The sequence below is a fragment of the Poecilia reticulata genome, chromosome 11 (genome assembly GCF_904066995.2).
Source record: "Poecilia reticulata chromosome 11, P_reticulata-male-v2, whole genome shotgun sequence".
NCBI lineage: Eukaryota > Metazoa > Chordata > Actinopteri > Cyprinodontiformes > Poeciliidae > Poecilia > Poecilia reticulata.
The window spans coordinates 12,902,631-12,963,578 of record NC_088840.1 but is presented as its reverse complement, the minus strand read 5'-3'; the positions used below and the strand labels follow the sequence as shown (position 1 = coordinate 12,963,578).

At 42.1% G+C, this 60,948-nt stretch overlaps 2 protein-coding genes across 3 annotated transcripts in view; both read left to right on the top strand.

Annotated features, from left to right (window-relative positions):
- Positions 1–1,040: 1,040 nt before the first annotated feature.
- Positions 1,041–50,551, top strand: sdc3 (syndecan 3). The gene is made up of 5 exons (XM_008421842.2): positions 1,041–1,750; positions 36,182–36,275; positions 40,569–41,347; positions 44,118–44,292; positions 47,326–50,551. The coding sequence occupies exons 1-5, from the start codon at positions 1,697–1,699 to the stop codon at positions 47,490–47,492; spliced, it is 1,269 nt and encodes a 422-aa protein (XP_008420064.1). The 5' UTR covers positions 1,041–1,696; the 3' UTR covers positions 47,493–50,551.
- A 6,535-nt stretch (positions 50,552–57,086) lies between these two features.
- Positions 57,087–60,948, top strand: part of nobox (NOBOX oogenesis homeobox) — a 13,451-nt gene continuing 9,589 nt past the window's right edge. Inside the window, exons 1-2 of one of the 2 annotated variants that reach the window (XM_008421841.3) lie at positions 57,087–57,309; positions 58,875–59,635. In XM_008421841.3, the coding sequence (XP_008420063.1) occupies positions 57,249–57,309; positions 58,875–59,635 (822 nt within the window). In that variant the 5' untranslated portion in view covers positions 57,087–57,248. Of the gene's footprint in view, positions 57,310–57,595; positions 57,754–58,874; positions 59,636–60,948 lie in introns of those variants that run through there. The other variant, XM_081612740.1, reaches the window with a different exon arrangement.

Genomic DNA, 60,948 nt, shown 5'->3' with positions numbered 1-60,948 from the left:
ACAACAGGTTAAGATTAGTTATATGTCATATTTGCTGCGTTTAGAGAATGTTCTACCAATTGTTCACTGTATGTATTCAATGTAAACATCGCAAGGATTTCCCAGGTTTTCCGTATGGTAGATGCAAAACGTTGCAACAGATTTTTAGGAAACTTTTAAAGAAAATTTCTTAAGGTTTCATGCCTGTTAGATGGTGAAAGCTGCCACAAGATGTCAAGGAGCGACTGGTCAACATTTAGCAAAGTTGCATGCAAGGGAAATGTTGAAGGTTGCTATGGTTTCTCCAGGTACCTTCATGGAACATTTCTCAGAGTTTTTCTTGGCACAGCTGGGAACATTTCAGTTCTCTTCATGTCATATTGTGAAGGTTGTTCAAGATTTTCAGGAACAGTCACCAAAATTCTACCGTTAGTCAATGCTTCTCAAGATCCCAAAGTGAAGGTTTGCAACAAACCTTCAGGAAGATTTTCTAATCGCTACCTCGTAAAAGATGCTCCACACTTTGTGGTCCTACAAAGAAAATACAAGTTACAACTCAGACCTTTAGGAGGCATTCCTTTAATCTTTTCTGAGGATGACGTTGTAAAAGCTGCAACCTTTTGCACAGCAGCTTTTAGGGGGTACTTCTAAAGAAGCTATCCTCCAAAGAGGGAAAAAAAAAAATCTCCTGAAGGGTTCCCAGAAGGTCAAAACGTAAAAGAAGCAAACAATCTCCCCCTGCCTCAGGAAACTACAATGGCGTCTCGCGGAAACTTGCAACACACAGCTGAGGAGATCAATTAAGAACTTTAAAAATGTGATTGCAGTGATTATGGTGAAGTGAAACTAAAAACGGGTGTGTGTAGCAGGTGAACTAAGGAGTGGTTTATCGTGCAGGTTGATAAGGCGCAGCAGCGGAGCCACAAGCTGGCGATAGAAAACGTTATCTCGGATCAGGTGGCTATTGTTACACAGGTGTGACATCACTGCGACTCGACCAATCACGGCAGCTGACCGTTAAAGGTGTGGAAAAGCAACACAAAAGACACGGCGCAGTCTGGGCCGCTGTATGAACCAGTCATCTTCTCCCATGCGTGGTGTTGAGTTTCTATATTTAAAGGCTGCTTGTGTTTTAAACCAGCTGCAGGGGGCATCATTGGCTTTGCCCGCGGAGGTTCCCTAATCTCTTCTTGAGCACACAAACGCACACACACAGGCTGTACAACCCCCAACCCCCCCCCACCCACCCCCTCCTCCTGCCAAACTCCAAGGCCGGGCAGCGTCGCCATACGGAACATCCTGCACTCAGCGGAGAGGGGGAGGAGAGAGGGCGCCTGAGCTGAGAGAGAAACGCACACTCTCAGAGTGAGAGAGACGGGTCTGGCTTCTCCCCTGGCTCTTAAATTATCAGCTCCGTGCACCAGAAATTTGGACCAACTCGCCCCGCGGAGACGAGCAGAGAGGAGGCCGTCTGTTGCCTCGCCGGAGACCGGGACCAGCGGGATTAAAGAGCCGGACCAGGAGGACTGATGGTCGCGCAGACGCTCTGAAGTTGGACAGACTACGTCGAGGTTCCCAGGAGCAAAAACAGCAGGAGCAGCAGCAGCAGCCTTCGCGCTCTCTCTTTCCTCTCCCCCCACCCCTTCTCCACCTCCCCGAACCCTCCCCTGGAAGGCAGCGGCGGCACCGGGAAGCTGTGCCCGCAGAAACACCGACCATGAAGCTGCCTTGGCTGCTTGCGCTCGCCGCGCTGCTCGCTCACGCCGCCACGGTAAGCCGGAGCCTCGGCTCCTTTGTTAACCTCATTCGCGTGTGTTCGCGTATATGTGTGTGTGTGTGTGTGTGTGTGTGTGTGTGTGTGCTATCAGTAACGAGACAGCGGTGATCGGTAGGAAATCCTGCACTCGACCTACATATTGGCAGCGCGCGGCTCCACCGTACCCCACCCCCCGCTTTTACGCACTCACCCACACCAGCCTTTGTGTCTCAGTGTCGGGGTTTATTGCGGCTTGTGTTCCCTTTGGCTCCGGAGGGGTGTGCGTACGTGTGTGTGTGTGTCGGTAATTAGCGGGTTATCTCTAATTGGGGCTGATTACTGGTGTGGTGTGCTGTCTGGGTCTCCAGCTCGCATCCTGCTGTTAATTTAGGGGGGCTCCAGTCATACTGCGGCTCTGACCACTTTATTCCCGTGAAGTCGCGCCGTGGGACGGGGAGTGTGTGAGGAGGTGGGGGGTGGGTGGGAGGGTGAGTGCACATCCGGAAGCCAGAACCCGGAGAGGGGGCCACCCTCCCGTTGTGACCGTGTACTTGTGGAGCATAGAGTGGGAGGGTGGGGTAACGGGGTAAGAACTTATCTGCGATGCGGCGCGCGAACCGGAGCTTGGATGGAATGATGTCATCGGGAACCGCGAGGACGGCAGCTGATTGGGGATGCGCGAGCCTCGCCGCCACCTCCTCCTCCTCCTCCTCTTTTTCCTTCTTCTTCTTCTCTCCGGAGCTATCCTCGCCGAGCTTCACGCGCACCCCCTCACACACCTTTCGTCACCGATTAATCCAGATATATCCCACGAGCAGAAGGAGGTGGTGGGGGCAGAGGAGCGAGCTGAATCATTGAGAGAAAAGGAAACGAGGACTAAAAATAATCGAAGCGCAGAGATATTTTGGAACGTGAAAAGCCTAGGAATACTTTTCATAGACTATAACTGTGCGTTTCCTGGCTCACCAGTTATTCTGGATGTTTGTCTTCTGTATTTATAACTTCATTCATGCCTGCAGCAGCTCTGAGGGGCCCCTCCTCATGCACCCCTAAACAGTGGTGGTTCATTAATTAAGGCCCCCTCCCCCCCCGTGTGTGGTCCCCCCTTTTTCCCAAGGGTAAAAATGGCCACATCTATAGCAGTGTGTGTGTGTGTGTGTGTATATATATATATATATATATATATATATATATATATATATATATATATAAACAACATATTTCCGCTCTTCTCATTGGCTAAAATGAAAAGAAACAGACGTTGAAACAGACTAAACTTTTTTCTGCGTTTATATTCGCCAGGTAAAAATAACGGGATAAATATTTCTCTATAAATGTTAAAATTTATAAATGCATCAGTTTTTCTCTCTCTCTTTTTTTTTCCGAGGCTATTTTTGAGCATTCAGGTTATTTAGCTTATTTGGTGCCGGTGGTAATGCAGGTTGGCTGCAGACCTTGAAGTTCCTGCCTGGCTCAAACCCGCTTTCTCCCCCACAATCAGGGACGTTGCATCTGAGAGCAACTCGGCTGCCAAGTCCGTGCGCACGCAGCTATTGAGCTGCGTGCGCACGCTTCCTACCACGAGGTTGCCTACCACGGCAACCTTGTGGTAGGAAGCGCCAAAAGGTAACCACAAAGTATTCCTTGCTTGTTTATTGATGAATTTCTTGAGTTCGAAAAGGAGCCTTCTTCCATGTAACCTTCAGTACCAACCATACATCAATTCATTAATTTTTTTTCTACTTTGAGAACACTTAATTTAAAGTATTCCTCTGCGTTCAATTTAAAATGTACAGTAAGGAAATATGGTTTGGACTCCAGCAGATAATGTCCGTCCATAGTTGGTCTGATCAGAGGTGCCGTTGTGTCGTGTTTCATGAGATTCAGCTTCCCCACTATGAAAGGAAATGGGCTACAATGTGAAGTCGTTTTGCATTGTGATGAGTATTCATTGACAAGTTGTGACAAATGCCATAAACATTCACCGTAGCACAGGTGAACACATGTTCACCTGTGCTACGGTTTCCTATAACAGAGTTCAAACGTAAAGTCTTTAGTTAGCTGCTAAATGTAACATTTGCCAACATAAACTCAGGATTTTACAATTTCACGTGGAAAATGTGAGTTTTTCAAAGTTACTATGTTTTCAAAGAACTTGACCAATTGCTACCAAAATAGCAGCCAAATCGATCACCTGACTGATCAATCTATCTGGTTTATCCCTTCCTCCAGTCCTCATCCATTACTTTATTAGAAGCAATGACAATGCTGAAGCTTTATTTATCAGTTTCTGCTCTAACTGTTCAACACTACAAACATGGATAACTTCTAGGTCAGTCGGCTGTAATCTTTGCCAGAGGTCCTTGGCGTCCTGCCGACTTAATCTGCCTTTAAGTGAGCAGATGGAGGCAGGTGTGACACACATCCGCACTCCGACTGACACACACTCTGCGTTAGGAGTGTGCAGATAGGTGCAGGTGCTGCTCTAATAGGTGACTCGCACATGTCAACGGTCTGATATTTACAGGGCTCACCCGGAGTAACCCTGGCCTTCAACGCAGACCCACACACACACACACACACACACACTGGCTTTTATCACGTGCGTTCGCTGACAGGATCGTTCTTCCAGGGCCTCCTGGCTCTGAACCAGCTGACTCTGTGTGTGGATGTCTCCTGAGTAATGTCTCTGTGGGTATTTCCTGTTATCCAACTATTTACATCACATCCGGGATACTGTGATTTACATGGGAGGCCGATTATTATTTTTTTTCCCACAGACATCTGTGTCCCACGGATGGCCATTATATTTATGTGTGCGCGAATCCGTTTGCCGTCATGAGAGCCGCGAATGTCCATCTGTCCGTTTGTGCATGTGTTTGTGTTTGTGTGTGTGTGGGCTCAGAAGTAGTGAATATCCACTGCCAAAAACTTGTTCTCGCCAGCCCTCTCCCTCCTCGACAAGTGCGCGTTATGGTGTGTTGCTGAGGATCATGTTTAACTCGCCGAATGAATCAGTGGTTTGTGCCTCCGATAGCCAGACAAAGCCCCCCATAGAGAGATGAAGAAACAGAGAAGGATGAAGAAAGGAGGGGAAAAAATAGCCAGAGCGAGGCGGACTGAGGGAGTGTGTGGAATGTGAGAGGCAATTTGACGCAGGAAGTGGGTCCTTCTCGCTTTCCTGAAGCACAAAGTTCCCTCACACACACGTACACACACACATGTAAACATAGTTGGAGGTAAAAATGCAGCTTGGGTGAAGGCGGTGTCTCAGGTGCTTGTGTGTGAAAGGGGCTTGATTTTCAGTGGGTACAGGAAATGAAAAGGATCATGGTTCATATCCGGAGCCGGATTTGGAGTGGGCCGTCGTTTGCAGGTTTCGCATGGACCCAGCGGTGTAAATAACTCTCCACTCTCCGCCTGTTTTCCTCCCTTTGGCTGTTTACATCTAGGGATGGGCACAGAGACGAGACGGCAGTCCTTCATCAGGCGGGACGGAGCGGCATTTGATTAAAATTAGTTTTTCTCGCCTCTCGGACAGGGTTTGGTGGTAGATTGGCTGGAGGATTTAAAAATATTAAAGCCCCGACAACTACAGGCTTCAATATACTTTATTAGAATTTTATGTGGGATACCAACACAAAGTAGCTTGTAATTGTAAAGTGACTGAAAAATACTATTCTCTTTTTTTTTGTGTGTGTTGTTTTTCAAATTGGAGTCAGAAAAGTGTGACCATGTATCTTAAGGGAGTCTGGAGTGTGGAATCACCATTCTCTTACAGCTGCACATTGGTTTTTGCAAAATAAAACGGGTTCAATCAGACTGAATTGAGTCCAAAGCCTAGACTTTGACTGGGACATTATAAAACATGCATATGTTGTCCAGTGTTTCCCCCAGAAAACTTGCTAAGCCTGGTGCTCAGGGAGCCAAGTCAGTTATCCAGCCGCCCGCCGAGTTTTTGAGTTAAAAAATGTTTAAAGTCAACAGAAAATTTGAAAATATAATTTAATAGTTGTGGATTTTTGGAAGACTTGAAGAGTAATACTTAAATGTCAACTGTAAAGTCTTAAAAAAAGGCAATCATAAAAAAAACAACCCCTAATAAATTAACAATACTAAGCCCGGTCTGGGCACAAGTAAAGCCTGGTGACCCGTCAGGCTTATAATACACAGAGGGAAACCCTGTTGTCCTACTGTAAGGTAAACTTTAACCCCAGGTTTCAAGTCTGACTCTGTCCATTCAGTCAGAGTTGAACAAAAGGGAAAGTGTGTTTTTTTTTATTAAAAACACACACACACTGCTTCCCTTAAGCTTCACAGCTATACACAACTTTGTGCAGGTCTATCAAATAAGATCCTGATGGAATAATCAAGGTTTGTGAATACTTGGCAATGTACGTTAGAGCTGTCTGTAACGTAGCTGTTATTTGCTGAGAGAGCAATGTGTCTGCCGCACAGCAGGTGTTTCCACATGCAACAGCAGAAAAACGCACAGGTTGAGTAATGATGGCTGCAGCTCACATGGGAGAGGTCCCACCGCTGTTGGACTCGCTGCTTTACAGGGGAAGCTGAAGGAAAGCGACTCGCTGGGTTGTGAAGTTTGCCTGGATTGTTGTCGTTGCTGCTGCTACGACAAGTCGAAATGTCTGCAGTGAAAAACTGTAGCTGCAAATCTGCTGCCAAGTCTGGAGTTTTACTTTTTAATGAAAATTGTTGTATACAAGACTCGAGAGAGAGCCTAAAAGAGCCTGCAGTAATCCCAGAGCCGTGCCTACCCTCCTACTGTATGTCTGTGTGACTGCACACCCAGTAATTTAGATCCCACATCTGACCAGTTCTCATTTCACCACATCGTTTCTCTTCCCGACTGTAAACGGTTTATGTTTTTAGCTAAGGGAGTAAAAATCACTTTCTTCCTCTCTTTTATGTAAATTTAGACTGTTGCCCTTTAGCAAACACAGGAGCATATTGTTAACTGATTGGATTGAGTTCCGAGAGCTTCCACAAAGTCCAGGTGAAAGTCATAAATTTATCAATAATTAATGCTGAGACGCAAAGTATAATTGAATCTTTTATGTCTGAAACCACTGGCGAGTTTTCATATGGGTGACGTGGCTGTCTGCCACGTCAAGGAAAAAAGATATAAACCCAGAAAATTCTCCAGTTACATCTATTCAAAAATCATTTTTTTGGGAGGGCTGGGGGTTTACCTACAATTGTGTCATTTTATGAGAAATGTTTCTTTTACATACTGATCAAATGAACTTAAAGTGAAGTATGAATTAATGCTGAGCATTATGAATTAATGCTGAGACGCAAAGTATAATTGAATCTTTTATGTCTGAAACCACTAGCGAGTTTTCATATGGGTGACGTGGCTGTCTGCCCAGGGCGGCACAGCCATCGGGACAGAACCAAATCAGAGCTGAGAAGCTGTTTTGCTATTTTTAAGGACTTCAAACTGCAGTTTGACTTAATCTTACCTGTAAAATTGTACCCTGTAGAAATATTTATAAATCTTAAGAGTTTGAGATGTGACATGAGAATGAGACCTTCGCTCTACTTTTTAAAATCACAGAAGAAAAGAAAAGTCAGGATTGTTGGAAAGTCCTACCATTTTACAATTGATGGGAGTCCAATTTGTTTTCCAACTGTGCGCTCAGAAATGTTGACATTTTCAAAGGGAACATCTCATACCTCATCGGAGTTGACGGGTTTGAGGTTTTCCTTTGGGGATAAGAGAAGATCATTTAGAGTCACTAGAAAGTCTGACCATAATCCTTTTCTACTTTTGCACCTATAAAGAAACAATTGAATCATTTTAACAAAGGAGCCCAAAGTGGTTAAGCGGTCCTTAAAACCTTTCAAAAGTTCACTGTGCAAATAACGCAGCCTGTTTATGACGGTAGCATCTAATGCAGACTGAGTGACACTCTGTGCAGGACTTTCCTTACTGTATACTTAGATTTTTTTAACCTTCCTTGTAATCCTGCTCACTATGCATAGCGGCAAGATAAATATGGGTCCTTCTCCGTCCCTGTGGGCAGTAGCTAAAAGAAATGGCCCTCTGTCATATTTATACCCCAAGGAAACAGAAAGTCATGGATAATGGCTTTATAAAGGAAAAAAGATATAAACCCAGAAAATTGTCCAGTTACATCTATTCAAAAATCATTTTTTTGGGAGGGCTGGGGGTTTACCTACAATTGTGTCATTTTATGAGAAATGTTTCTTTTACATACTGATGAAATGAACATAAAGTGAAGTATGAATATCTCTAAAATTGTATCTGAGGTTATGATACTACACTGACTTTATTTTAAGTTTCTCTTCACCTCTATCATTACTAGTGTAATATCAGTTTGGCAAGTGAGTGGGACAAAAACCATACAAAAAGGTCAAATATTTGTCCAATCAGATGGCTGTAGATTATTTACCAGTGTCATATGACGATGGCCTTGATGGTTATTGGAGATTTGCTCCTCCTGTTGTTCAGCCTGAACATGCAGCGTCTTGCAACATCTGTCGTCTTTTTACACTAGTCTGGTTGTTTTTAGAGTGATTCAGCATGTTTACATTAGGAATTATCCATAGATGCTCTGATCAATGTTTTGTGGCTGAGGTCCAACTTCCGATTTTTCAGATGCTTCCACTTGTCCGTAAGGATTATCAGCCGGTTCCAGTTTCTCTTTAAGAGCTCTAATATAAAGTAAAATATAAGTACGGCAGTAATGTTTCCTTTTTCTTGCTGAAGGTTAGCTGTATTAGAAGTTGAGGTAACATTGAACCCACAGGAGTCGGTAGACGTTTTGGATTATAATGGGCATTTCCTGGAATACAGATCCTTACATTAAATCTGAGACTTCTTATAGGTTGTCAACAATTTGCTCTGACGGCTCATGAAAATATTTTGCCTTCTTGTTATCTGCTGAAAGTCTCTCTCTCTCTCTCTCTCTCGATGGCATGGACATACTCCATATGTCACAGGAAATAAATGTGTTTCCTCTGTCTTTATATTTTCAGAATCTGGCTTACTTTAAATTTCCACTCAGTAACAGCATCCACACCAATAAGCGCGTTCACTGATTGGAAAAAGAGGAGTGGTGCAACATAAAATTTCCCTTGTGAGACATATCTTGGTCATCCTGCATATTAAAATGAAGATCCACCCTAAAGTTGTCCAGTTGGGGACGTCTCTCCTCGCCACCTGAAATCACATCAACACTGAGGCACTGATTATCTTGCACACATTTAGAACGGGGTTTAACAGCGGTGGCAGCGAGCAGGAGTTTTGTTGATTCAGTGAGTCTGAGGGAGACGGAGAATGCTGGGAGGCGTTTTAGGTAGGTCAAAAAAGGCTAGAAACACAGTTGGTGTAGATATTAAACGCACACACAAGCAGAGACTCCCTCACAGTAATTGGGCAGACATACTCACACATATTCTCAGGAGTAGGGGGTTTAGATGAATATAGAGACAAGAGGAGGAAGAGAGGGGGTCGGGGGAGAGAATGGAAAAATGAGAGTCTGCACAGACCACAAGATAATGAGGAAGGGTGGAGGAATGGGGGAGGTAAGAAAATGAAAATAGAGAGGAGAGTTAAGGAGGCTACTAATGGTGGAAGAAAAGGATGGAAAAACAGAGCAAAAATGAAGCCAGGAATCGCCTAAAGAGCAGGGAAAGGAGCAGGAATGTGTGAAACTGAGGGAAGTGCAGGGATCTGTAGTGGGACGGGGGAAGTGGGAGGCAGGCAGGCGAGCGAGTGAGTAATGGAGGAAGAAAGACAGAAGATGGGGCGATGCTGGGACGCGGCGAGGGGCAGTGTGAGGGCTGGATGATGGTGGATGACATGCGACGGGATGGAGATGGAGGGGCTGTGGGGGAGGGAGGCGTGCGCCGCTCGCTCCCGGGGGACCGTGCTCTACCTGCTCTCTGCGGCCGTCGTCATGACAACCACCGTGGCTGCCGCTGTCACAGCTTTATTGCCCTTCGCTTCCTCTCCATCCCCTCCCATTGCTCTTTTTTCCCCTCCCTCCTCTCCATCTTTCACTCGCTCTTGTTCCCCCCCCCACACCCCCTCTCACTCTCAGCTTTTTGTATCCGGTTCTCTTCTTCTTTTGACTTTTATTTCCTTGCTGTTGTCTTCTTCTTCTTCTGCTCCGCCTCCTCCGCGCTATCCCATCCACTCGCTTGCAATGAATTTAGAAAAAGACAAACCCAAGACGCAGTAGTAGTTTCACCATTTTTTCTTTCTTTTTTTGTTGCAGCATGATGTTGGAGCAGCACATTCTTGTATGCCTTTAGCACTGTTACTGGGACTCCAAATTAGAGAGCACAAACGCGGTGCCGTCTACCCCCCAAAACCACAAAGCATTCTGGGATCTCTGAGCGGTACAGCTTTCGCTATAAATAAAACCCCCAGAAAGAGGACGCTTTCTTCCCACTAACAAACCAGTGAAAGGGAGAGAGGGTCAGAGAATATCAGTTTTTACTTGAATATTTCGTGGCAGGATTTCCATCTGTAGGAACACACACATGCACACACCCCACACTCGCCCTCCTCTTGGGTTTCCATAGCAGTGGGGCAATTATATCAAAGCTGGGTGGGGTTATGCAGAGCTGTCCAGCAGAGCTGCTGGGGTGGATCTTTACTGGCAGGCCGCTGATAAGAGCATCCTGAGGCCACGATAAGGTCGGCCTTCACACCAGCAACGAGAATCCCGGTAATATCCCCAAGAGGACAGCCGGAGTCTCACCTCCTTTAACCAGACACGGCATTCGTCTTCTCTTGGCAGTGTGTTTCTCAGCTTTGTTGGAGATTTGTGTCAGAAGCAAATTTGTGCCGGGATGAATTATCTTTGCAGGAAATGCATCCCGGTTCATTCTCGATGCTGGAATGAACGGTTTGGTAAAACTCCAGCTGGTGGCTTGTTCGTAGTACCTCACTTTCATGTTGGTCTTGAAGTGAATCCCGATTTCTTCTGTTGTACCTCTCCTCTATTTATTGATCCAAATGTCTCACCGGCTCTTAATTGGGAGTGACGTGTAAAAAGTGGTGAAAATATTCCCTGCAGGACAGTGGAGCTCGAGCTTTTTATCACAAAATCCTCAAGCTCTCCAAACGCCACCAATCACAGCTGCTGAAATACAGTAGTATGAGCTTTTCAGCCTGTATTCATATCTGGCATAAACAAGCAATCCCACCAGCTGTCTCATGCATCTAGATAGAATATATATAATGCATATTTAATGTTTGCTTTCAGTGTCTTCCTATATAATCTGCCATACTGTCAATCCTTGGCAACAATAGCCATTTGGCAGCCTAATCTCGGCACAAAACCCTCTGTGGTAAATCGCAGACATGATTGTTCCCCACCACAGATGATGCATGATGGGAATCTTGTCAGTTTATTGAGATTTTCTAAAAATCTTAGAGAAACAAAGCTGTGTTCTTGTTTCAGCATTGACCAGTTTCATTCACCTGTATTTTACAGTTATGTTTTTTCCTTTTTTTAAAGCTACTAATATTTCCTTTAAGGCTGGAGGTTCTACTTTGCATAGATGCGCTGTCGGCTGTCTGTCATATCTGGTCAAAGATGTTTCTTCCCTGAAAGCAGGAACAGCACCACAAACTCACAAACTGTGATTTTGTTTCTTTTCTGTCTGAGAACAACTGAGTAAAGGTTTGAGGAAACTTTAAAGTTGCTGACAGATGTGGTCTTTTATTTGAACCACCTGGTGTTTCCTAAATAGCCACCAGTGCTAGTTGTCAAATCTTCACCAGTTTATCCAGGGGGTCTTAAAATATTCCCCCTCTGCACTACTGAGTCCAAGAGTTTCCACTTTAGGATCGAGGTCCTAATATTCTTGAACGATTTGTTTCATTAGCTGTATCTGGTTTTGACCTTTTCAATGAACTTAGCATAAACTGGTTTATTAGCTTGTTATTTAGTTTGGAAAAAGTTGATTACCTACTTGCGGTTTCAGGTATGAGAGTTTATCCAACAAAGCTTGAATCTGTCGAACATCTTTTAGCAAACTACAGGTGTTGGCTTTTTAAAGCTTGTTGTTCTTTTTAAAGATTGACCATTCTTTTGAACATTTCTCTCGTTTTAACAGAGAATGAGAAAGTTAAGTTGTTGGTTTGTTTGCAAGGAGTTAAAATGGAGTCAACCCCAGCATATTTAATGTCTAAGGGCAACAACCCTCACACAGTCAGAGATTGATGTCCTCTGATAAGACGAGCTGCAATCAGCAACAAATTCCAGGGATGGCGTTTTCCATCGTCTGTTTTTGCACCACTCTTTCTCAAACTTTCAACCGTTTGACTGGTGTTTGGATCGTAGCCCCACGCAGTGGAATGGAGGCCTGAGATGGCAGCTGTCTTGCAACCCCCCCCCTGCAACTGCAAACCGGTCTGCTAATGTTACAGTTGATCATCATCCCACCTAAAACCTGCCAGATTGTTCCGGTACAGGACACTTGATTGCACAGCGCCAGACCCTTAGTTTTGGAGGCTGACAAGATTTATTCTCCAGGGACTCTCCTCCAGTGCGAGTATGATTTGTTGTACAGCAAATCGGACGGGAAATGAAAAATTACAAAATGACTACCCCAATCTCACAGTGATGCTGGCATTAGACGGGCTGAGGGAATGTTTTGCTTGGGCTTTTAGCCAAGTTTTACATCTTTTGCAGATGTGATAAGTTGATTTGCAGCCACTGGATCAGGATCTACTAGATCATCACTGGATCAAACTAGATATGAAACACTTAATGTCAGTGTGAAGGAGAAAATGACTCCACTGTTCTCTTAGCAAAAGATTCGTAACTTTTTCTTATGGGTACAATTTGTGGAATTTTGCAGGGCAACACCGATCTAGACACTTTTTGCAATCGTTTTAATTTGACACAGTATTCACAGTATTCAGTCCAATCACACAGAATTTAAACTGTGTTTTATTTATTGATTCTGGCCTCTCTATTTGACCCAGTGTTTCTCTTCTCTTTCTCGTCGTGACAAATGGTTTTTCCCATTCGATCTATAAAATCTATGGGCCTATTTGAATCTACAGTCCTAGAAGATTGTGCAAAGTCCAGTCGTCTTCTGGCAGTTTTTGCTTTTGTTCTGGTCTGATGCGGAGTGGAAACGCTAAGCTGCGTTTCTGCTCTGTTTTAAAGTAAGAAGAAGTTATATTTTGTGAATTCTAATCTGTCGGCTTGTAATCCTAAATCTGAGGTGGTCATTTTTAAATGTACACCTACGGTTTGACCACGGTAAAGGGTGCCGAGTCGTTTGTGAATCCGCGCGACAGCAACACAAGCCCACCTGGAACAGAGAAAGCAAATACAAATAGTATCTTTTTTTTTGACAAATTACCATAACATTTTATCTCCTGCTGCTTGTGTTTTGCAGAAGAGCCCGCTTTCTCATTTTAAACTTGCTTTCCGACTTGCACTTAGCGGAAACACTATCGCCGGTCTCCTTGGAGGCCATCTTTTTAAAATCACAGCTCATAGCTCTGTGAGGATGTTTCCACTGTATATTTATGGAGCCGCCAACGTAAATGAAGACAGAGTTGGGGATTTTTTTCCCATGGGAACATCTCCACGGGTTTACAGAAGGGAAAAACTAGATCGAGTAAAATCAGAATGCAGACTTTATATTCATGAGGAATTGAATATAAACTCTAGTTTGCCCTTAAATTTGTTCATAAATTAAAGGAATTAATGTACTCCTGCTGCGGCATGCTGTACAATACGTGCAATTTTAGTAGCATCATTCTCCCTTTTCATTCCTTTTTGTTTCTTTTGGATGCACGTTTTCCAAAACAGCCAAACCTATATGTGGGTTGTGTCACAATTTTAGGGATCTCTTGGCGAATCGGCTGCAGGATGTGCGTATTTATAGCCTCGAAGCTTCAAATCAAGAGGGTAGCTTCCTGAGCGACGCACAATGGGGGGGTTTTTCCACACAGGTGTTCGCTTACGTGAGAACCAGCGGCTGGAGAGGGGGTTGGGGGGTGACGGCAGAGGCACGTGGAGGCAGTTTGAGTGAGAAACACTGTGTGGGAAAGGCATGTGACTGCGTGTGCTTTTTAAATAATTCAGCTGCACGTCCCGACAGAGGAGTGAATGAGGTCAGGAGCTCATTGCTGCAACGCTTTCCCCCCCTTTTCTCCATCTATCCATCTGTCTTCACACACCCACATCTCTGCCTCCGTCTTCTCATCACTCCCTCCGCCTGCCTTGATAAACAGGAGCTAAATAACAAAAGGGCTTCCCTCGTGTTCCTCACGTCCCTCCAATTATCAGCGAGCCACGAGGGAAGAGCATCGATCCAATTAAATACTGACTCTGGAACCTGCTGCGTGTGCGTGAATGCGTGTGTGTGTGTTCCCCTCCCAACTCTGTATATGGATCCTCTAAAGTGAACCTTTGAACTGGGTTCTTTTAAGGATTCCTTCAAAGATGTTTGCAGTCTGAACGAACCCCCTGAAGCTAATGAGCTGCGTCTTCAGTCGCTGCTACAGGTTTTTCTTTCCCGATAAACGCCTCCATATGCAGACACGCGCACACACACATGAGCACACATGCTTATATATGCGGCAGCAGGTGATTCATTCTTAATCTTTCATTCCAACAGTTGTGGATTAGCCCTAATCTTCCCCACAGAGACTCTGGCCTGAAAGGCTGACTGACACTGAGACTGCGGGTGCATGTGTGTGAGAGCATTGTTTGTTTAGCTGTGTGGGATGTGATAATTGTTTCCCTTGTTGGACTCCGAGCGTAGTCTGTATGACGGGACATGATCTGACTGAGGCAGATAAATAACTCAGACTGGCAGGTCACACGACATGGAAACATACACAGCAGGGGGGAGGAAGAGGTGTGTCGCCTCCTTTATCACAATGCTTTCTTTCTTTTTTTTAACACTTGAAAGTTATCAGCCCTTGCACTTTTTTCTTGAGCAATTAATTAAGAAACACTTCCTCGTTAATCAGGTTTTAGCTATATTTACGTACAAAATTAGTCGGAATCAGTCTTATCTGTCAAAAAGGAAAAAAAGTCTCATTGAGATGATCTTTATCAGAAATCTAAAGAAGGAAGACGTTTATGCTATCAGATTAGCATGCTAAAACTGATGCAGAAAACATTTTGAAGTGATAAAATGATGTGATTAGGTTAGGAGTTTGTTAATCAGGCTAAAGTCTACTTCCTAATTATTTAAGTGGCAAGAGAAATGAGAACAAAAAAGAAAAACGAGAGATTTTCTGTTTTGATAAACGTCTGCAATGAGTGAAGTTTTAACTTTTCTCAAAAGTTCACTTGTCTCTCTGGAGTTTTAGGAAGGATAGCATGATGAGGAAAACTGCCTTAAAGAGAGAGAGACTGAGTTCATTGAAAATCAGGAGGAAAATTAGATTAAATGGCATAAAAAAAACAACAAACAAACAAATGTAGCAAGACGTGCAACTAAAACAACCCGGTATGGAGAGGCTGATCAGAGAGATCATTTATCTTTCCCTTTCATTGTTTTGTTTAGTCCCGACATGTAATGTTGCGTTTAGTGTAACGCTAAGTGGTGTGTGTGTCTCTGCTATAGTGCACAGTGAAATATGTAGGATCTCTGCCAACGCTAATTGTAAAGCATGTGCTTCGGTGGGTTGCTGGAAAGAAATTGCGTCCCAGGACGAGACTGCAGAGCGCCGAGTCAAAGGGAGAACAAAGCAACAAGGTGTGGTGGCAGAAACGAATTGCACGCTGTGCCGAGGTGCTGAGGGGGAGATGCGAGCGAAATGAAAGCCAAATAAGGTCGGAGGCAATCCCAGAGAAAACGGCGATATGAAAGGATGGCTCTACGACTCCCAGAAACAGATTGGTTGGTTGGAAAAGGGTCGCAAAGGAAGGAAAGTTCGAGGCAGGATTTGGAAGTCAACCCAGCAGAGGAGCAAGACGAGCTGACGAAGGAGGAAAATGAGATAACGAGAGGGCAGTGGACTGGGAGGATTGGTGTCCTGGTAGCAGCAGACACACAGAGACTGGCAGCTAATGCAGGCCTGTAAAGAGCTTAGGACAGCTGAGGCGGATTGAACGGAGGAACAACCTGGACGGGATTACACAGAGGCAGAGCAAGACGGGAAAGATAACCCACATATACTTCCCTTCCCCATCTCTGGCCGCTCTCCGACTGCACTTTTTAATTAACAGGAAGCCTTTAATGCTGAACATTTACACCAGATCCCCGTGTTTGAGAAGCCGTTAGTTCCTCAAGTGTTCCCCTTCGTTAATTAGCGAGTGAGTAATGTTGCCCACAGAGAGACGGGAGGGCTATTTTTAAGAGTTTGGAATCATCAAAAAAACCAGAGTAAACGTGCCCTCACCTGGGGGTTTTGATCATGTTTATAAAGGATTCAACAGAGACTGAAAGGAAGTAACCGTTATTGGCAATAAAGAACACCCAACAAAACTTTACTGAGTGCTGAAGCACAATTTGAATGATTATGTGCAGGTTTAATAGTTTAATAGGCTGGAATTATTGGATAATATTTTAAATAACTGCTGTTTTACCGTAACATTAAGACTGCATTAGTTTCAGTCTAATACAGTGTAGGAAGTAAAATAAATTGCAGTTTAAATTTTAAAAAATCCTTTTCTGGCATGAACTCGGTAACAGGGTCATCAACCTGTTACTGAGCTGATATTCACTTATTCAGACACCGACCTCTGGGCTTTGACTGGGCCATTATACGCCTAGCTCTGGCTGTGTGTTTAGGGTTGCTGGTTGCTTCCAAGGTTCACCTTTATCGCAGTCTCAAGTGTTTTTTTTTTGTGTGTGTGTTTTTTAGCCTTTCTATTTAGCTTCCTGGTTCCTCCTCTGCTCTGACCAGCTTCCTTGTGTCTGGTAATAAAAACCCGCAACATGATGCTGCCACCACTACCATGTTTTGGTGGTCAGCATTTCCACCACATTTGTCAAAAAGTGAATTCTCATCTTTCTGCTGCACTTCCTTCAAAACTCCCCCCAGCGTCCCCAGAGTTTCAAACTCACACCATTCTGTTTATTCGTTCACTAAAACAATCTGGAACAATAATATTCCATCCACTTGAGCTACTTTTACGTTGTTCTTCACATTCGCTGACCTTTGGTTGGAGCACGGCAGATTGTGGAAAAATTCGCGCGACATGAATACATTTGCAAAGCACCGTAACCGTACTGCATAGCGAGGTTAACGGGTTATGAAGCTGAAAAAAATAATTGGAGTTTAAACTCTCTCTTGAGGAGATAATTTTTTCTGCAGTTCAGAGACATCTCTCTGACTTGGATCTACGATACATGGCATTTTCCTGTCAAAACAGCAGTAAATCTGAGAAGGTAAAGATATATTGGTTTATATAATCAGAGAGCAGCTGCAGCTCTGGCACTTTTAATGAAGCCTGTCAGTGTCGAGAGCGATAAAACAAATGCGTGTAGCGGATAAAACCACGAAGGAGGAAACGGTTCAACAGAAACCAGTTAAACCCTCTGCTAATATTCATGTTCATCCAATAATGGGCCTTCTGCTGCTCTGACTTGTTCTGTGCTTAAAACGACACGACTACATTAAAAACCTCTTGCCAAGTTGGAAGGTTGTCAGAAAGTATTATGTAAAAGCGTCTTTTAGTTGAAGTCTGTTCAATTTACCGCAGTTTGTGCTTGAAAGAGGCCAGAGTCGGGGAAATAATCTCGTGTCTGTAGTTGGTCCAACTTTGTGTTAAACTAGGATTTTGCTGGTTGGGTCATTTCTGTTTAATGGAAACCATCAACACCAATACAACCAATTTTTTTTGTTTAGAAGTTAACACTATAAAACAGCTGACAGTGGAAAGATGCTACAGTGACTTTATGGATTCAAAATTTAATCATACAGCTGGTTTACATCTTCATTATTTACTGATTCTTATTGACTTATTTGATGTAGCGATGAGTAAACAAAACAATAATTGTTGAATTATTATTTATATGCACAATAATAAAATAAAATTTGTAATAAGTACAGAAAATACGTTATTGCATGCATCCTAAATTATGGCATAAGTATAAATACATTTTAGTGTTTGATTTCAAACGCCAGGCTTCAGTTTAGCATGTTGATTTTCAGCCATCCAAAACACCCGATTGGTTAATTTATATATCTTTATGAAGGCAGTATTAGTCCTGCCGACTGATTTTGAGAAGGTCGGCAAATTAAATAGATCTGCCATGAAATTATTAACTTAATTTTAATCATTTTTGCATATCAAATAAGTTCACAGCATGTCTAATTAGTTATGCTTCATAAACCAACAAATTGAAGGGTTTTGCTACTTTTTTGTTGTTTTTTGATACTTTTTGGCTTCCATACATTTTCTAGTACACGTTAAAAGTTCAGTGTGTTTATTAACCAATAAGATTTTTTGTTAGATTTGTGGTAATACTGTAAAACCAGTCAGAATCTGATTCAATCATATCAGATGTTGGTAATTTAAATCGGCATCCAAGACAACAGCGAAGCCATTCATTGGCCGACTCTTTTCCAGTTTGTGGGGTTGGCTCATGAGTTGAAGTCTTCTGACCTCGGTTTATCGGAGTTAATCAGTATCTCATGAGAAATGTCTGATGAGATCACAAGGTTTTAGCATTTAGTCAGTGCTGCTCGTTAGCGACAAAGTGCTGCGGTTGGTTCTCCAAGAACTCCCTCTGCTGCCAGATCGTCCAACACTTCTGCTTTGAGTTTCTTAAATCAATAAATAAATAAAAAAACCTGAATGATGCACAACCAAACAGCCTTGACATTGCTGCACGCGTTCGGTTTGTCTGTCGCCTCGCCAGAGTCCCTTTAACCGATGTGACGGAGGTAGGAGAGTGTAGCAAGGTCAGGATGTCCAGAGAACAGCCATTTGTCTGCCTCATTTATCGGTGTGTGTTGCAGGGAAATCAGCAGCCATTCTCCACCGCGCAGCCCCCTCCCCCTGCAAAGGTGCATCTTTCAGTTTTTGCAGATTGAATTTGACCGAGTTGATTGAATTTTTCCCCCAAGCACTAAGCGCAAAAATCACTTTTTTGTTTGTTTTCCACCCCTCTGCCCACTGGCTCCATCCATCCCTTCATTCCTCACTGCTGCTTTTCTCCTCCACTCTGTTCTGTTGAACCTTTTCCTCTCTCTTAACTCTTCCTCCCGTGGATTGATTTTTCTCTGTCTCATTCCTTCCTCGGGGTTTTTGTTCAGTTGCATGACAGTCATTAGCCTGATTAAACAAACTATAATTACATAAACAGACACACACACACTCTCTCACACACACACACAGATGTTTCCTTGTGATTCTCATCACTGTGTATTCACAGAAATGTGACTCTCATCATTTTCTTTGTGCGTGTCTGTTCGATTTAGGGGCTGTGAGGAGACCATTGATTATGGTGTGTGTGTGTGTAGTCTTGAGTGCCCCCTCACATACACTCTACTGCACAAAGACTTCGTGGTCTGTGAGGCACTTTACAACACACACACTCACACGCAGCCGCATTTCTGGGCCCTTTTCAAAAGTTCCTTAGAAACACAAGAAAAGTTCCAGCCACAGGCGCCACGCCCTCCCACTGGCCCTGCAGAAATAGGCCCATTGAACTAGTCTGTAATCACACTCATGCACGCACACTTGCACGGACACACACATGAATCGGCATTCATCCGGTCTCCTCTTCTCCCTCTCCGGTACTTCATAGATGAAACCACAAAAACGCAGCCATTGACCCACCAGTTAACCAGTAGCAATCGGTGCAACTAAACATCAATACACACACCAACACACACACATGCACACACACTGGCACTCTCTGGGCAACAAAACTTGTGACACACACACGCACTCACTCATTTAGGCAAAATAATTACTCTGTGGAGGACTGCAGAGGACCGATACTTTCACATAAGGTAGCATGTAACGATGCACCGATCTGTTTGATATGCTGGTACCAATTTTTGCTGATTCACATCTTTGTTTTCATAGGCAATGGCATAAGATGCTAAATTTACAATCACAATATTTTAAATCAGTCTAGTTGTTGACTAATCATTTAAATTGAAACCACCAAACTGCAATTTTTCATTTTATTGGTTTCACACATGTATTTAGCATTTAGCACAGCTAATTTCAGCTTCATTTAACTTTTTAGCTATTTTATATGTATTTATTTACTTATTTATTAGACTTCTTAAACTGGAATCTGAGTCCAAATGTCATATCATAAACATGTAAATATGAGCTGGCATGACAATAAAGTTTCTTGAATATTTATAGCAGCAGTGATGTTGTTTCACTGTTTTAAAGACCTTTCCAGGTTCACATGCTAAACTCTCTGTAGCATCTTATATTAGCGTTTAGAGCGACTATCTTTACTAAAGCAGCAGTTTCTGTGTGTTCTCCAGACGATGCGGATGCTTACTTTGCCTTTTAAATGTCCAAATGGTTTTTGATTCCATGAAAACTGAAGAGGGAATCAAACAAAGCAACTCTGCTGTACCGCGTTCAGCCTTCTTGTTATCTGCTAAAAGTCTTGCTTTCTCTCGCTTTCTTGCAGCATTAAACAGTTGTAGATATGTTTTGACAAACTGTTTCCCTTTAGTCTGTTGCTTACATGACATCCAGAACTTGCAGGATGAACTATAAATCAAATCAAATTTTATTTGTACAGCACATTTCAGCAGCAAGGCATTTCAAAGTGCTTTTACATCATAACAAACACAAAAACACAAAGTCATGCAACATTGAATCAACAATCAAAACATTACATTAAGTCAAGTGCCGTCGTTAAATTCGTAATTGATTACATCTCAAATGGAACTCTAAACATCTGGGTTTTTAGGAAAGGAAGTCAGTGTTTCAGCTGTTGTATATGTCTTATGGCCTGGGATCGCTTTTGGTTGCCAGTCGACAAGAGAGCGTCCTTGGGGGAAAAAAAAAAAAAAAAATGAATGCATGAATGGAAATGACTTGACTCTCCAGAATACCGTCTGTCCTTTTGAAAGCAAAATGCAAGAAAACGGCGAAGAGTAGTTTCAGAACATTTTCCTCGAGGTATCCCCAGCAGTAAGGGGTTATGTGCTTTGGATTTGTGTGTTTAATCCCTCTTGATTGTCAGATTACTATAACAGCTGGGTGCTCCACATCGATAATCATCTCTTTACCTCGCTGCCTGACGGCGCATCGCCCTTCCTCACCCTGAGTGACAGTCTCACAGGTCCAGTCTGACACGGCGCCTCCGGCCTCCTGACGCGTCTCCGCTCGGTCATGGGACCTTCGCCGATAAAGCGACAAGTGTCCGAGTCGGCTGCCTGCTTTGTCTCAAATGTTACGGGTCAGGTGGACCGAGTCAAGCTCTTCCCACCTGATTCTATTCATAGACCAACAAATGCAGGATATGACACGCGCCGTTTCTTGTTTTTCTTAAACCTCGTTAAACGCACATAGGAAGCGCAACTGCTTCGTCTGTCAATAGCTCAGCCAAACCAACAAACGTTGAGGTGTGTGGCAATACTGTTCACACCCCAGGAGAACTTTAATATTTTGTCATAACTACAAGCTTTAATGTATCATAATGGAGTTTTTGTATTGGCCCAAGTGATAATTGTGACATGGTGGGGATTAGAGACAGTGTGAAACCCAGCCTATAGTAGCTCCGGCTCCATGTTTAAGGTTGTTTGATTTGTAGGATTGCCCTACATTTACCTCCATAAACTCTGGCCAGCTTCCCTGACTTTGCTGAACAAAATCCTCCCCACAGCATGATGCAGCCACCACCACTTCAACTTAGAGAGGGTGTGCAGTGTCCCTCCATGCCCCCAGAAAACCTGCTAACCCCGGTAGTAGAGGCGCTACAGCAGCCCACCGTGATTTGTGTTGAGAAATGTTAAAAGTTGCAAAAATTCAAAGGTGCGCCAGCAGGCATCATAATAACTTGAAAATAATGGCATGTGAGGGCAACAGGCATGTGCAGGGACCCCACAATTAATGCACACACCCTTGCTTAATCCGTCTTTACTGTCACTGGTGTGTTAAAAACCCTATTTAATTTAAACAAACCATGCTTAGCCTGGTGGGGAGGCAAGTAAAGCCTGGTGGCCCTCCAGGCTTATAATTCACTGTTGGAAACCTTGGTGTGTGTCCAGGGACGTTAAATTCACTGTACTGCTGTTCTCATCTGATTTAAGCAGAAACTTGCACATATTTACTGATTAACGTCTAGTTGGAAAACTTTTGCAAAGGACCGCATGACAATACTTTCATTTTATTATAAAAACATGATAAAATTTTGCTTTAATATGGATCGGTGCTTTTTCCAAACCCCCCACTAATCAACAACATTAACTTCTTCTGGAAAGCGTCCTAATCATCAATACTTTCCTGAATGGAAATTAGGCTTATGTTTACTTTATTTATTTATGGCAGGATAAACCTCAAAGCTTTCACGAGCCGACAGATGCATCCGTCTGTTGTTGCCTCCATTTTTCTTTTCGAACCCACCTCTCTTCTTAGAATTTGCCTCGTAACGTGTGCACTCATGTTGACGAACACACAGGCAGACAGCATTGGTATGACAAATGCTTCCACATAAAACCGTCTTTTTTATTTCTTTTTTTATTATTCTTATCAGCTCTGCTAGGGAGAGCATCAAACGGGGAGGCTGATATCAATGAGATAAAGTTACGCAACTCTGGATTACTTGCACGCCTCATTTCCTGTGCATCTCTTGTTCTTTATGCAGAAAATCTGACGCCTGTGTGGAAATGACTGAAAATTACGAAATGGAAAGATGATACATGCACAAATGGACGCTTTTGATTTTTAAATTAGGATATGAAGTGAGCTCTACGTTTTCTACTCCTGTAAAATCAATTCAGTAATTTACCTAATTGGAATTAAGTGTCAAGCCAACAATAAAAAAAAAAAGCGCTTCCCTGAACAGATGTACAGCTTGCATCGCTACAAATGAACTGATTTGCTTTGGAGCGAATGTGTGAGATAAATACTGTTAATATAAACGAAAATGGAGTCAGATTGTGCATGAAGGATGTTCCTCCGCTCTACACCTGCTCCGTGTGACTGAGCCACTCGCTGTACCATCGTATAGGCTGCCATGCTTAGCAGACGCATGCCTTTTCACGAGGGCATTCATCACTTGCGTCGTCTTTGTCCTTTATAACTAGGAGCAGAGAGATAATATTAGAAGGATAATATTAGAGCTTGGATGATATTCAGCTGTGGTTTGGAGCTGAGACACATTTAGGCCCTAATCAAGCTGGAATAACAAACCAAAGCCCATGTAATGCCATCCTCCCACTGTTTGTTTCGCGTGTGTGTGTCTAGGTTTTGGTTTAGCCGCTGTTGAAATATCAGAAATCTGACCGGGACTGAAAATGGTGGGAGGAGAAAGTGTTTCACTCCATTTCCTGGCTGTTGCACATGAACATGTTTAGGGTTTTTTCGCTCGTTGGTTCACAGCGTGCACTCGTGTGTGAAAAAGTTAGACAAACATGTAGGAGAAGATCAGAGATATGTTTGGCAGACGTTCCCCCCCACTTCCCACGCAAGCATGCAGCAAATCGGTAACGAGGATCCGTCTAGAGTCGAGTAACAAGAGTCGCGTTATTTAAAAAAAATTAAAAACAAAAAAAAAACAAGGTTAATGGTTTTGAATTTATTTTAAAGAGTCACTCATGTAAGCTGATTGAACCCAAGGCATCTCATCTTTAAAATCACTAACGAGTATAAAATAACTCGGTGGGAATCGAGGAGAAATGACTTCCCTCAACCTCCCCACACCCCCCCCCCCTCTCCTGCTGCTGCTAATAACGCGAAGCGTCTCTCAATATAAAGTCGTTTCTTTTTAAATCTGAAACCGCTTTGCTCAGTTTATTCCCAGAGACGAAAATCTGTGGAGAACAAATATGGGATTTCTTTTTCACACCCTGATGCCTCTAAAGCATATTTACAGCTTTTTTTTTTTTTTTTTAGATGAATTTCATTCTTTTCTTTACTTTGCTGACATTTCTTGGCTTTGAAATGTGCCACTAAATCATTCTTGGAAATCAAATCCTCTAAAAACCATGGAGACGTCTCAGGATTTGACTGGACAATGTAGCCTGACATGAGCAGAAAAATTTAATTTGTGAACCCACCCAACGTCCTTCCGACCTTCCAAGTTGCATCAACAACAACCTTCAGTGTGGAAGTTCTTACTTCAGAAACATTACTCAATGTTAGCTGGTTACACGTGATGTAGAGAGATGTGAGAAGTTATTTCAAAGAAAACTTTATTTTCTGCAACAAATTGACACGTGTCTGAGCTTCATTCAGAGAGGGTTAGGCTTCCAGCAGATAACAGGAAGGCTGGATGAAATGCAGCAAAGTTGATCTTTAAACGTTCAACCTTTATTTGTGATGAAATATGCTTGATTAGTAAAAGTTGGCAATCTTTGAGAGTTGAACAAATTAAGGGAATACATAATTTATGTTTTATTGAAGCTAATCATGCTAACACCATTGATTAATACAAGATGCTTAGGGATTCTTAAAATTAAGTCTCTAATAATTTTATCTTGGTTTTAAAATACTTGTAAAGATGTAAAAATGACTTCTCTCTTTCACACAGAACACTGTCACATCTGCCATTAGTAAGAATTGGTAATGAGCTGGGAAAATATTTTAAATACTGGTTTGCTTTTTTGAAAAGAAATCTACATCGACAGGTCAGAACTTTATAAAAACTCAACAAAATTCAGTTTGTCTACATTGTCATTCTTCTAAATGTTTGCGTGATAATATAAATCTCAGTCCTCAGTCGCCCTTGTTCGTCAGCTCTAGAGTTTTTAAATGTTTTAATTGTAGATGTGGCTCTAAAAAGACCTTTATTTCACAGTTGCTTCTGCTTTAACAATTTGCTTTCCGGGAACTTGATTTTTCTTAATCGATGTTTCCCTTTTTGAAGGTCTTTCGAAGTTTCTCTTTGAACTTGGGTTGCTTTGTCGTGCCATCTGCCCATTAAAAGATTATGAGAAAGTCGAGCCCCTTGGAAGCACAATAGTCTTTTCAACTAACCTGTAATCATATTTTTTCTTTCTTCCAACTCTTAGGAAAACAGAAATAATGGATGAATATCATTCACAAATAAGCAAACGATGATGAATCATGTTAAAAACCACTATCAAAGATGGAGACGTGATCCGTTTGATCCTTGTGGTTGTGAGTGTGCAGGTGTTTGCCGTTTTAATGGTGACGTCATCGGCATCCTGCACATCCATCCACCTGTGCGTATGTGTTGTGCGGTGCCAGAAAACGCGAGCAGCATGACTGTGCAGAGGCTTTCTGTGCTAATCTCTGCTCAAGGTGGCAGCTGTCTTAACCAGGCCATCACCTGGTAACCTTCCCCCCCACATAAACACGCCGCCCGGCCTCTATATCTCCCTCGCATCTTGTCCTACCGTACCGTGTTAGCGCCCAGCTTGGCCGCCTGCCCAGCTGGTTAGAGAGAGACGCGAAGCAGGAGGAAAAAAAAAAAAAAACCAGAGGAGATGGAGGGAGATTAGAGGTCGTTGCTGACAGGGTCAGGGATCCACTCTGGAAAGAAAGATGGGCGTGGAACGAGACAAACAGTAAATGGGCTGCATGGCTTCCTGTAAGCGTTCGAGTGGCTGCGGAGGAGCTTGTGCCAAAGAGTTCAAGTGTTTCCAGGTAAAGAGATGGGCAAACTCCGTGTCTCTTATCAGCGTGGCTCAGACCGCTCTGGAGAGAAGCAGCCACAGAGACGGCTGTGAATCAGCAGCTGCTTTACAGAGCCTGTTCTCTCCCCCTACAGCGAATTAAGCTGCTGAGATGCTCGAAATATGCCCCCCCAAGCATCATTCTACACCCCCCCCCCTTCTTCTCTTTTCTGAACGCTCAGCCGCATGATAATTATTGTTTTAAGCAGATCTGTCAGCTGCGTCTGTGGAAAAAGTTTGACATTCAGCGCCGGCCTTCAGACAGGACGTTCGCAAGGACGCAGAATACTTTTATGGGCAGCAGTAATACGGATCGGCTCTGCTCACAGGAGGCTCTAGAGACGACCTGAACAAGCTCGACACAGACTCTCAATAGGCGGACGTAAATTATTAATTTTTACACACATACTGGGAAATATTAGCTGGGAGAAAGTGGCTGAATGGGAAGGGAATTTGGGGTATCTTGTAGTAATAAAGCTGTGTCATCGGCCTATTGGATTACACACAAAAGCCAAAAGGTCCTGTGATTCCACCTTCTGTAACTATGAACATTAAATTTTAATTAGAATTTTATTAAGTTTTCTGTTTTTTTTCTTCTTCTTCTGAAATGCTGCATAGTTTTATCTTTACAAGAAATGAAACAAATGCCAGTTAAAAACTGAAACTGCTCACGTTTTCTTGGCCTTGGTTGGTCGGGAAAAAATAAAATCTATGCTGCGTTTTGCAAAAGATTAAGATACACTAAATTGTATTTATATGCTTACTTTTACACATAAATGATCAGAAATGGCTTCCTATCTTTAATGAATAGGGTTTAATTTGGACCTGGTTTAACTCTTTACCTGTTCACAAAGTTTGTCTTGATGGGGATATTAAATCATATTTCCAGAAACGCATTATTGAGATCAGACACTGATGTTGACCAGTGTGAAGTCAAATCTGAATCGGAGGGTCCAGTCCCAAATGGTTGTCATAAATTCAACTTGGAGAAATAAATCTACATGCTTTGGGCTCCATAAATCTCCGGGCAGTGAGATAAACATATATATTCATTATATCACATTGTGACTTTTATTTCTCCTCAGCTCTCGGAAAGGAAATCTGCAACTTTTGGTTTCATTTGATGCAACAGTTTAACGTCTCGGTTTTTAAACTGTCGCAACAAAACCATTCTTTGTGACTTCTGCGCCATCTGGGAGCCTCTTTGCTTCTGCGGTTATTTATTTTGGAAACTGACTCGCTCACAAACTTGTGCCTCCTGTTAGTCCACTTTGCAAATCTAAGCCTTTATGCCACACAAGTCAAAAACGCACAAGAAGCGGCACAGTCAACACGAGCGCCTGGTGGTGGCCACCTGCAGTTCTGACACATTAGACATTTATATTTATACTGAATATATAAGTATATTCAGTACAAATATAAATATAGATGGGCTTTGATTGGGGGGAACAAACGTTTCATTCCAGTAGCTTCAATGCAAGCGCATGTTTTTCTACAAATCAACTAGGATGAAAAACTTTGCTGTAAATCTGAGGAAAGGGTCTAGAGTTGGTGATGACGGATATTTAATATCGGTGCCTGGAGCTGTAAACGACAGATTCGTGGAATCTTGGGTTATAATAATCTTCAGGATTTTATTTTTTCTGCCTCGCCTCATGGTGCGGTTCATAAACCAAACAAACAGTTGAATTTTCACAACATTAGCTTGTAGAAACTGACAAAGTTGAGCAAAAATTTAAGAGATTAATTCAGACCAATCATGAACTGGACACAGCTGCTGCTACTGCACAGCCGAGTGTTAACAAGTTTTGGACCTTAAATCACATTATTATTATTATTATGGTTAAAGATTTTGTTACTGAAAAAGTGACAGAGTTCTAATAGCCCCACCTCACACTTGTTGCTGCACACTGCCAGTCAGCTGAATGAAAGAAGGCACAAACCAAATATGGAGCACGTCCACAACTTTTTAGAAAAGAAAAAAAAACACTCTTGCAAATACAGTGAAACTGGGTTAATGTTTCTCACTTATTGCACCGTGAGAATTTCATCCTGGTCCAGACTGATATTTGTCTGTTTTCTGTAGGGGAGGGAGGGTGATGAATGGACGTGACCTCGGTGTCTTTCACTGTCTTTGTCTCGCTTGTTTCCTTTTACTGCTGTGGCTGCAGTAAATAGAGGGATAGATAGAGGAGTCACAGATGGTGGCGGAGAGGAGAGGGAGTGTTTAAATTATTCTTCACAGCTTGAAAGCTCAAACGTGCCGTGGCAGTCAGGAAAACTCATTCCGGTGCAATCTCGCATATTAAAAACCACATTTGGTGATTATTTCTCCAATGTAGGAGCAGAATCGGCTGCGTTTTTTTTTTTTTTCTTTTTTGTCAGATTACAATCTGGCCTCTCGGGTTACGGAGGTTTGCATCTGAAGTCGATCGCGCTGAAGCTACCTTTCTGAGCGGCTGTGGCCTGGAGATCTGAGCCGAAGTTAGGCAGACCGAGCAGAAATACAAAGCAAAGAAATCATTTTTGGGTCATGCTGATCTGCCAGCTGCTCCTTTACCAGCACAAGGATTTCAGTGTTTGTGTGTCTCTGAATGCATATAAATACTGTAGCTCTGCCGCCTATTCTTATCTCACTTCCTGATATCACAGAAATAGTTGTGCGGCACAGACACCCTTATTGTTTTCCACAGACAAAACACACCTTGATCTCTCTCTCTGTCTCTATTTCCCCCCTCCTTTGATTCTTTAGTTGTGGAACAGATTGGGCCCTGTGAATAATAATAATGTGTGAAAATGCAGAAATGTCAGCCCAGGTATGTAATCCAGCCTCTGCAGCTGTAAAACAAGCTGACAAACACTATCTGTCGAATCAATTTTGCAGTGAAGTGCCTGATGTCAGCTTCAGATCATGTTTCCAGCCGAGTCACTGCAAATGTTGCAGCGTTCCTCTGGAGGACAAACAGGAGCATCTCAAATTGGGAAAATTAGAAAAAAACAAAAGTGAATTAAGCTCAGAAATTTTATCCAAAGAGTGAAACTCTTCACTTTTTAAATGTGATACATTTGAAATATTGTGGTTAGTTTTGACTTTCATAAGCTGTAAGCTATAAACATAAAAATAATTTGATCGTAAACTTGATTCATAATTTTAAACGATTAAATGAAATGTCATGTTGACATCATGAGAAAGACTGAAAAGCCATAAAAGGTCATTGTTGAAGAAGCTGTCTGTTTTATAGAGTGCCATATCCAATCATATTAAAGGAAAGTTGGATGGAAGGAAAAAGTGTGGTTAAAAAAATGGTTTAAAAGCAACCAGAATAACCACAACCTTGAAGTGATGAAGCAAATGGATCCCCTCAAAGTTCAATAAGCTTTCATTTCCAAAGAATATTTAACACTGAAACTGGAAAGATATTTTAAATTTTCAAAATAAACCAAAAAAGCTAAAAAGAAATGAAACGTATTAAGTCACCCTTCAAAACATATTAATCAAACCATATTAATCAAAGTCAAGGAAAACAGCCAAAACTACAACATATGACTTTGTAAAAACCAAAAACTTTCTATTGAGTCAAATGTTTGCAGCATTTGACAAAATGCTGACTTTTCAATAAAAAATAAAGGGAAGCAGCCATTTAGAGATTAAACAAACTACACAAACAAGCATGCGAATTGAAAACATTGCACTCGTTTTAGTTTACCATGCGATCAATTGATTTATTGCTCATTGTGACAGGCTTACTTTAGGTCCATTTCATCCACAGCAGTTCCCATTTTAAACTGTGGATGTTGCTGCAGCTGAAATCAGCTTTAACACTCGGCATCAGAAGACGAATCTCTAGTGGACGTGCATTAGTAATAAGCAACTCTAACCACACAGGTTGATGTTGCATGTGTTACTTTTATGCATTATTAGAAGCGTAAGTAATGTTCTCCAATAAATCTCCCCTCTGTGTGTTTATTAAATCGTGCATAGATTCCGCCTTGTTACTCTGTTTGGCCCGGCACCGTTCACTCTGCATGAATGGAACGTTTACAGCTGGTCTGAACAACAGACGGCAAGTACGAACCAGATGCTACCTAGTCGACGGTACAGCTGGACTGTTGCTCATTGTTTTGAGGTCTGGCGTAAAGTTTCCGCAGCCTGTGATGATTTAGTGAGTCATGTCGTCCGTTGTTGTTGGTTCATTCAAGTCGAAGTCGGAACAATGAGTTGTCTGGACATTCAGGACAAGCTTTATGGAGATTCTTCCTGGATTTTCCACTTGGGACAGTCTTCCGAAAGTGTCTGTTTTATTGACTTTGGTGTCATTGTTCTTGACAGGCCAGGAAATGGTCCTGACCTTAACCGTTAAGAGGAAGATTAGAGAAATCAGAGTCAACAATTCGGATGAGCTGAAGACCGCTATGAAAGAAAAATGAGCTTTTGCAACACCTCAGCAGAATCACAAGATGATCACCTCAGTGCCACAAGATGAGCAAAATGAGCCCCGACCAGACAGCTTCTCTCTCTTTACGGAAAAAATATAAACATAATTAGAAATTCCAAGATCCCCAGATTGTATTAAAACCGACTCCAGCTGGCACCGCACGCCTTACAGTGGCGCTGCCTCAAACGACGCCAAAAAAAAGCGGGATTGCATCCATCCACTCCCCCAAATCCAGCTGAATACGGTTGTCATCTTACAGTCTCCTTTTATAACCAGTGGGGAAGAAAACGCAGTAGCAGAGGGAAAATCGAGGGCAACATTGGGATGATTTTGGCCCTGGGTTATAAGGAGCTCGTCGAGTCTTGTTGCGGTCAGTTAGCTTTGAGGGCCCAGGCTGAATCTGGCAGCCTCTGCAGGCCTAGGAAGAGGGGGATATGCTGAGCTGGAGCCCCTGAATTTCACATCTGATTGTAAATATATGACGAGCAAAACCTGTGATTACTCCCATGCAGGCATACACACACACACACTGTAATTACATACAGTGACGCACGCCTGCCCACCATGCCATGAGTTCACACATACTGACGCATAAATTAAACATGTCCATGCACAGACTGTGATTATAATTTACTATTAACTGTTGAGATAAACATAGACGCAGTAAACTCTAGCTATAGCTGCAGTCGGCCCTAGAGGGGACTTGAGCATTAAATGGGGCCCCCAGGGTTGAGCTGCGGAGCCACTTTGTGGGCGGGGTGTGTTTATTTAACCGTGCGCGTGTTTTTTTTTGGAGTCACGCTGAATTTAGTGGGTTACCCTTGAGATAAGAAACGGAGTTTAAGATGAAAGGAAAACGAGGCGAGGACAGAGATACGCTGGCACGGAGTCTGCAGATCCAAGGAGAAGGCGAAGTGAGGCCTGGGGGGCAGGAGCGGGCAGAAAGTGAGGGGGGGGGGGGGGTTAAAGCGCAGCTATGGTGTTGTTTTTCTTTTTAGGTTGTTTATTTGATGTTGCATAACACCTTTTTTCTTGTGTGGTTAATACTCCTATATATATGTGTGAGAGTGTGTGTGTCTGCTGCTCCGCTTGTGTGCGTCTGCTAGCTTCTCACGGGAAGATGGGGAATTTCTGTGAAAGGCAAAGGTTGCCCATAGCAACGGTCTTCATTGTAAAACCTTGGAATACGGCGCTCACGCGCGAGCGCACTCTCTCCCGCGCCTTGCTCGCTCGCACCGAGACGTCTTTTCACCGTTTTTCTGCACTTTTTCGGGGTCTGACATCAGCGGATTGCCACACACAAACACTCACAGGCACGCAAACTCACTCTCAGCCTTCATGCTCTGTCCGCGTGCCAAACAACTCCAAGTCAATTTCATTTTCATGAGGTACATATAGCGTCTCATCTTTACCTCACGCTGCGATGTGATGGACTGAGATACTCGGGTTTCCAGATTCCATTATGCTTTTATTGGCTTTTAAGGGCATCGAGTTTCCTGTGTCTGGAGCCGGGGAGGAGCTTGTGTGAGTGTGTGTGTGTATGTGTGTATTGGTGCAATTAGTATCACGCAGGCTAGAGAAAACAGCTCTGTGGGGCCTCGGGATGGGCTTAAGATTGCTGAGGAGATAAGTTTGCTATGGTCAGATTTATAGGCTTTTTTTCTCTCTTTTTTTTTTCCCCCAATACCTGCAGCAAAAACTGAGACTTCAGATTTGTCTTTTTCAGTCCTGGAGCAATGCACCACTTAATGTTTACTGAGATAGATCTTGGATGAGCATTTCCAGATTGCAGTAGCAGGAAACAAAAGTGATCATACTCATTATATCTTATGCTGTGTTACACTCCATATATTATGCAGCTCTAATGTAAAACTAAACATATTCATGTGAAGCTGTAAGTACAGAAAAAGGAGAATCTGGAGGGTATCAACTCGCGTGGACTCACAGTTTTCAGATTTGTAAAAACATTTTCATAAGACTTTGTTTCACGTGTCTTATCTAATTCAACAGCATATTTCACACCAAAATTTCACACAATGCCGTGTTAAGTCCCGCTTCTGCACCATGTCACACAGCTCGTGGTTTCCTGCCGGACATTTTGGGAATTCATTACAGTCGTCTCATTTGATTTCGGAGCACACAGAGACCAAAAAACAAGCGAGGAACGGACGTCAGTGCGACCGCAACGCAGAACTTCCCACTGCCAGCACAGTTCCTCCTGTGTTTAAAGTGTGAATCAGCCAAGATTTGGAGGCAAGCTGAGGATAATGCATTCAAAGATGAAAGGAAAAAAACGGTGGTGAGGCTGATCGCTTGTTCAGCTGCATTCTTCAAACAGAATAGCTCCTTTCTAACCACGGACTTCTTATGTAAAATGGGCATGGCTTTTTATTTTTGATGTTATGCTTTATTTTGTGGATTACAATTTAGGAGCTTTAAGTACATTTTTTTTCTTATTTTTTTAGGAGCCAGGTAGGCGATAATTTGTGCATTTAAACTGGAACGTTCAGAGAAAACAAAGGCAGAAATGAAATCCCTCTGATGGACTGTTTGGATCACTATTGAACTGAAAAAGCTGATTAATTCAAGTTTCAAAATACATTTGGACTGCACAAGGCTTCCCCCATGAAAACTTGCTAAGCCTGGTGGTTGGGCACGAGGGCAGTCATTCATCCGCGGGCCAGCCTTGGTTTTTCAGTTAAAAATTTTCAAAGTTGACAGGAAATTTGAAAATATCACGTGATAATTATGTCCTACAGAAAAATTGGAAGATTAACACCTGAATACCAACAATAACGTGTTAAAAAATGCAAACATTTAAGAAAAATACTTAAGTAAATAAGCAGTGCTTAGCCTGGAAGAGCCACAAGTAAAGCCTGGTGGCCCGCCAGGCTTATAAAACACTGGGAGAAACCCTCTCTGTATGCATCTTTTTCTTACTAATGAAGTTTGGTCATGAATTAAATTGGTGAACGAGGCTTGGAGTCTGACATCGGAACAAGTTGTAGTGTTTTTTAACGCTTTGCGATAAAATAAAGTACTTAAAGGGCTGTTGGAGCCATTATCTGGTAACCATTAGATTTCCTCTTTATTTAAATGACTTTGATAAGTTGCACCGTGTTTAAAGGTTTTACATATTAGCTATATCTGAAAGTGAAGTCATAGAGGATCCTTATAAGTGTCCAAAACCTAACCTGAAGTCCAAGAGGTTTTAAAATTTGGGAGTAACTACAGTAAGCGAACCCTATAATTCAACAGCTTGTAGAAAAAAAAAGTACCTTTAGCAGAAATGGCTTGAAGTCGTTGTTTTCGGTAGGATTTTTATTTGCAGCATCACTTTGAATACAGTCTCCAGCTTTGTTCCGATTCATTCGGTTTTGCAGAAAAGCTTATTTTTGCTTATTGTCAGGTCTATTTTCCAGACACACTGTTGTAAATCTGGGCTTGCCAGACTACATCATGGCCTCTCTGGCGTTGTGTTCCACAGTTTAGATTTGCCTGCCAAAGGACGTTGTTTCTACTTCAAATGAAACGCACTCCAGCATCTAAAGAGGCGCTCACACTTTCTGATGATCAATTTTGTTTCATTATCAGCATCTGGCTTGAATCCGAGGGAAGCGGCAGAAAGGGTGTACTTTCTTTTTCCTTTGTGCTGCAGATTCCAGACAGTGTTGGTCTTCCATGAGAAATTTAGCTCCCTGACATTATTCTGAATACATTTGAGGTAGAAAATAAAACACATTCACAGTTAATCTACCAACCTTTACAGTATGGATGAAAAACACAGGCGTTTTCCTTGTTCAAAGTTAATTTAAAAGTTTTGATTTGGAAAGTTTGAAAGCCGGGACAATCCTCATTTCCATAAAGCTCCTCTCTGCAAACTCAGCACTACAAGAACACGTTCACGGGGATAATAAATAAGAAGATGCATGAGTTTAACTCTTTTGTAATTATAATCGCACTGTTTTCCGTGTTCGAAGAAAAATGTATAGAAACCTTTTTTTTTTTCTTTTAAGCTTTTGGGTATAACAGAAGCGTGGAGGTGCTTCGGCAGAGTTCAAGTGCTCGAAAGCTGCAGTTCAGAGCGATTTGACGGCAAACGCCGTCCTGCATACCGATACAAGTCTGCTAATGACGATCTTTTCGACGCCGAAAACAACCGCGATAAAGCCGTCTCGACGGGGACCGCTACGTTTTCCTGCCATGCGAGGTTTCTCTTTTGCACCGCGGCGCGTGTTGTGACAAAGTGCACGCATTGCGGCGGCGGAATCAGTTGACCCGCTGTGATGAAAAAAGCCTCTGAGCGCTGAAGGGTGTGTTAAATATCGCACGGATCTGGGATTAAGGTCATGAGAAAGAGAGGGAGATGAATGAGGATGGAGGGAGGGAGGGAGAGGATCGACCTCGCAGTGTTTGGAAATACGAGATCGTTCGCTTTAGAGATCCGGCTAGCTGAGCGATCCTCGATTACCCCCTGCGTGACCCATCGGGTCCGACAAACAAACCTGGATTAAGGTGGAGGGGTAGGAGGTGCAGGGGATTCGGTGAAATGATTCGGACTGAATGTAATCTCCAGTGTACAGCAGTTTTTTTTTTCTACCATCGACAAAGCAAATATGTCATGTTTTCCAGCTTATGAAGTAAAAACATCTGTTGGTTTTTAGTTTGCCGGCTCGATAAATTGATATGAAATGTACATTTTTCTGTTGGTCTTATTCTCCTTTTGACAGATTGCCTTTAAAATTTGTTGCTAAAAATAATCCAGTTATTTTAGCAATAAATAATCTTTTATCATTAAACAGCCTCGTTTCGGACACTTTTAGTGCTGAACAGTCCCTGTTTTGTATCTATTGTGAAGGCGCTAAAGACTCTCATCTTGTTCAATTAGTTGGTTGATTAACTTATTGATTATCTGTGTAGCAAGAAAATATGTCTCATACCTTGGTCTTGTTGCTGCTGTTCCCTATTTTAAGGGGATTTACTGCAAGCACAGCCATTTTCCCCTCCAAACACCCTCACAAATCTTTTTTATGCATATTTCAGGTCAGCCAGTCCTTTTTTTATTTAGCCCAGAAAAATATGTTCAACACTGACCTTTTTTTATCCCATTGGAAATTAGCCCCATTAGATCAGCCCCAACAAACTCAGCCACATTCACACACCATTATTTCATCTCTGCATGCCCAAAATACACAATTTTGTTTATTTATTTATTTTTTATGTTTTGCTTGTAGGGAGCTTTTCATTCCTCCTCAGAAAATGTAGGATTAGGATTAAGTTGGCTAGGCAATACGAGCAGGTCACTTAGAGTTTTTTTTCTCTTTACTTTAATTAGGTGTCATAATCTCTCATCTTGACCAAGTCGATGAAATTTAAAATCAATTAAATTGTTTGTGTGAGATGACCTGTAACAAACATATATGCAGTTATTTGGTAAATGAGAATAGAAAAGTTTGTTTGTTTGAGTGAAAGAAGCTTAGATTAGAACAAAACGGTGTTGTGTTGGTATGAAAAGGAGTTTAAAATTAAAAAAAGGGGGGGAAATTGATCCAATGCATTTCCAGACTAAAATACAGGGTTATTCCCATAAAATATCCTTTCTGTAAACAATTTTTAAAAATGAATTTGAACATTATGCTAAAAGTACCAGTAGCTTCGAGCCAGATTTCTCTGGCGACTTTGTGTGCATTCTGATAATGCGCAGTTCAGAAATGGAAATGTTCAATATGGCAATTTGACAGAAAACAAATCCTACATTCTCTTAATATTTTACCCTCTAAAAGAAATTAATTCAAAACATCCCCCCTTTAAATGTATATTGAAAAATTGCCAACCTCAGAAGTTAATTGCAGTCCTGTCCTTTGGTGCTTTGCAGTCTGAGCATTACTTACAAGCAGAGACTAACTAAACCCCCCCACTGCCCTCCTTCCCTTCCCTTTCTCTCCCCCCCAGAAAAAGCTTTGATGTTTCCCTGCCAGAATCCCAGCTTTAGATCAACTCATTAACTATGCTCCTCCAGAGAGCCACAGACTGACAGATGTTGCCCCGTCCAGCATAATGCAGCCCGCACCTCCTCTCAGACAGCTGCACGCATGTCTGTGTGTGTGTGTGTGTGGACGCAATCTGCCAGAGTGGTTCCTCTTTCGAGTGAACCGACGAGCGGCTCGGCCCTCCGTGACGAACAGCTCTAATCTTTGCCTTTTGCACCTCCCTCTCTCTCTGTCCCTCCAACAGGCGCAGAAGTGGTCTCAACCCGCCGATGACGAAGGCTCGACGAGAGATGACTTTTACGATGACGAGGACCTCTACTCGGGCTCCGGCTCTGGCTGTAAGTGTGTCTGTGTCTGTGTTGGTGTTGTTGTTGCGAGTGACGGGTTACGCACTCGCGCCCTGGCTCTTTCAAACCCCGACAGCTGCTTCGTTTCAATCTGCTGACCCCCGAAGCCTCCAGCCCACACGCCCCCCCACCAACCCTAACTGGTCCACACACACAGGCCTCCTCATGTACATGCATTCATTCCTCTTGAACTGTTTCACATTCAAATGCTGTGTATTTATGGAGATTTTATGTGATAAAATCAGCACAAAGTAGCGCATAATTGTGAAGATTAAAGAGGCTCGATTGGCTTTGGAAGTCGCCTAATTAGTAAGTAAAGTCCAGCCATGCTTTATGTAGAGGGGGGAAAAAAAACAAAAAAAAAACTTGACAGACCAGCGGAGGGGTCGGGGTTCTGTGCAACCAGCTGCAAATATTTGCGAATATTTGTGTCTGATCCTAAATAAGAAAGATCATAAAACTACACAAAAGAAGTGTTGATCTAAAATAAAAATAGCTGTTCCTAAGATTTTTATTGAAAAGTTAAGTTAGAAAACAACAAACGTAAAACTCAGACTCTTCTTATAGGAGCCGAGCAGTTTTGTTTCCACGTTCCCACTGGTAAACTGAACATTTATTGTTGGTGTCGAGCTTAAAAACTCTTTTGAGATTGGAAAGCCTCCTTGCCAATCTCAAGGCAAGGAGGCTCGACATGTAATCTGGCTCTCTCCTCAGATTACATGTCAAATTTAAGACGGGACTCTCGCTGGGTCACTCCAACATAGTCCAACGAACCATGTTGGTCAAATTAAAAGAACATTTTAAACCCAAATCTGCTAGAGATACAAATAGTTTCTGCGCTTTGGCAAAGATGCAAACGAAGATGTCATTAGGAGGATTTTCAAAAAGAGTGTTGGTCAGTCCAAAATGGAGTGGAGAGATCATTTACTCTTCCTCTGCAGCCTGGAAGTAAAAGACTGATGGACCAATAGCGTTCTTTGAATCGATAATTGGAGACTGTTGATGTAGGAAACATGGAATAATGTTTTGGTCAGATTAGAACAAAACTGAATTTAGCAAACTAAACCTAACAATCCCAATCATGCCACAATGGTAGCAGCATCATGCGCCGAGGATGCTTTTCTTAAGAAAATCTTTTAAAGGCTACAAAAGACTTCAGATTGGGTTATAGGTTCACTTCCCAGCAAGACAAAAACACTAAACCTGCAGAGTTGTAATAAAAATCAAAACTCATTCACAGAATCTTTGGATAGTCAGACGCTCTCTTTCCAGTAGGCCTGAGTTTGACCTGTTTTGAAAAGAAGAATAGAGAGAAATGACAGTCTTTAGATGTGCAAAGCTGGGTGAGACATACCCAGAAAGACCTGCAGTTGTAGCTACAGTACAAGCTGCTTCTACAAGATATCGACTCAGGGGGGCTGAATACAAATGCACCGCACCCTTCCCGACGAAACGCGCTGAAGTTTTTGATCCTAACGTGGAAAAAAAAAGTGAAGTTCTTTCCCAGATGTTTGTCTCATCAACTGGGTTAGGATGCAGGGGGTGGGGAAAAACAAAAACAAAAAAAAAAAACTCAAAACAACCACTGACCCGGGGTCGATTCCCAGAGATCTTCTTTGCTCTAATCAGATTACAGTCCACACAGATTAGACAATCACATGCAACTATCTGCCAGTGCGCGCCGTCCCCAGCGCTGCTAGCTGGCGTGTTTGGGGAATTACCTGCTTAACTTAAATCACGTCGGTGTAACTCAGCCCAATTTTCTGATCTGGCCTTCGAAGCTTCTTCTTCCTATCGACTGTGACTCATTGAGGGCCGCCCTCAGTTAAGGCACTGCGCTGGCGGGTGAGCGTGAAATAAATTACAATTCGGGGCAGTGGAGAATGGCAGAGGCAACCCCCCGCGGTTGAAACAGCAGCCCGGCAAATTGCTTTATCTAAAACCGTGATATAGAGTTGAACCTTTCCAAAGAACAGGGTTCGCTTTTAACAGACAGAAGCGCGTTTAATGTCTGCTTCTGCTGCTTCAGTGGAGGTATTTTGTGGCTTCTGATACATTAAACATAAGACGCATTGTCGGAGTCCGTTTTCCGATATCCTCTGCAGCTCCTCTGACAGCCTTCGTGTCTTTGTGTCTGCAAATTCAATTTGCTTCTCTTTCAACCCAAGGAGCTTCACTTCTATAACCGAATGAAAGGCGGAGTAATGGTATTATGAGCCACAGCTGTGCTCATCTCCTCTCCTTCTGAAAATGCACTTTATGTATATAAGCGGCATACACCGCGGTAACTCTCTTTAGAGCTCTCCGTCCGCACCAGCTGACCAAAAACAAATATTTTCAGCAACAAAACCTCATCCTTTTTTTAGTTTCTGCTCAGGACGACAAAAAGAAAGTTTGGTGATTTCAATTTGTTTCTCTGCAGCTTTTTTTTTTTTTTACCCCGGCTGAACTTACTGTAGTCGATCCAGTTTGCACTCTGTTCACTTGCTCCTGACAGGCAGCTAAATAATGGGGAGGAAAACGATGACACTGGGGCTGCGATTGCTGTGTCAAAGTCATCATTTTACTCTTAAGTGATTCGACAACACAAACGCCTCCCTGTAGTTCTCGTGTCATTAAGTGCAGCGACGTTTTAAACGACCGAAAGCAGAAAGGCAAACGCACTTCTGTTGATAAAAGCGTGCCTATAAAAAGTATCCCCTCTCCCCCCTCTTGGATGTTTTGCCCCTCTGGTTGCTGTTTATTTTCAAAAAATAAAAAAGTGCTCTTGTATGTAGATTTTGTGGGGGATATGAGAAGGCGGTGTGACTCGGGAACTGAAACCGTATGCAATGTCGGAGATATACTAGGCGCTGCTGTTGATTCGATCTTTTTTTTTTTAAAGCTTGCTTGCACTCGAAACCTGTGGTAAATTTCATTGTCATTTTTATCGAAATTGTGTTCAATGTGAGATGCAAACCCAGCAGCGTTTACAGTTATCTGCAAATTGAATAAAAATCTTTCAAATAAATGCTTGTTATGGAAACTACTAAGTGAAGCATGACCTTATATGTCTCAATCTTTACACATCTATTCAAGGAATGTTTGAAAAAACTATTTACGCCCTTACAGATTTTTGTTGTGGTTTTTCCTTTCCTGCTACACTGACCTGGTTCAGATTTTGAAGTAATCTTTAATACCAGACAAATATAGCATGGAGAAATCGAAAAAGTTCCCAAACGATTGTTTTATTAAGAGAAAGAGATGATATAAACTAATCTGACCCTTTTATAAATGAAGTAAATGCAACAACTTCCATCAAGCTTTTGAGGTAATCCATCTTATCCAACCCTATGGAGCAATTTTGGCACACTTTGTTTTGTAAAATGTTATTTATTCAGTCACATTTGGACAACGTTTAAATATAAATGATCTTTGTGTGGACTTTGGCCTTTGACAAGACGTCTCGAAATCATTTGTTTTATTTGTTTTTGAGCTATTTAAAGTTTAACTTTCTGTGTCCCTAACCAGATGAAACAGGAATCACGCCTTCCTAAAAGTTGAACTTTTTTTGTCTTTAGTCAACTGAATATTTCTGTAAAAGTCCCGGGGATAATCAAGGATGTTGTATTTTGGCAAAAGTGAATCTTTGTGTTTTGTTTGGTCAGCAGCAGTGGTCTTCTCTCCTACGAAGATCTGACGTTGGAGATGAGTTTTTCCCCTTCTCTGTCGGGTTTTGTTTTGATTGAAGCAGAACGTTGTGTCTCGTCTGCAGACAAGACGCAACAAAGCACAGATCCTCCAAACTCGTTATCTCAAAGACGTTGATGGTGTGCTACCAGAAACTGAGTTACTTGCATAACACATTCCTCCCTTATCAAATAAATGGGATAATCTTGAGAAAATATCCTGTAAATCATCACATTATGTCTGGAAATGTTCACAAAGTACAACAAAATTGTTTTTCAAAAGAAAAAAAGAAAAAAACCTCCCTAAACTAATTGAAATTTCTTATTGATGCTTTTATTTTGACATTTACCAGCGTCACCATGTCATTTTCTGAGTTTTTACATCCATAGTTCCCAAGTCACTATGTTTCAGACAAGAAGTGAGAATAAAAGATGTGTGTTTGTAAAGGACGAGGCAAACAAAATGTTTTTAAACTTTAAGTGACAGGAATATTTGATTTCTGAGGTTATATTTCAAATTTACATCCAGCTGCTTCCCTCCTGAGTAGAGGAAGTGGTTTGTTTCATTTGCATGTCTGTCACTAATTCTCTTACTTCCTCTTTTCTCCTCGTCTAGCCTCGGACATCGGCGTGAGGCCGACGACGTCTGGTGTGACCTTCACCACGGAGGAGCCCATCCTCTTCTCCACTACCCAGGCAACAAGCCCCGCCCCCTCAGCCTCACCTGCGGCCGAGCCCAGCCCCAGCCCAGAGGACGTCGTCTCCACCGTGTTCCCCACCGAGGCCGACGGCGAGAGCGGCATCTACGTGGAGATGGAGAAGGAGAGGGAAAAAGACAGGGAGCTGGAGAGAGAGAGACAGATGGCAAGGGAAAGAGAAAGAGAGCGGATCAGAGAGATGGAAAGGGAGAAGGAGAGGGAGAGAGAGCGGGAGAGGGAGAGGGAGCGGGAGAGAGAGAGGGAGAGACAGAGAGAGCGGGAGCTGGAGAGGCAGAGGGAGCTGGAGAGAATCCGGGCGGCTCAGACCACCGCCGCCCCCCGCTCGCCCGCCATCTTCCCCGCGTCCACCACCGGCCTGGCGACTAGCGCCGTGGAGAGCGCAGCGCCCTCTGCTGGCTCGGACGACCTGTTCGGCCCGGACGAAGACGAGGACGTGTACCTGTCGCCGGAGCCCACCCCGTTTTCCCCCGACATGGAAACCACCCCAGATTACGATTACGACACACCCACCACGGCGGAGACCACGCCCGAGCCCACGACGGCCGCACCCACCACCACAGCTGCGACCACCGCCAAGACCAGAGTCACCTTCAGGCCCCGGGTCCCGGCGTCGAGGACCACCCAGGGCGTACTGACGGAGAGAACGACCCGCCCACAGCTGCCCGCAACCACACAGGTGGGTAAAAGTTTGGATTATTCAATTGGAATCATCTGGATTGCAGTCGCGCTACCAAAAAATTTTCAACTTTTACGTTTTGTCAGATTACAGCCACTAATTTTCGCTATATTTGCATTTCATGTGTTTTGGATCCAACATAAAGTGGTTCATAAATGTGTAAAGAAAAGGACTCATCTGTACAGATTTATATTTTACAAATATATGTATATTTTAAGTTCAGTATAGACTCTACTTGGAGTTTACACTGAACAGACATTACTGCCAGTTTGAAGGAGAAAAATTTAATTTTCCAGTTATTTTACTTGAATAACTACAAGTGGTAGCTATTTAATAACCTATAATTGTGTGGCTGCTATCACTGGTGAGTAACAGTCCCAATGTAACATCTTCAGTTATATTCTTATCAAAATGTTGTAAGAAAACATATTTATTGTTAGACTTTAACTATCACTTAATGTTCTACTTAGAAGCTGATAAACTTTCGTAGGATTTAGACATTGTATTTTATTGGCTAGTTTTTAATATGCTCCAAAACTCAGCTTTATGGTGCAGAGTTAAAGCATGCAGTCAAACATCCGTTCTCCCCTAAATTATGCTGCTTTTCACCTTCCTGCTCGTGCATCCGGCCGCTGTGGGTTCACTTTACAACTTCTGGATCTGTTAATCGGTGCCTCTAATGTAATGAGAGCTCAACAGTGGTTGCATTGGTGCGGCTTGATGAGCTGGGTGGGAGGATTACGAAGGCGGAAAATGCAACCGCAACTCCAGGCTAAGGACGTTCAAATTACCCAAGTGTCAGTCGGGGCCGTCAGGCTGCTGGTTTCAGTGATTACCAACCCTTATCGTTCTCTTCGCTCTCCTGGGAGTCAGCCACGCTGGAGGAACATTTCTGATCACTGATAAATGGCAACAAAAGTCTCAAAATGCAGAGAAACAGAAGCCGAACGCAGATATTTCGGCAAGCGGCCGGCAGAAGGTTAAAGTGACTTAATAAGTCAGCTGACAATGGCAGGATCGGAGCGGAAATCTGACAACCAACAGCTGAACTTTGCGGAGCAAATAAAGGGCAAAATGAAACGACTAACGAGCAAACCTGATTGTGGAAATGAAACGGAAAAACCGCTAAATCCATACAGAAACGCAGACGTTTCAGACCATTTCAAGATGTACGTTATTTAATTGTTCCACCGTTAATCTTACTCCACAATAACTGTTTCCCAAATCTAACCAAACCATGAAGCAAAGTTTATCCCTGGTTAAATTCAAGCTGTTCCTCTGGCTGTTTATTACCTCAAAGCTGAGTCATGATCAACAGTTACATTAACTGCGTGCTGCAACCTCAACATGTTTGCATTTCTTTTCAGATTCTGTAGTTGAAGTATGATTTGTAGTGTAATATATAATTTTGTAGATGTCTCACCGTGTCTATATGCACTCACTCCCACCTGATGCTAATGTTGGCTAAGCTCTGCACTGGTGGCGACATCATCCTGTCAGTCGTATAATCCCCTGGAGAAGATGGTGATGGCACTTTTGAACATCATAAAAACTTCTTCTTGGTGACACCCAGATTTTTTCTTTCAGCTACATGTGAGGTAGCTATGAAGAAATGGGCTAATGACGCTTTTTCAATCGAGAAGAGAGTAATTGCTGTCACATTTTCCCATCTTTGACAACAAGTTTCTTAATTCTGTCAATAGAGACGTTAAAGATTCGCCTGCAGTGGAGCAAAAAGTACGCTGGCAATGTGTTTGTGTAACCAACAGATTAGCGTGTAGTTTTTCTTGGAATTGAACTTTTGTAATAAAATATGCATCTGAAAACACTGTGTACTGTGACTCTGACTGGCCAATCCTTTGGCCCAATCAAAGTCCACACTGTGGTAGAACCTGAAAAGAGATGCTCACAGACTCCCCATATCAAATCTGACTCAAATGTTTCACCAATGTTCATGTAAAAGACAGTGTTTTTACTTCTCCTACTGCAAAATGATGTTCTTCTCTGTGTTACTCTACCATCTAAAATAAGTAATACACTGGAGTTTGTAGGCTATAACATAGCCAAATGTAAAAAAGAAACAATATTTCTGCAAGGCTCTGTGTGCAACCATGTAGTCGCTAGGAATGCACACAGCAGTAGGAGTGTGTGAGTTTTTGATTGACAAAAAGCTCCGCAGTTCTAATGGTTGTAGTGATAGATGAACATGTGGCTCATTTATAAGTGTCAGAAGATAATTTATCCAGATCAGGCTTTGGGTAAACAGCCAATATCTGTTAATGAGATCTCTTCATTGGTTTTGACAGTGATCAAATAGCCCTTATCTCTGGCTCTTATTGAGCCATTTCCCAGTGAACATCATTAGATAAAGTTTAAGAACAAGCGACTGATTCAAAGCGGTTTTGATCTGTGTTTCTGTAGTTCACTCCGTGCAAAGATCTGACCTTCTGCCTGCATGCAGAGCCCCGCCGTTCCTCCGATTCAATCTGTTCGTTTCCAGCGGCACCGCGCATTCGTACTTGACGGTTTCTCCGCGTCGCATTTAAGCTGCCACGTTTCATGAAGTGTGCGTGCATTTGTTTGACGACAAGAAACTTTTCCTCCTGTTCAAGACACACAGAGACTGTTTGTTTGCAAATGCCAGCATGTGTCATGGAAAAACTCTCTCTGGACTCGCTGCCGATCGGTTATCCGGGCGGCGACTCTGCGGAACGAATTTAATTGCATCAAAATGTCCTGTTGAGGTTTTCCTTCTCTGTTTTTGACTTAGGAGGGAAACAACGAGGTGGGCGCCGCAGGCCCGACTGGAGACTCGGAGATCAGAAAGGAGGGCAGGAATAATCTCGACTTAATGCCCGACTTCAGCGGGAACACGGTGGACAGTGGCAGCTCTGCTGCCCAGCTGCCACAGAAGAACATCCTGGAGAGGAAAGAGGTCCTAATAGGTGAGTAAGAGATAAATCACCTGTTTTAGAAGAGCAGAAAACATTACCACGTTGCCTCCTGGATTCTTTTTTTTCTGCTTCTTTTCGGGGGGAGTGGCTGCTAAGATGAACTAGCATTACCACAACTTTCACATAGATCAGATTTATCACCATGCTGCTTAGCCCCATTTTATCCACCGAGAACAAGAAATCTTCCCGTTGGGTTCGGCGACCTTTTTTCATCCCCCCCACTGTTTTTTCACCTTCTTTTTCCTTTGGGCAAATCCAATTTCTTTCCAAGCGTCCCCCCTTTTTTTTCTTTTTTTTTTTTTTGTACTTCTTCTTACCCCCAAAAGAGCTGCTGTAGAAAATGAGAGAGCAGCCATCTTGCCTGACCTGACCGGCTCTCTGTCTCTCCTTCAGCTCTTCTGATTGGTGGACTGCTGGCGGTGGTTTTTGCTGATTTCCTGGTCGTTGGTAAAGAGCAGGAGGCAACAGATTTTAGATTAGACTGTGCGCTAGACGTAGAGCTGTGTTTATGATTAGTTTTCTGCCTTTTCTGTAGTGAAAGAGAAATTGATGCTGCTTTATCTGGGCATGTCCATCTTGTTCGGACTTGTTCCTGACACGGTTCGGTGGCACCGCTGAAACTTATTGCTCCAACTAATGAAACCCAGGCTGGTTCCTTGTTGCCGTTTAAAATAAGGCGCCGCTATTACAGCTTGGAAGCTCAGTGGATAAATTAGTGGTTGCAGTGGTCTCATGTTCAGCTTTAGCCAAAGTTTGGATTAAAAACCACAAAATGTTTCACTCCAGAAACGGATAAATGTCTCTATATTTGTAAGATAAATATTTAATTAAAATGGCCTTGGTTTTAACATCAACAGCAAAGTTAGAGTTGAATTATTTTCCATCTGGTCAGAACATCTCATACGTACTCCTGCTTTTAAAAAGAACTCTGTGCACAATTCAGAATTTCTATGACACAAAAAGTTAATTTATATAACACTTTTTACAGATAAGAATCACAAAGTGCTTCAAGGAATAAAACATCACAGCAAAATGATTCAACTAACACAAACGAATGAAATTACTGAAAAGAGACGGATAGAAACAAACACGGCAAGGAAACTACGGAGAACAATCTAAGCGAAGCTCTATTGGAATGTTTTTATTAATAAAAGGGCCTTCAGGTATTTTTTTCCATAATAAGATAATAATGGTGTTTATGTGGCGAACAGACACAGGATGTTCGTTCCTCAGGGCCGAGAGCATCGATTCTCATTCGTTGAATATCTAGTGCGTGGGACAGGCAGTGACCTTTGACCTGTTGATGTTAGTTTCAACTGAGCAAATACATAGGAGCTCGGCCATCTAAGCAGGGTTCAGATGTATACATACACCCACGTTAATACTTGGCCCTTAGCAAGCTCCACTTTAACCACAACCTTTCTGTTGCTACCGAGAAGCTTGCGGTGTAATTTTGATAGCTGACCGCTTCTCCTCACTGGTAGAGTTTATTTAAACTGGTTGGTTTCCAGGCGCTGACGATGCTATGATCCACAAACTGTCAGCGTGGCGTAGGTCAGAAGTGTAACGCCGGCCCGCTTCATCCCTTCATAAACAAGTTTTGATGTGTTTGGGATTATTATCCCGTTGGACTCTGTTTCTGTTTTTCTCGTCAGTGTCTGACAGTAAATGGGTTAGCATGTTTGACAACACAAGAACCACCAAACACTCAAACCCGTCATAACCCCAGCTCAAGAGTTGAAGTGTTGGCTTCCCACAAGGAGAGGCCCAAAGTCAGAGGAGTCTGAGAACCACAGAGGGTTTTCCTCAAAAGACGAGGATTATGTCAACATTAGGCTTTGAGAACGCTGTGCTAGCTGTCAGACATGTTGGTAGCATCATGCTAACTACGTCTTCCACCACTACAGCTATGTGACGCTTCTCCAACTGCACTGTTCATTCAATTCATTCAGTTGTTTTGGAGCAGGGATGCATCTAGAAACTGCAGGAACATAGTGGAAACCTAGACACAGACAGTTTTAATGGGACAATTATCCCAAACAAACATCAGAACTGGTTTTGAAATGTATAAAGTAGGCTAATATTGCACTTCTAAAATTGCCCTGACTTTAATCCTGTTGAAAATTTGTGAGCTTCACTTAAAAGCTGCATCTGTGGCAGGAAACCAACCAGTTTATACGAGTCCTAGAATTTTTGATAAGAGAAGCGTGCTGATGTCCAACTGACTAAGAGACATTTATCCAAGTATTAGTGAGGCTGTTCAATCTGGGTTTGACACTTCTGGATGAGAGAGGATCAAATGTAGTCCAGATTTATTAGGAAAAAAAGAACACCTTGAATCTAAAACTGAATCATAAGCTGTTCATCACATACCAACCTCAATCTGATCAACCACCCATCGTGTGCAACAATCGTTTGTTACACCATAAGTAGGCGATAAAGTTTTGATGCAATTGAAAATTGCATTTTTTTTTTTGTCTTGTGATGCCCACTAAGTCATGCCGCCCTGGGCAAAAAGCCACCCACAAAAACGATTGCAGATGTAGACTCTAAAACTTTACAAGGTTTCACAGAGACCTGACCTTACAAGAGTCACTGGACATCAGCTAGATTCTCTTTCATTTTCCTTCAAAATAGCAAATAATTTTCACCTTTGGCCTCCACTCAAATCATCAATAACAAGGAAGTTTCTGATTGTCGACCAGAAACTCATTTGTTGCTCCTCTCAGGAACGGCTTGGTGACGCGAGGAGCTACAGGTGGAGAAATTAACACCAGCCCCATTATGTTCAGCTACTCCTTGCAGCTCTGCAGAGATGCAATTTAGCACAGAGCTGTTGTAGCGGAGTGTGTCCGCTGGCACACCCAGGCTCATCAGTTTCCACTTAGCAGCAAGGTGATTGTGATGCTGTGGTAGATCTGCTGTGCTGTCAGAGCAGCGTAGGCTGGGTAGGTGCAGCTTTCAAGTCTGAAATTACAGATCTGTTTCTTTTCTCTCTCTCTTTTTTTTTTTTTTTTGGTTTAGCTGTGATCGTGGGAGGTGTGGTGGGCGCCTTGTTCGCCGCCTTCCTGGTGATGCTGCTGGTGTACAGGATGAAGAAGAAGGACGAGGGAAGCTACACGCTGGAGGAACCCAAACAAGCCACGGTCACCTACCAGAAACCCGACAAGCAGGAGGAGTTTTACGCATAACCCCTGGATGCCGGGGAGTCGCACCTCACACCGGGCTGGGGGTCGGGGGGGGGGAGAAAGAGTGAGAGAAAAGTGAAAGATACTCTAAAGCGCTCCCCCTCCTCCTCTTCCTTCTTCTTCTTCTACTACTATTACTCGCCCCTTCATCTCGTCATCCCGCTCCTCCCCTCTCGTCTCCAAAGCGTTTGAGAGCGCCTTCTCTCTGGGGACTTTCTTTTCGATGAAAACGACAAAATAAGGACAAAAAAAAGGACGGAAAAATTCAAATATATTCAGAAAAAAAAGCAACATACACACAAGATGTTTTTAAAGTATCTGTTGTTATTAATATTCTGCAGATTCTTTTGTTCTGTATGTAAGGATATGATAATTTTGTAAGAAAAACAACAAAAAAAGACATTCTCCTAATCTGTGTTTTCCAGCACAAGCAAACAAAAACAAGTCCCCCCCCCCAAGCCCCTTTCTGTTTTTATGGAGCAAATAAAAAAGAGAGAGAGGAGAGGAGGGGGGCGCTAAGAAGAGGAAGCCACGACTTAACAGAAGGTGGGGCATGACTCTGCCCCTCGTTTCCCCTTCCCCTAAAACAAACAAACAAAAAACTCCAAAAACACCTAGCATCTGGTTGGCCGGGCAGAGTCCAGGGTCAAAGGTGAGAGGAAAGGTCTCTTTTTGTGCCTTCCGTCCTTTTTTTTTTGTTTTTTTTTGGTGCTCAAATATTCACACACTGACATGAACACAGGCATATTCACACACACGTCTGCACACAGACACCGGAGTCTGCTGGAAGGTGGCTCTGACCTCTCGCTCGGCTCGGCCAACCAGAAAACGCCGCGGTGCGTTTCGGTCACGTCGAGTCGGTGGCCCCTCTGCTCCTCTGGGCTGTACAAAGACTAGTTATTGATAGTAATAATGATAATAATAATAATCAATAATATATCAATGCTTCAGGGCTGGATGGTGAGGAATTATTGTGATAATTATAATGATAATAATAAAGCGGTAACTATAATGATGATGATGATGATGAAACCTAAACAGGAGGATGTTGTATTTAGCATTTAATGAAAAAAGAAGAAAAAAAAAAAGTATATATGTAAATATCAGCGTATCCTTTCTGGCGTCACTAATCATCTGCATGATCTATTTGTTTTTTTGTTTTTAAAAATCCATCCATCACCTTCATCATCACCTTAGACGAGCTGTGCTCTTGTCGCGTGCACGCACACACTCTGCACACACAGATTTAAAAACTAGCTGCGCGTTAGAAACGGGCCACACCGACTTTAAATCATATCATCCAAACACATTTCAGAGCCACTGTCGTCATCGTTGTCGTGACAGAGCGAGGCCAGGTGGCATTGCTGATCAGTTATCAATCGGTTTGGTTCGTTTTGTGTACAAGCACAATTACGGCGCCTTGCAAAAGTATTCATACCCCAGTCAACATTTTCCTCTTTGACATTTTGCACAGGCGAACCTCTTTGTACCTTACTACGATTTTAATTCCAGAGCACTTTCTTTCTTTTTACTCTTCCTTCAGCAATAACTTTTTTTTCTTGTCACTTTTCCATATAAACTAATTCTTTATTTCTGACAGATTCTCCTCCAGAGTCCCCACAAGCCTCTAGGCTGCTTCCCCGATCAAATGTTCTCGGCCAGTTGTGGTTGACCATCCTCTCATAAAATGCCAATAAAAAAATGCATGAACGTTTGTGACAGTAACATAAACGATTGCAAAAGCTTGACGGGTGTGAATATTCTTACAAGGCGCTGTTCATGTACAGTCTTTGTGTCATCCGGAAAACATCTGCCCTCTCGAGCCGTCTGCATGCCTCGCGTTTTTTTCTCTCGTTTTCGTCCCATCCACCGCTGATCGGCTCTCGGTTTGAGGATGGGAGAGGTTCAGAAGTTGCTCCCATGTGCACTGAGTCAAAAATAAAAAATCGTTACATTTGTTGGTAAATTTTTGTTAACGAGAGCGAAAGCGATCAACCTTCACCCGCCGTGGGACCATTTTTGAGGGGCAGACAATCGGGGGAGATCCCGACTTCGTTCTACGAGATTGTAACAATAACCACACACCAGTGCGTCTGGGCTAGTAGCTTCTCTTATACTCAGTACTGTAGATTAAAAAAAAATGCATGGGAGTCAAAATTATACTTGTCTGACTGTACGTATGGATTCCTGTGTGTGTGCGTGTGTGTATATTAAAAATTAAAGAGGGGTGCGTTAAAGTTGGAATGTACTGTGGTCGAGAGTGTGTTTACCTACTCCAGCAGTTCTGACGCTCTTCCACAGACGGGTAGCACACCTCCTCCACTCCTGTGTGTTAAATCACCTGCCACCCCCCTTCACCAGTGTGTGTGTGTGGGTGTGTGTGTGTGTCTGCATCTAATCTGAACCCGCCACCTCGCCTGTAAGTGTGCGTCACCTTGGTATTTCACAGCAGCTCTTGTGTACATGACACTAGCCTGTCCTGGTGTGTGTGCGTGTGTGTGTATGTGGGGGTGTTTTGCATGTGTTTCATCTGCTCATTGCTGAATGTGGGGCCACTCGTCCCTCAAAGTGGCTCTCACACATGCTGACTGTGTCTTCTCACTGTCTGTCTGGCTCGTCTACCTGTCTGTCCGCCATGGGACGGATGGACAGACGAGGCGCCACTTTGTCACAGGCAGGAATGATCTAAACACGTACTGTCTTTTCTAAAGTGACTGTCGAAAAAAAGTCGTGCGTTTGTACCCATCTAAGCCTGCGTAGCCAAATAATATGAGTGTGTGTGTATGCGCGTGTGTGTATGTGTGTGTGAGGGAGAGACTAGAGATATTTGTGTATATGCGAGTCTGGGTGTGGATGTGCGCGTGTCTGTGTGAAGCCCAGTGGAGGCTACACTCCTCTATGTTTGCTGTTCCCATTCCTGTTTTTATACATTTGCATTTTTTTAAGGCTGAGTTTCTGTCATTGGCTGAGTGAGCGAGAGGAGGCGGATCCTCCACGCCACCGCCCTGTCACTAATCTGCCACTCTGTTCCAAATAAAAAACAACCTGATTGGGTAAATGTGTCCTCTCTCTTGTCTTTTTAATGTTCCTCCTGGACCTTCTTACCAAGTTACATTATAAAAGTTACATACTGCAACTCTAAATAATTTTTTTTTACATATTTGTTAAAACTGTCTTGACAATATGGAATAAGACTGATAATCTGGAAAAACCTTCTCCCAGTGCTACCTAGAAGCAACCAATCAGAGCCAGGAGGTGGGTCTTAGTGCTGTCAATCACAAACTTGTGTGTGTTCCTCTCATCCCTCCTTCCTACTGCTGCAGGTTTTCCCCATCAACAGATTCTGTTGTGAATAAGTTGTTTCTTTGCTTTTAGCACATTTGGCAGCGGGTACATTCGGTTGATTGGCAGCCCCTCCTTCTTGCTCTTATTGGTTGTTTTTGGTCGGGAGCGGTGCATTTCTTCAGACAGCAATGATGGTTCAGAGAAGAGGTGGAGAAAGTCTGTGAAAAGATTGACCATCTGTCTCGTAGCTTATTGTCACGACATGACTGTTTTAATAAATGTGTAAAAACCTATTAATTATAAAAGCTACATACTGGAGTTTTAAAGGTGGATCTATAATCTACCCATAAACCCCATTGATTTAGTCTTGGACTCAAAAATCACACCGAGGTGTAACGCATCATTTGATATGTTAACATTTTCGTACAGTGGCTTGCCAAACGAAACTTTTTTCCAGTTTGTCACATTAAAACCAGAAACTTTATTTTGAAACCAACATTAAATATAGAAATGTGAAGTGAAGACAAATGACGCATACTTTTGCGCTAATTACAGCTGAAGGTTTTCATCCAAGAGAAAACAAAATGGCTCAAGATCAGTCGGACTGGACTTATTCCTTTTAAAGGTTTATTAGAAAGGGAAGTTTTCTTTCTGATTAGCAGACATTAATCTAATATTTCAACATTGTCTAAAGCGACACTTGCCCTGATTTCTAAAAAAGTTTCGAATGATTCTTGGAATACTGGCGGTTTTAATTTTAAACAATTTTGTTGAAACATGTTCTTGTTTTAGCAAAGTTTAACAGAAAAGTTGATGTTTGCTTTAAAAATACGCAAGTTGATGGTTTAGGAGAAGTTTTCTCTCTCCATAGGAGAAAAGGAATAGTTAAAACATCATATCCTTAAGAAGAAGAAGGAAATCCAGCAAAGGTCTGACACAACCTGAGAGCTGGGTCATCCTTCAGTTCATCCATCTTCAGTCTGCCAAACCCTCATCATAAATGGTCTCACTGGACGATTAGCTGTCAAGAAGTGATTCTAAAGGAACGGGAAGGATGGCGGTGGAGGGGTGGAGGCGGAGTACGTCAAATTACACAAGGACTTTCTGTCATGAATTGGGCCGGGTTTCAGTCGGTGTTAGGGATCGTGTCAGGAATGATGGACTCATGAGCTCAGATAAGTTCTGTCAAATGTTGATCCAGCATGATATGGAATATATTTGAATGGCAGCAATCTCCCTTTCCAGAGCAAATATGCCGTATAGAAACGGGGAAATAAATCTCCTGGCGTGACCTCGTCAGTTTGAGAGAACTAAAAGTGAAAGGCAGCCAAAGTATTAACAAAAACTTCCAAGATCTATCCACAACATCTTGGAGAAACTGCAGTATCCCTCAAGGATTATTGAGGAAATTCCACGGGGGGGGGGGGGGGGGAAAGAAGCTAAGAGGATTGTTCAAGAGAGAAAGACGGTTTTATCTTCTATTGGACATTCATAAAAACCAAATGCTGTCCAATAATTGCAAAAGAAGAAGGTTAAGGGAAAAACAACAATTTGTTTGTGCAAAGCCGTGTAAATAATCAGAAAACATGGTGAGAAAACCGTCAAACGTTACAAAGAAATGCACCAGCAGGCCTGAAGTAGTTCATCCTGGAGCTTCAGCTGATGCTTTTTATTTTTTAGTTTTTTACCACAAATAGGGAGCAAGCCCTTTTTTTCTACGTGCAGCCAGCTTCTTAATCAAAAACATCAGGCTGCAAGATTCTGCAAAAAAAAATAAAGAAAAACTTTTTATCCTAAACACAACTTCAGACGGACTTCATTTTGTGCCTCAGCTGAGCTAATTCCCTAACAAATGCACCATTAATCAGAATGCCCAAACTAATTACAATGTAATTAACCTTGGGATGTTTGAGCCTCTTAAGGTCACCCTAATCAAGCCTTGCTTATTATTACATCTTTTTTTTTTTGTTTCATTAGATAAAAACTATTTATGTACATTCTGTAATCAGCAATGCAGCTTCCTTTTTAATGAGAATTTTTTTTGCTATGAATGCCTTTAAAACTTAAATAGCACCCTGCTGCAAAAAACCACTGCAGGTCAAATCAGTGAAATAAGTTGACTGCTCCCATTTTCTTGTATCTACATTTTGTGCGTCAACGCTGCTTTTATTGAAGCGCCATTATCCCAAATCGGAAGTTTTGGAAAATGTTAGTTCATTTTATTCAGATGAAAGAAAGAAAGAAGTTATTTCACACATTCTCATTCTTCACGTTCTTTTTTTTATTTCTTCCAAATCCTACCATGTAAGTGTAAAATATTTTTACTTTATGCTTTTTAAAGTTGATTAGAGTTTTTTTTTTATTAACCTAATTGTAAATGCATGCCCTTTTTGGTTGACATGCTGCATAGAAACGATACAGAGGCCGACATTTCAGTTCAAAATGGGAAAGGTAAGAAAACATGGCCTTTCAGGTGAGGCATATGATGCATCTTCTGTCTTTAAAATAGTCCTGGAAACCTTGACATCATGGATCCTTTATAGAAACCTGCTGGACTGGACAGATCAACTTGATAATGGATTACCAGAAACAAAAGTAACCTTCTTTCTTAGATTTGTCTTTAGTTTTCCTACTGAACTGAGCGTAACCAATTACTTTTTATCAGACTTTTGGTAGCTTTAGCTCTGCAGCTGATTTGTTCGTTATGTTTCACATCAACATCTGCATCCCTTCTGCACTTGCCAACGTTATTACACTCCTGGATAATGCTGAGTAATTATTAAAAAAGAAATGTTCCAACTGTTTGGTCTAATAACTCACAGATGATTTTTTATTTTGGTAATATAGTCTTAAGGAAACGAAAGGAGAAGCTGCGTAACATCAAAACTACAGAAACAAGAAAAGCTCAAAATAAAACAAACCCTATACAGAAAGTTTACTTGCAACAAAAAGACTTAGGCATGTAAAATCCAAATGTCCTGACCTTACTGCTACATTAACGTTCTTTCTTGACATGTTTCGATACCTCGCATCTCCGCTACCATCTGACAACATGTTCCGCTCACTGAGATCAGGAGACTCTCCCAGAAACGCCAACGTCTCCAACATCTCTTACGTCCATGTAATCGAGAGAACAAGCCATCAACATCACAGCTCCTCCTGGTTCCAGTGGAGGCTGCTGTCAGTGAGCTCTATCCACCAGGACATTGTTGCTGGAAAGACATGCAACTGCTGAATTATTTAAATGTCATTTCTTCCCATGCTGACAGCATTACAAAGGAAACTCCATTTGTATTCATTTTGCTATTGTGGGAGAAATACAGTGGAAAACCTGAAGCAAAGGGCCAAAACTGCAGCTCATCTTGCAGAGCTTCATGGAGTTAACGGCGCCTTGCAAAAGTGTCCACACCCCTTGAACTTTTCCACATTTTATCATGCAGTGACTGAAAATGATCGATGTGTTTTCCTGAGGTTCTGCGTAATGGACCAGAGCAAAGGAGTGCATGCATGTGATGAAGAAGGAGAAAGAGAAGGACGCCTGGTGTTCAACTGTTTTTTTTTTTACAAATAAAAATCTGAAATGTGAGATGTACATTTGTATTCAGCTTCCTTCCTTCACTCTGAAACCAAGACTGTTCAGCCCATCATCTGAAAGTGAAGAGTGTGTTACAATAGCAAATCTATCAAAACATGGCCATCCGCAACGCCGAAGAGATCATTAATCAGAGAAGCAGCTAAAAAACCCGTGCTGGCAAAATCTAGAGAAACAAAGGGGTGTGAACACTTTTGGAGGTTATGATCTAATCAAACATGCTTTAGTTGAAGGAAGTGACTTTCTCCTTTATAGTCTCAGATGCCTTCAGCCCCACTCAAACCTTATGCTATGAAACAGAACATCAGATATGTTCTGGAAAGATACAATCGAAACAAACAAACTGCGTGCCGATACAGTTCTCCCCCTCCTGTAAATTCACACGCCAGCATTAACTTAGCCTCTAAACCTCTTTCAGCCCACTGATAAGTCCCTCAGCTTGTGTTTTCTCTGCAACAACATGCAGCTGAATGTGGGCCATCACAGCCTCTTTACACCAGACTTAAACATGTTTAGCTCTGTGTTGTTTCAAAGCAAAGAAATTATTCTTCATGTGTCCCACTCTGACTGTTCGTGGTTATGGGCGAGAACACTGGAAAGAAAATCAGCCTTTTAGTATTCATGTTTCAAATGTTCATGACCGCAACCGACAAGGTTAGCTGAAAGAGAGGCGTAGAGGATTTTCAGAAGACGAGCTGTCCTGGTTTAGGTAGGTGGGCTGCTGACGTTTGAATATGGCTCCAGAAAACCCTGATAGGATGCATCATATATGAGCTGTTAGAGTGAGACCCATGGCTCTAATCGGTGCCCCATCTGGTGGGTAAGAGAGGAACAACTCCGATGTGAGGAGGGAAAATAGCCCAAAGCTGGCTTTTTCGGCTGCGCCTATTAATAACTTAGATGCAGGATTGTTGAACATAGAAACGCTCTCCACTGTGCTAAGACACTCTGCAGGTACCGTTCTGTTTTTTTTAAGGGGTTGCCATTTGACATTCTGGGTTGTAATTGGGGATGGGAAAGGAGAAGATTTGGTTTTATCAGATATATTGAGCGTTTGTATCATTTCCGATTTCTACAATGGGTTAGATCATTTGTAGGTGCAAATGTAGACTAAGCAACATCCATCCATCCATCCATCCATCCATCCATCCATCCATCCATCCATCCATCCATCCATCCATCCATCCATCCATCCATCCATCCATCCATCCATCCATTTTCTTTACACCCTTGTCCCTTAATGGAGTCGGGAGAGATACCTCCAGCTAACGTTCCGGGCGAGAGGCGGGGGTCACCCTGGACAGGTCGCCACTCTGTCGCAGGGCAAAAGAGAGACACACAGGACACACAACCATGCACATACACACTCACACCTAGGGACAATTTAGACAGACCAGTTAACCTAACAGTCATGTTTTTGGACTGTGGGAAGCAACATAAGAGAAACATTTTTTTTTTTTTTTTTTTACAGCTTATTGGGCAAGGAGTAAAACCCAACATAACCAGAAATATTTTAGATTTTCACATTTTCCATATATAGTGATAAATAGAAATACCTAAATGCATTTTTCCCCCAAATATTATTTGCGAATAGGTTCTGGTGAACAAATGAAAGACTGTAATAACAAATCCTACAAAGACTTGAAGGACACTACACCTCAAGCAACTTGTATTCTCAACTCTTCCTCCATCCGGAACCATGATTCTCAGATTAAATGCAAAGTAAACTTTGGGCTGAATAAAAGAGGACTCTAGACCACAGAGTAATATTCTGGTTTATGTTCACCCAGATCAGACACTTCTGACACTTTCTGAGGATCTGCAGTGACTCAACACAGAAAATGCTGCAGTTGTAGTCCTGTTCATCTGTGTGTGGCTCTGGCTTCAGCTGCTGTCCACACCTTTTGTGAGTCATCCCCAGACTGTTAAACCGGTTCACTTCACAATCATTTCACTGATACACTTATCCCTATTGCTCTTGCTCCTTTTGTCTGCCACACTTTTTTCCTTTCACCCAACCTTCCATTGATCAGTTTGCATACAGCCCTCCATGAACAGGCAACTTCTTTAGCAGTGATGACTTTTTTGAAGCTCAGCCTCCCTGAGAAGGGTGTGAGTGACTGCCAGCTTAATAGCAGTCAAGTCAGGAGTTTCTTTGATTATGTAGGCTGTCACATCATATTATTTCTTTCTTCTTTTTGCTGGCCTAATGTAAATTCTAAATTTCCAAGAATCTAGAATTTCCCATAAACCATTTTCATGAAAGGAACAATTATTAGAAAATAAACACATGAAATATACAAGTATGTGATTAAGCTTGTTAAAAGTTTACTCGAGTCTATATTAAAGACTTGTGACATAAACAAACTACAGCAGCAGGCTTTAGGACTTATTTAAACTAGTAATATCATATTTCAAATGCAGACAGTGGTACAAAAAATAGATGAAAAAAAAATAAAATCTGTCTTTCATTTATCTTATCTTTTTTTTTGTGAAATATATTTTTGCAACTCAATTTTAGAAAAAATATTTTTTTAAAAAAGTCAAACTTCTTCATTGTGATGTTAAAATACAGCAATTAGACCAAGAGCTGTTGTTACTCTCTGATGTTAATATCTGTTTTTTCTAAATCGTTCCAAATGTCTTAAAAATTATTTTTACAACCACGTCTGTCTCCAAAAACAATCTTGCCTTAACCATAAACAAAGTACATGTGCAGTGAGTTATTTCCTCCGTGATTGGCTGCATCAGCTTCACCTTCACGTGACCACTTCCTGTCACATCGCAGAAGCCTAATCAATCAATCAGGCTCGTTAAGGCGCTGTGCTGCGGCCCTTCGCTGCCTAACCCTGAGTGACCTGTTTGATTATTAGCTAAACTTCATGGACTTGACGGTGGCGTGTAATGATATGGACAAGGACGGCAACTTCACTGGAGATTTCGGTAAGAACAATCAGCCCCCACGTTTAATTGTTTTATTGTTTAATTGGCTCGTTTGTAGCGTTTTGACTCGTTGTCGTCACTTTACATGCCTGGTTTTTGAGCTTTGCGAGACTTATTTAAATTCACCGTCTCTCCTGTGATGGTGTAGCTCCCAGTGGTGCTAGGAGACACTTTAAAAGCCGTGTTATTAACATTCCCGACCCGGTGTTTGGACATGGGGACAGGCTAGAAGGTTTAGCAGCGGGAGCTAGCAGTGTGGAGTTAATTAACCGACAGGTGAGGCAGCGCGAGGCCTTGCACACCTGGGACAATAATTAGGTCACTGCAGCCTGCAGTTTCTCCTGAGGAACATCAGTCATGTGTAATGCTGCCTGCAGGTCAACACGTGACCAGTCAGGCAGGAATTCATTTTAACTGTATAATATTTTAATGTAATACATGCAGGTGGGTTGAATATTATTGCTTCTGGCCTTTACCTGTAGTGGCTCTCGAAAGTGTGCACACCTCTCTTAAGACACCATAATAAGTTATTGTCCACTTTTAACGTGACATATCTTGCTCAACTTAACAAACATCAGTTGTAGTCAAAAATGGAATCCTGTGATCCTTTGTAGCCTGTAAATTTGGCAAATGAATAAATGCAAGGAAAGTCTTTAATTGATTTTTATCGGAGTCATAAGAATTAATGGAGGGACTCTTAAGACTGAATGCTGAAATTAAATCAGAAAGTGTTAGGGTATATGGGTGGACTCACTTTTTTAACATTAAATAAATCTACATTTTTCTTTCTGACAGATTTTAAATTAAGTTGTACAGCATATATGCCACATTAGCTCAGTAAAACTTTGCAAATGTTTCATCGTGGTCGCGGTGTCCTACAAAACAGGAAAATCCAGGATTTTAAGAGGCTCTACCTTTGATGACCACTTTTACCATTGTTAAGTGAACACACAAATGTGAATTTAAAACAAAAATATTGTATTGTTAAATTATGTTGAGGCATGAAACATGTTAGTTATCCTTAGATTTGGTATATAAATAAACCTTATTTCTCTTTACATCAGTAATGATCATCCATAGCTATATATTTTAAAATTTTTGATCAGGTGAATGACTAATTGTGAATAAAGCTATAGATATATCTATGTAGGTCAAAACTGTTGGAAAACCATTTAATTCAGTCCATAGGAGACGCATTTTAATTTTTTTTAAACCAAAGTTAGTATTTCTTATAGCGAACAAAACGTAACATTTTTGAAACTCAAATTATATACAAATATATTTAATGAATTCTCAAACATGTCAGAAATCTGCATAATGATCAGATCTCAGTCTTGCTTAATGTAGCTCAACTGCTTAATGGTGGTGAGCAGTTGAATTTGATTAGATCAGAAACATTTTTTAGGTTCTGCATTTATCTAGAAGAAGCACTAAATCTCCCATTGTAATGACCTCTCTGAATAAGATGAGTGCTGTACTAATCATCTTTATTTAGAAATTTTAACGGCTCTGTACTCCAGACAAAAAAGAAAAAGGTTGAATGATCTTACTTTACCCTGTTTCAGACGGTCCAAGCCTGCTGTGTGAGGACCTGGAAGATCTGGAAACAAAGGACACTAAAGAGAAGACGAGCAGAGGGAGGGAAGAAGGAGATGAGAACGCGTTAAATCAGAGCGATAATGAAGAGAAGAGAGGGGAGACGGAGCATGAAGAGAGGAACGAGGGGGAGGAAAATGAAGAAAATAAAGTTGTGTCAGAGCAGGAACTGATGGAGACGGAGAAAGCGGAGCAGGTGAAGCCTGAGAGGAGCCTGCAAGCGGAGGATGAGACGGCAGCACAGGATGTTCAGATGCAAGATAAAGAGACCGAGATTAGCAGTGAAACAATTGTTGGTAAGCGAGCGAGTAAAAATAAAAAAGTTGCAGAAAAGAAAACTGTGCAGAAAAAGAGCAGGAAGAGGCGAGGCAAGAAGCAAAATGAGCATCTGAAAACCAGGAAAGGTGGAAAGGAGGATGTCAATGTGAAGTTGGAGGAGGAAAAGAAAAGAGAGACGCAGGAAGTCTCAGTGACGGCCTCGGAGGAGAGCTCAATTCAGTTTGATCCCTCCATAGGCCTGATTAGTAGCTGTGAGCTGTCTGATCCCATTTATCTGGGTATGGAGGTGACTGGGCTGTACTGCCCCCCGGTCCCTGCTCCAGTGCTGCACCCAGCCCAGCCACCAGTCCCGATCCAGTCTGCAGCGCTGCCGTTACACAGTGGGACAAAACGACCCCACTGCCCCTCTCAGCCTCACGGTCTCCCCCAGAAGAGCTCCCAACCGCTCCAGGTGAAGTATCGCTGCTGTTATCTCTTTTCCGTTTTTAAAAACAGACCTTTACAGATTTCTTTTATTTTGGGGCCTGCCATAGCAGAGCATAGGAGAGCATTGAAATGCCTTCCAAACAAGGCATTTCAATGCCTCCATGCAATGCATTGAAGGCACCTGTTACTCTATAGATACAAAGTGTATACACTTCAAAATAACTGCTGCTTCTTTTCACTGTTAATGCAGCTCATACTGCTGTGTGCATCCCCACTATATATATATATATATATATATAGGCTATATCAAAACATGCGGCTGGATCTCGTCATGCGGGCTATTACTTCTATTTTCATTTTGAGTAAAATTCAAATCAAAACAAATTCTAACTTGCACTGTTTTTGTGAGTTGGGTTCAAAACAGAGATAGAATTTTGTCTCCCCCTCTGTGTCTCACTCGCATAATAGTTTTCAGAGAGGATTAATTACCATAGCAACAGAGCAGAGATGTAGAGAACTACAGAGATGGCGGAACACTGTTTCTACAGAGGAGGGCAGAGCTTCTAGTTAGAGCTACAGAGACACCACCTTGGCTGAACACTTACTACAGAAAAGTAGTTTTATTATATATATATATATATATATATATACACAAATTAATTAATAAGAATTGTGAAGTTGGTGAATTTTGCAGATAAGTGAATATATATATATATATTTTGTCATTGGTGGTAAATATGTTTATATATATATATATATGATAAAACTACCAATGACAAAATATATATATATATTCACTTATCTGCAAAATTCACCAACTTCACAATTCTTATTAATTAATTTGTGTTAATCGATGAGCGATTTTTCTAGTAACTGCCACAAAGTATAAATCAGATTTTTACTTTTCTGTTTAATGTCCGTTTTATAATACATTTACCACCAATGACAAAAAAACAAAATTCACTTTTCTGAAAAATTCACCTACTGCACAGTTCATGTTAAGTAGATAAATGGTATTTCAGTAGAGCAGAAGAAATCTTATGTTTTTTGAACATTAACAATATTTGTTATTAATCTGTTGCTAAGTTGTGAGCGTGTTTTCTGGTAACCAAGTGCCACGAAGTAAACATCTGATTTTTACTTTTGCAAAATTTACCAACTGTAAGTTTCTTTTGTCTAAGCAGATAAGCAGTGTTTCAAAATAGCTTATGTTTTATAAATAATTAATTTGGTGTTAAGAGATGACTATTTTTTTCTGGTAACAAACTGCCACGAAGTATAAATCAGATTTTTACTTTTGTGTTGAATGTCTGTTTTATAATACATTTACCACCAATG

Excerpts from the sequence above, each read along its gene's own strand:
- sdc3 (XM_008421842.2), top strand. The coding sequence starts at position 1,697 with ATGAAGCTGCCTTGGCTGCTTGCGCTCGCCGCGCTGCTCGCTCACGCC. Across the intron at positions 36,276-40,568 it reads CTCGGGCTCCGGCTCTGGCT|CCTCGGACATCGGCGTGAGG; the intron begins GTAAGTGTGTCT and ends CTCCTCGTCTAG. Across the intron at positions 44,293-47,325 it reads GAGGAAAGAGGTCCTAATAG|CTGTGATCGTGGGAGGTGTG; the intron begins GTGAGTAAGAGA and ends TTTTTGGTTTAG.